The sequence below is a fragment of the Salvia hispanica genome, chromosome 4 (assembly GCF_029641045.1).
Source record: "Salvia hispanica isolate PSC_SH4W2 chromosome 4, Shi_PSC_v1, whole genome shotgun sequence".
NCBI lineage: Eukaryota > Viridiplantae > Streptophyta > Magnoliopsida > Lamiales > Lamiaceae > Salvia > Salvia hispanica.
In genome coordinates this window covers 11,539,363-11,611,451 of record NC_142695.1, presented here as the reverse complement: position 1 = coordinate 11,611,451, position 72,089 = coordinate 11,539,363, and the positions used below count along the sequence as shown (strand labels likewise).

The 72,089-nt window shown below is 37.9% G+C and overlaps 2 protein-coding genes, 1 long non-coding RNA gene and 1 pseudogene across 3 annotated transcripts; 1 reads left to right on the top strand and 3 right to left on the bottom strand.

Moving 5' to 3' along the window:
* The first annotated feature begins 1,954 nt into the window (after nt 1-1,954).
* Nucleotides 1,955-3,370, top strand: LOC125196516 (transcription factor MYB36-like). The gene is made up of 3 exons (XM_048095057.2): nt 1,955-2,194; nt 2,282-2,411; nt 2,554-3,370. The coding sequence occupies exons 1-3, from the start codon at nt 2,059-2,061 to the stop codon at nt 3,188-3,190; spliced, it is 903 nt and encodes a 300-aa protein (XP_047951014.1). The 5' UTR covers nt 1,955-2,058; the 3' UTR covers nt 3,191-3,370.
* A 12,474-nt stretch (nt 3,371-15,844) lies between these two features.
* Nucleotides 15,845-18,468, bottom strand: LOC125192236 (protein DETOXIFICATION 16-like). The gene is made up of 7 exons (XM_048089749.2): nt 18,123-18,468; nt 17,406-17,950; nt 17,179-17,322; nt 16,741-16,979; nt 16,474-16,592; nt 16,302-16,388; nt 15,845-16,212 (listed from the first exon to the last, which is right to left on the bottom strand). The coding sequence occupies exons 1-7, from the start codon at nt 18,390-18,392 to the stop codon at nt 16,159-16,161; spliced, it is 1,458 nt and encodes a 485-aa protein (XP_047945706.1). The 5' UTR covers nt 18,393-18,468; the 3' UTR covers nt 15,845-16,158.
* A 25,199-nt stretch (nt 18,469-43,667) lies between these two features.
* Nucleotides 43,668-46,957, bottom strand: LOC148927241 (uncharacterized). Its single transcript, XR_016128692.1, has 3 exons — nt 46,189-46,957; nt 44,563-44,625; nt 43,668-43,859 (listed from the first exon to the last, which is right to left on the bottom strand). It is a non-coding gene; the product is annotated as an uncharacterized LOC148927241 (long non-coding RNA).
* Nucleotides 46,958-56,602: 9,645 nt separating this feature from the next.
* Nucleotides 56,603-57,262, bottom strand: LOC148927240 (pathogenesis-related protein PR-1 pseudogene; annotated as a pseudogene).
* Between the last annotated feature and the right edge of the window lie 14,827 nt (nt 57,263-72,089).

Here is a 72,089-nt window from a genome sequence, read left to right as displayed (position 1 = left end):
TCAATTCCACAATACTGACTATGATAAAAGTATGCATGAACCGAATATGGCATCTAAGAGTGGCTTAGTGAACTTCGAAAGAAAATAATTCATAAGTTAATATTTAAAGTTATGTTTGCTCGGTCATTAATTTAATTGTTTAGGTTTTTGAAATAAAGTATTCCTTCCGGTCCATAAAATATAGACTTTGGGAACACCAAAGTTATAATGCGAAGTTGGTAAATTAGGAGAAAAATAGAAAAAAAAAGTGATTGAAGTGTTGTTAGTGAAAATATGACCCATTTCATAAGAGAGAAAAATTAGTCAAAAATAGATTAATTTTGTGGAGAAAAGGAAGACTATTTTTAAGGGATAGAAAGTAATTCAGTAATGAAGTTATTTTGTTATTTTGAGTTATTTAAATTATGGGTTTGTGTGATTTCGGATATGAGGTTGTTTGAATTATGGTCTATTGATGCAAAATTTGAAGGGAATGATAATGTAATATAGTGAGGAGCAACTCAATTGGTAAGACAATTTTTCTCCTTCCATAACTCTTAAAAAGAAAGAGAAAAATAAACCACCCTAAGTCTAAATATTTATTCCTTTAAGAAAATATATAACTGAAATAGATTTAAATAATTTATTATCCAACTCATCTTTACTCACTCTTTAGTCTTTACCAAGATTTTACTTTCTAAAACCATGACAAGGATAGACATGATGTAAGATACTAGTATGTTTTAATTTTGAGGTTTAATCTTGGTTTCCTACTTCATAACACAAATTTTCTGGTGTTGAAAGTTCAAACGTTGACAAAAAATGTTAGAGCAGCTAGCAAGCTGGTGGAAAGATAAAAATAACTTTTTTGCTGTCCGAACTTGAATTAGTTACTGGGAGACAAACAGAAAAGATTAAGTAATTTAATATAATTTTGCCTTGTTTTATGCCATGGGAAATGCAATTGAAGCTTCTCATCTAAATAACCTGACATCACTTAACGTGTTGTTGAAGATAAATTCTAATAAAGGAAGCAGCATTTATACGTATAATGTGAATTAACCAGTTTCGGTATATATTTCAGGTTAGCGGTTGTATGAACGTGTCGCATGCATAAAAGTTAGTCGTAGTATGGTACTCCCTCCGTCACATGTTACTCGCACTTTTCTTTTTAGGTAGTAAATTTAGAATTGATTTTTTAGTATAATTAAATTAATATTTTAAGTGTAATGAGAGATCATTTAATAAAGGAACACTGAACTCTAATTCTTACTTAAAATAGAAATAGTACAAGTAGTTTGGAACGAGATGAAATAGAAAAGTGCAAGTAATACGAGAAAATAGAATAGTGGTATTAATAAAGCCCCAACATTCTCTCCATCATATGCAAACATTTGCAATAGATGACACCTTCTAGATTTTGTAGAGCAACACTTTATAAAATGTACTCCCTCTATCTCATCCAGACATGCCATTTTTTTTTTCGTTCGTCTGATTGAAATAGTTTATATTTATTTATGATAATCTATTTCTCTTTCTCTTTTATTTTGTCATTTATGGCCATGTTATCCACTATATAATTTCAACTATTTTTTCTCTTTCTCTCTTATTTATCAATCACACATTAAAACTCGTTATGTGGAAAATGTGGGAGTACTAGATAAATACGGTATCAACTTTTATCCTGCAAAATGATCGAATAAAAGAAGTTCACAAATCCAGAGATCATCTACCTTGATTTTTGGTGTTGCAATATTTTCCCCCCTGCATAATTAATTATTACAAACCCCATAAAGCAAAGGAATTAAATACAATTAATCCAGAGAAATTCATGCAGTTCCTTGTCACGTTATACATAAAATAATAAGAATCACAACGAAATAAAATAATAGGACTGAACTAATCCAAATGTAAGAGGGCATAGAAAATAAATGTACAAACCCTAGAAAGGATTGCAAGACTTTATAGGCTCTTCTTCAAGCATCACATCATCATCTTCCTACCTATAAAACCAAGTCTTCAATCCCTTCCCACAACAATCAACAACACAAATAGTTTTCAATCTTTTCAAAAAAAGCCATGGGAAGAGCTCCATGCTGCGACAAAGCGAACGTGAAGAAGGGGCCGTGGTCGCCTGAGGAAGACGCGAAGCTCAAAGCCTACATCGAGAAATATGGCACCGGTGGAAACTGGATCGCCCTTCCTCAGAAAATCGGTACATAATTAAGAAATTGAGTAACAAAATATATTTATTTTTTTGTATAGATGATTTTAATAAAAAGGTGTTGTTTGTTTGGCATAGGGCTGAAGAGATGTGGGAAGAGCTGCAGGTTGAGATGGCTGAATTACTTGAGGCCTAACATCAAACACGGCGGATTCACCGAGGAAGAAGACAACATCATCTGCAGCCTCTATATCAGCATCGGAAGCAGGTATTTGTCTAATTAGTTTATGCTTGTCGTTTCTCAATTTGTATGATTCTTTTCATTTTTATTCTCTTTTTTTTGAAGGATTTAATTTGATGTAAAATTTCCGATCTTATAATTAAGTAATTAACATTTTCATTGAAATTAGATGGTCCATAATTGCTGCACAGCTCCCGGGAAGAACAGACAACGACATCAAGAACTACTGGAACACGAGGCTGAAGAAAAAACTACTAGGGCGGCGCAAGCAATCGAACAAGAGGCAGGAAACGAAAGACGCAAATGAAGACGACAGCTTGCAGAATCTAAGCAATTCAGCCATGGAAAGGCTCCAGCTTCACATGCAGCTTCAAAACCCTTTCTCCCTCTTCAACAATCCATCCCTCTGGCCTAAGATGAATCCTCACAATCACAATCAAGATCAAGATGCCATAGTCGCCGCTGATCAAAGTTATATTCCTTTGAAAGGCGATGAGGTTCATGAGATTAGTTGTGTCAATGGCTTCTCGTCTTCGGAGAGCTCGTTCGCCTTGAACGGGGAAGGAAGTAGTGTTGTTGAGAATAATGGGGGGATGCATATGAGTGCATCAGGGTTTACTCATGCTGAACTCGAGGATCTTCTGAACGATGGATCGTCGAGTTTTCTTGGGGAGGAGGGGGACGGGTCGAAGGGGAATCAAGCGTGGTGGCCGAATGAGTTCGACGCGGCCGGATTCAACGCGTGGGGTTCGACGAGTTTGGTTCATGATCAAGATTATTCCGCCATTGGCTATAATATGCATTAGTGTACTAATAATATATGAGAGCATATGTAGGAGTTTTATTATCATTTGTTATTGTTATATTGTCATAAACGATTGAGGGAGAAGTGGGAAGGAGATGATAGATCATGTTGTAAAGTGGGTTAATAATAATGTTGTGTTCATTTTGTCATCGGAAATTTATATTTCATTTTGATTTTGAAAGATTTTAATCTATTGATTGCGAATTGAGAACGAGCTTACGAGATTTGAGAGCGAATGCACGTGAACGAAAAGGAACTTTATTTAATCGAAGCTCACAACTCTCAATCTTCGAACATCTCTTCTTTCTCTCTTTCTTCTAGTGTTTGAGCTATTAGATACTTAACAAACTCCACCTTGATTTCTCAATCACAGCAAAAACTACAACATGCACAGATTCACCAATCTAATGCATAGCTGAAACTTTTCATTAGGCAACGACTTAGCGAGCATATTGGCTGGATTCTCGACCTTAGGCACCTTAAAAACCTTCACCTCTTCCTTTTCTATTCTTAAACGCAAACGAACGTCAATGTGATTGCTTCTTTCATGGTAGACCTGATATTTAGCTAAACATAGAGCACTATTATTGTCACAGCCAACTGTGACTACCTCTTGCTTCAAACCAAAATCTCCCAATGTAACGACCCGCCCTTCTAGGGTATAATAAATATGGCGGTCGTTAACTAGGCGAACTTAAATGAAACAAAGATCATAGGCTAGGGTTTCATTTGAAGGGATTTTACCAAAGTATTTAATGAACAATTAATTAAGTAAGAGAAGAATAATGCCTTAGCAATGAAATTCAATGATAAAAGGGCTATCACTATTACTATTCGAAATGACAAGGTTTCAAGATAATCCAATCCATATCACGTCTCAATATTCCAACGAAATAAAATAGTGCAAACTCAACCAAACAATCATAAGTTTCATGTTTTAGCGGAAGCAACCAAGAGAAGGATGAAGCTATGTATGAAGACACAACTACACTCGAAGTTTCAAACTAATCATATTATTATTATTTCCTTTGCTCAACATCGCCAACCGCTCGTCACTGCTCAACCTGCACATAGGGGAAAACACATGCAGGGCTGAGTACTATAAACATACTCAGTGGACTCATGCCGAAAACAGTTTTATCACAAATATAGTTATCATGCCATTCTCAAGTGTCCATCGGGGTTTTATCTTTAGAAATGCCCGAGGCACCAAAATATTTCCTTTATCCAAAATCACGGTCGCGCAACCATTTTTCTCATCGACGTTTACCATATCCTCATTCTACATGACAAGGAATGCGGCCGCAATCCAGGTCACTAGACCGGCCAACCCGTAAGCTGGCACGCGGTCTAACATTGGTGTACACTAATCCAAGTAGAGTTTGCGGCTCTACAAGGATCCTAATTCGATTAACTCAATAGTGGCATAGGCACGACAGAACAAATCAAGGCATGATAACACAAATCTCATTCTCATCAATAAAGATTTAGTACGATGTCCTTATTTTAAAAGAAAAGCCCACCTCGTCGGCTTAGCTCGCAAGTATTCTCTTCCCCTTGCTATCACGCTGAGAGCGCAAATTATCACCTTTAAATTATGTGTATCACAAATCAATTTTAAACATTGATTCGAAAATCATGCATGTTCCCAACGTTTCCTTTTTCCGATTAATTCGTTTTAATATCACCATTCGAAATCAAGGTATGATTATCGTATCACTTTTTATTCGCACAACAACTCCATATCTATCATCAAAACGTGTCACGCATGAGTGTTTCACAACACACATCACACGCACGCACACAACACATACGCACGCACACCGAGGCACGCACACACGATCCACACATACACACATGCATTCCATTCATCAATTGGTTTCCCCGTTTCACTCGATCTATATGCACGAGGGTTCAAGAACACCGATTAATCGGTTAGATGAGAAAAGATTGATATAAAAATACCTTTTCTTGATAGAACGAACGACAGAACAAAGTAATAGCCTTGATTCTTCAACAGTTCTTGAATTTCAACTTCAATTCTTGGTAAAGAATGAAGAGATCTTAAATAAAATAGAAAACAAGTTGAAGAAGAAGTGGAGAAGTGGGGAGGCGTGATTTTGAGAGAGAGAAGGGCGATTTTTATCTGATTCTAGGTTTAGGTTTTCTCATGTATTTATAGAGTGCAAGATATAATATCTTTAATAAAATAAATTAAAGATTTGAGAAGATTTGGGGAGGAGTTGGCGTGAATTAGGGGAGAAATAAGGGGAATTTCGAATTCTAGGCTATTTAATTGGCCTATGCTTTTATTTGGATATTTTACGGAGTAGAATAAAATATCACGGAGCAGAATAAAATAATAAATCCTCCCAAATAATTATGGAGTAGGCGATTTTTATGCCTAGGATTTTTCAAATCCTAATTTAAATAGGATATGGCAAGATCTTCTTAGATATGGAAAGATATGCTAGAATATTTATATTTATTCATGGAAGAGAATAAATAAGGGATCAAATAATATAATAAAATAATTCCTTCTCCCACAAATAGGAGATTTCGAAAATCTCCATGAAATGAACATGGGGGTCGAAAATTCCATAGAATGATTGGACTTTGGATTTAATTTGGATAATCATCCCAAGTAAATAATTAAATCCAAGAAAAATAGGATTTCTTCTCCAATAATAATAAGGGTCGAAAATTCCAAATAAAATGTGTAGGATATTTATAAAAATCCTATTTAGTCTCACTCATCCCTTGGGAAATAATTCGCCACAATTATATTATTCCGCATCAAAGTATTCACACAAAATCAACCATTTTTACTTCCACCTCATATTCTCAACACATTGACCTTTCAACGGTCACGTCATATTTTTCACATCTTTGACTATTCAACAGCCACGTCATATTTTCCACATTTTTTATTATTCAATCAATCACGTCATACATTTGACTATTCCGATAAATCTCAACTCCAAATCGCAATTAGGTCACAAAGAAATCATGCAATTAATTCACTCATCAATTAATCCACATACCATTAAAGACATTTAATGCAAAAATTTTATGTTACGAAAATTAGGGTTCGAAAAAGTGGGGTGTTACACCCAACATCCCCTATAAACAAAAGCTTCCCGCCAACAGCTTACATATGTACTCTCTCCATTCCACACAAGATGTTCACATTCTTGAGTGTCACATGATTTTAGGAGGAGTTGTTACTTGTTAGGTTGAGTAAGCAGAGAGAAGAAGGTAGTTGAATACTTCCGCTGTCCGCAAATAGGAGTTCCGTTTTTTCATTTTGGTCTGTCCGCGAATGGTTATAGGAGTCCCGGTTCATAATTACTATAAATGGTAAAGAGATCTCACATTCCACTAACTCATTCCACTCACATATCTTTTTAAACTAATATATACAAGTGAGATCCCTATTCCACTAACTTTCTTCCACTCACTTTTCTTAACATTTCTTAAAACCCGTGTCGGAAAGAATTGAGACTCCTATTTACGGACGGAGGGAGTATTTAATAAGAAGAGAGGAGAGAGCGATTTATTTACAAATATAGAAGTGGACATCTTAAGTGGGACGGACGAACTAGAATTTTGTTTCCGACTATCAATTAAAAAAATTGTGATTCCAACTATAGTAACAATAATTATGATAATACTCCCTCCATTCATCATAAGTTGTCCACTTTTGACTTGGCGTGGGTTTTAAGAAATATGAAGAAAAGAGAGTTGAAAAAGTTAGTGACTTTAATGAGTTAGTGAAAAGTGTATCCAGTTATTATAAATGAAAAAAATAAAATGGACAACTTATCATGGACCGGGGGAGTAATAGTATAATGCTAATAAATACATAAATAAATAGTGTGAATATGTAAACATAATACCGACATACTTGGATTTTACATGGTTTTAGAGGGTGGTTTTGTATGAATTTGAGCATATTTCGTCTATTATTAGGCGTGTTTATATCTACTTCTCTATTATGTTGGTATGTTGACCATTTTGTTAAGAATGTGTAGAAAAATGTACAAAATATGTGGATGTGCAGCAGCCTTGGTTTGAGACAATATTTACTGGAGATTTTGAAGTCCAATCAGCCCCTAATGCATATCAATCTCTTCGTCTTCGAAATAGCTTCGCGTGGGCATCTCGCACGCCTCAATCGGAGTTCGGTAGAAGAAGTTATGGTTGTTATACGAACACTGCACTGTCCAGAAAATCTCACGCGGCCGGGTGAATTATTACCCTATAATTCCACCCGGCCGGGTGGCGTAATTAGGCCTGCGAGACTCCAGAGAGTACCGAAGAAGTCCCACCTGGCCGGGTGAATTTCCAGTGGATTAATTCCACCCGGCCGGGTCCGTCATTTTGGCGTTTTTTAGAGCTGAAACGCAATTTTTTGAAGAGGAAATAAGAAGGAAGAATTAGGTCAATTCTATTTATTCTCGACAAGCGACAAAACACACGCTCTCTCTTTGTGAAGAACTCTTGGAAGAAGATTGAAGATTCAAGCTTCAATTCCTCCGTCAATTGCGATTCGCATCATGATTTCCACTGTTTTTCCTTGTTTCTTTTTTGTTTTCTACCATGAACATGAGTAGCTAAACTTTTTATGTAGAATTCTTGGTGAAGATGCATTGATTTATAGTTTTACTCCAATTGACTTCGTTTTTATCTTGCTCTTGCAATTGTTTGAATTATTCTTGTGCTTTTTCCTAACAATTGCTTGATCACCAATTGGGAGTGTAGGGTTTCTTAGAATAATCGGGAGATGAAATATTTAACCTTGAAAGAAGAATAATTCACACCTTAATAATTCAATAAAACTTGGGAGAGTTGAGGTTTTGAGTGAGATCTTTAATCTAATCGAACTATTAGGAGTTAGGTCTAAGAATTAGAAGGGGACTTCAATTATTACACCTAATCTACGGATTTCTCACCTCGGGGGGGGGGGGGGGGGGGGGGGGGGGGGTTTAATCTATATTTGTGATTGATTCAACAATTCTGGAGACTTTAAATGGTAAATCGGTTTCAATTGGGTTAGGCTATGAGTTGTGCATCGGATCCTTGAATTCTGCATATTTCTCTGTCATTTTCTACAACTTGCTTAATTGTTTTCTTGTTTAAGTGCTTATTTTAATCTCTGATTTTATATGCTTTTAGTAGTTGTTAGTTTAAAACCAAAATTCTCGATCGTCTGGATAGTAGTTGAAATTGGTTCGTGGTACTTAGGTTTACACTTAATTGTCTCTGTGTGATACGATATACTCTTGCTTGCTATTTGCTACAATAAAATAAAGTTGAGTCAAATACATAGTCAATGTACTGAGGTCAAAGGTCTCAGGTTCGTCTCCATCGTTCACTGTGTTATAGATTTCTATTTCATTTGCAAAAAAATACTGAATTTGCATGTATTTTATAAGAATCCAATTTTATACTGTATAGTACAATCGAATAACTCTTACTCTCAACTCATGAAAACTTTTAAGCCCAATTAAGTCAATAATAAAAGACCAAAATCCATTCCTCTATATATTCCGAAGCCTACTTAATGCAAAAAGATGTTCCCTAGTATTTGGAGGAGCACAAGAATAGAAGAGGTAACAGAAGTAGTAATAATAACAACAATAATGATGATGATAACAATAACAACAACAACAACAATAATAATAATAATAATAATAATAATAATAATAATAATAATAATAATAATAATAATAATAATAATAATAATAATGATTTTAGGTGTGCTGGATTAATTAAAATCTTGCTGCTTTTGGTATTTCTTTTGTGGAAAGCCGAATCGTATACAGTTGGACATTAATTAATGGGTTGTATATTAGTGCATCAAACCTTATATACATCTTACAAACCAAAATAATCTTCACAAAATATCTAGACATCAAACAGCTGGAATCCCACGAAAATTCCCTTCCCATAAAACCAAACAACACAAATCATTTAAAAAAACAACTTATTTTCTCCATGCATGCTATATGCCCACTACTCACAAACACAAAACAAACGCAAGTCCTTCATTTTTTCTCTTCTTCTCTCTCTCAAGTAGTAAAATTACAAACAAATTAATGTCAAAATCCTACATCAGCATCATCACCATGTTCCTCATTTCTCCATTCACTATATCATGTAGGTATCATCCTCTTCTACAATATTGTTTTAAGTATCATCAGCTTATTAATATTATGAGTATGTTATAGGTTGGAAAATACATCCGGAGCGATGTAAGCCGGGGAGTATCGAGATATATCAATGGGCATCGGGATTCGCAAGCCTTCATATTCCCAAATATACAGTGCAAATAGTGAACGAGGCATGGCGCTATAAGGGAGTTTATGATGTGCGGATATCTTGTCCGGCCTTCGCCTCCACAACCCTCATTAATCCGAAAGTTTTTCGACGCTTGGATATGGCAAACTGTCTCCTCAATGATGGTGGGATTATTTTTCCGGGACAATTCATTAATTTTGAGTATTCCAATATACTTCCTTTTCCTTTGCTTGTTACCAGTTTGAAATGTGTATAATTTTTTTGCTTTTCTCTACCTTTAATTCTTTTTATTGCTTTTCCATTTTTGCTTCATTATCTTGTTGTTGTATTATTAAGACCAGGATTGTGGATCTAATAAATTCGAATTTGTCCAACTAGTCTCTTTGGGCCAACCAAATTGGGCTTCGTGATTAATTGGGTTGCGATTTTGTGTTAATGGACAGAAAAGATAAGTTCAAACTGCAGGCCCATACGCTATGCTTTAAGCCTACTACCTCGTTTTTTAACATCAATAATGTAAAAGTGGTACATTAAGTATCTCCGTATAAATGATTCGAATCAATTCAATCACCAATTACGAATAAGTATTCATTTGGATAAGAAGTTATTCAACTAAGGATATGATGAATTTACATAATAACACAAAAATAAAAGATAATGCAAGAAAAAAAAATGCTTAGTCATAATGACTAGTAGAGTTTTATTTTATCATGTAATTCACATATCAATAAGAAAAATGCTTAGTTACATTTTTTTTCAATTTTCGCATTAAGTTAAATCATTTCATTGTTACTGCATTAATGATTTAAAATTCATGATTTGTTTCATTTCATGTTTAGTTGGTAAAGGAGAGTGAAAGGCCCTAAATATTGATATGCCTCGTTTAATTATTTTTAAGTCGCTTAGTTCGTAACTAATTATCCTTTTTTTTAGAGTACTATCATAATTCATAACGGGTCCAAAAACGTAGTTATTTCATTTTAAGTAAAAGTCAAAATTGGTCCTGAATATATGTCCATTTTATCATTTTGGTCTTAAATTTTATCTTTTAAATTTTTTGGTTATATTTCAAATCGGATCACAATTGGTCCTCCGTTAACAATTCCGTTAATATTTAACGGTCAGCGATTTTAATCACAATTTTGACCGACTTAAGCAATTTTTAATTAATTAATCATCAAAATTATTTTTTTTAAATAAAATCATAAATCATTTATTCTAATTGCCACTTTCATCTTCTTCCTCCACTTTCATCAATGACGTATGTGGAATGTAGAAACACATCTTCTTCCATTAAATCCGGCAACTCCACGCCCACCTCCTCGTCACCTCGTCCATCAATGGCGTATCGCGTGCTGGAACGCTTTGATCTCTAGTTTGGCGCAGGCCGCAGGGGAATTAGCCGTATGCTGAAGCTGTTTGGAGGAAGAAGATGAAAGTGACAATTGGAATAAATGATTTATGATTTTATTTAAAAATAATATTTTTGATGATTAAATAATTAAAAATTGTTTAAGTTAGTCAAAACTGTGATTAAAATCGCTGACCGTTAAATATTAACGGAATTGTTAACGAAGGACCAATTGTGATCCGATTTGAAATGTACAGGACCGAAAAATTCAAAAGATAAAATTTAGGACCAAAATGATAAAATGAGCATATGTTTAGGCCCAATTTTAGCCTTTACTCTTTCATTTTTGGGACTGTAATCCTCTATTTTTCAGTTTCGTTGTCCTTCATTTTTCTTTCTATATTTTCCTACTTTTCCACTAATAATACATTTATAAATTTTTTTCTCAATACTTTACAGATTTTTCATTAAAAACTCATGTCACGCCTTACTAATATTGTTGATAATATATAGATGATTATACTAATAGTAAATAATATTAATTTTATTTTCTTAATTTGAATACTTTTTCTTTTTCTAATCTCAATTAGTCTTATTTTCCTATGAATAAGATTTAGTAGCTTTCTGGGAAAAGGAAAAATAAATTTGAAAATTTGAAAAAACTTGAAATATGCATCCTTAGTTCTGTCACATAAATGAGGGCAAAATTAAAACATAAACTTCATTTAAGAATAGGCTGGCAGGGGAATAGTATAGAAGGAAGAAGAAGATTAAAGAGCGGCAATCTCTGTTAAATATTACTCCAAAGAATATAAAAGTAAAATTATTTAGTATTGAATCGAAATTTAAGAATAAACCGTTTTTCTATTAAACCAAGTCATAAACTAGTCATAATGTGGCGGTATATATTACTTTTAATTTATTTCATTTTTCTTAAATCTCATTTATAAAGGAAGCTCATATTTGCAAATAATTGTGAGAATGTCTGCAAAAGTACTTGCATAATTATATATAGACTTGATCTTATTATAATTCTTCTATATTGTCCTTTTCTATATATAATACGCAGGCGCCGCTAAAATTTAGCGGCAAGTCTTACAAAATTACAAATGATATTTTCTCATAACAAATGACAAATGATATACGAACTTTTCTCTTTAAAAAAGTGGTAAAAGGTTGGTGAATCTAACTAATATAGCAGGTCATATTCTAAAATGTCTGCATCAAAATTAATTTCATGAGGAATTTTGTCCTACACTTATTAAGATTCATAAGTAGTTTGGCTTTTTCTGATAGTGAGATGCCGCAATGGCACTGCCGTTGGTTTCGATTGGGCTATTGTCACATTAGTAAAAATAAAAAGGAGTATGTATTTTTGGTAAATTTCAGAAAGTAAACAATTCAATTATAAATAAAATTTAGGTGCCGGCGTCCGTGATCAAGCTTTTATTCCATGCACTTTGATACTTTACTCTTAACTAAAAAATTTCAAAATAAATTAATTGAGCTTACTACTGCATAATTAAATTTTAATGATGCATAACTCGGATAAATTATTAGTTATTACTTTAAGCATCCCATTCAAATTGATACATTTTTCTTTTAGAAATATATATACCACTCAAAATGACACATTATTATTTTTAAATGTTATACTAAAAATGACATAGTATTTCCAACAATTGAAACATTACCCTCACTAATTTATTTCTCGTGATTTTAACACAATGAACAAAGTTCTACCAAATGATAACATACGAGTTATCTATTCTTGATCATGTAATTCTTCATCCATTACCATAACTTGTTGCTTCCAACTAACAAACAGAGTTTCATAATCATAATTAAGAAAAAAAATGTAAAACCAGACTGTACTCTATTAACATCGAGACTCATAAAAATTCGAATTAATGTTATCTCAAAGTAGAAAATGATAATGATAAAAATATAAAATAAAGAAGAAGGGCCCGTCCATTGAAATGTATTATTAAAGCATTTGAAAGTGAATCGAGCCACTTAGGCCGTTCAAATTTTAATAACTTTATAGTCGCAAGATTTATCGTACACCGCTATTTAAGTATTCTTAATTTGTAATGGGTTTTAATATAATCAATATCACGTTCATCAACATCAAAAAAATCATTTTCTATCATATGCTTTAAGATATTTTTAACCCATCTTAATGATTAGACGATTAATTAAATACCTAAACCAATATGAACCGTCGAATATATATATGTCATCTTGTCAGCTGTCGCACTACCTTGTTTAAGGTATATATGTAGTAAATCAAATCGAAATAATGCCGATATGACTAAAAATGTGATGATATAATATTTAATAATAGTACATGATATGTAAACATTATTTGGCCGGAAAATAATTTGAATTCCTTATTAGATTTTTATTCGGGAGTTGATATATTAATACACGTTAATATATGTAGAAGTAAGTTTTATCATAATATAGCCGTATTTTCACCTTCCAGTCCACCAACCCCAAATCTCCAATCTTGTACTCACTCTGCTCCATAGTAGTGAAAACGTTTCTTTTCGACAGACAATTGTAAAACATTATGTTATGTGAGTTAAGAGCATTCACAATATTGACCTTAAATCCGGAGCCCATCTCAGAGCCTATCTCCCTGTAATGACAGTTCATCTCAGATCCTATCTAAGAGCCCATCTCATTTCCACATGAGCACTATATAATATATTTCACTTTTAAAATTATTGGTGTAAATTAAAGACAACATAAATAATAAAAAAAAAATACAAATTTCATTAAAAATAAAATAAACATCCTACTTTAAAAAAACAAAAAAAAAACTAGATAGATAATAACCGGAGTAGAAAATAACGGAAGCACGACCCATTCCGAATTTGGGGAAATCCTTCAGTTGCTAATATATTTCTCACTACTTGAACCCGTTCGCATTGTCATAGTAGATGTCATGAAATTTAGCGCACTCGTACACCAGGCGTTTCCAATGCTTGCGTAGATAGCCGGGCTGGTGTATCGAGGCCCCTGTGGACTTTTCTTGTTCGTATCTCTTCGTGATACATCCCCATAAGCCACCCGGATTTTACGTATCGGGTCCTCAGAGATCTCTGCCCAACAACGAGCAAGAGCAATCAACTCCTCGGTGTTGAAGTCCATATTCGTGGAGAGAAGTAAAATTGAGATTGAGATTGGAGAGGGATGAATGTGAATTAATGGGAATGAGGTAAATATAGGGGAATAAAAATTGAATTGTGAATTAAAAAAAAATAAAAAATTGGCACCTAGATCGACCTCGGCACCCTGCAATGGAGGCCTTTCTTAGGGTCGAGGAGGGCCGATAACTCTTCAGCCAAGGCGATTGATCGGCTTCGGGGCAGAGCCGATCGGCTAGGGAGATCGGCCCCTCCTCCGCAATGGAGGCCGATCATGGGCGATGGGGTGGCGATCGGCCACCATAGTTAATGGTCTAAGTAAATGAAGAATAAAGCAGGAAATGAAAAGGAAGAAAGATGAAGAGAGAATAAAGTAAATGAAAAAAAAAATGCGTTGACTTTTACTAAAAGGAAAGATAACTCCATATAACGAATTAAAATGATAAAGTTATTTCACGGAAGGAGTATATACAAAAAGAAATTGAAAATTAAAAACGTTATTAAAAGGTAACTATAAGGATCCTTTGATATAAATATAAAATAACGGACACATTTATACAACAACAATGAATAAGGTTTGACATCTATGCATATAATTATTAAGGACTAATATTAAAATATGAGATATTAGTCCCAAAGTCATAAAGTTTGATCGAAATTTAATATTTTCTATAAACTTAGATCTTGTAATGAATTTATACCGCAATTTGAAATTCTGACAGATTATGAGAGAAAGTTTTAAAATTCTGTAATGTTCAAATGATTCTACTAACAACCCATAAAATCAATGTCACATTGACCGATTTGTCCATTTGCTTAAATTGACGTGTCACATTGAATTTAATTAGAAGAAAATTGAACTAGTGAGAAATTTGATATAGAATCTATGTTTATAACATTAGCAACCAAGTTTTAAATTTTAAAAAAATAATAATTCAAATGCACATATTTTAATGGTAAAAGGGAATTCCTATCAATTTTATTTTTATGAAAAAAGGAATTACTATCAATTTTTATTTGTCTTTTGTCTTAAGGCTTTATTTAAGGGCATTCCGCCCACTCATGTATTCTACTTTAAAAAAAAAAATCTATATTTATGATGATGAATCAAAATCGTATACTCCATCCGTCTTTGAAAAATACTCCATGAACATATTGTTCAGAATGGATTTTAATACTTCCTCCGTTTTCCATTAATTGTTCACTTTTGCCATTTTCATTCGTCCCTCATTAATTGTCCACTTTTACTTTACCATAAATGGTAAGTAGGTTTCACATTCCACTAACTTATTTCTCACACATTTTATTATAAACCAATAAATAAAAGTGAGACTATATTCCACTAACTTTTTAACCTACTTTCCTTTATATTTCTTAAAACTCGTAGCGGAACCAAAGTGGACAATTAATGGTTGACGGATGGAGAATGCAGTAATTGGTAAAGAAAGAGAGAGATATGAATGATTGTGTAAGTAGTGATAGTGGAGAATGAACTCCATATCATTAGTAGTAGTGTAATGTTATAAGTTATAAATAAATTAGTGTGTAGAGATAATGTGTTGTTTACTATTTCTAAATTAGAAGTTCATATTTTCCATGGACAAACTAATAAGGAAATAGTTCAAAATTTTGTGGGGTTGGAGGGAAAATAATATATCGTTGTACTACTGATTTAGCCTAGAGCTCCAATCTAGTAGTACTATTCAAAAGAAATATTGGGTTTGTGTTTTGTTTTCAATCTTCCTTTTCAATACTACGAATTACCACCGCAGATGTACACTATTAAAGCTTTAGAATATTTCGTGGAGTGCCAAACAATGTCAACTAGATTACTAAGACATAGTAATTGTCTAACAATATTGAAACTTAGAATATTTCTTGGAGTGCCAAACAATGGCAACCAGATTACTAAAACAGAGTACTAGTAATTATGTACAATCTTCCAGTGCTATAAAACCCTCAAAATCATTCAAAACCATGTATACACAACCACAAACATAAACATAAAACAAAAATGCATTTATAATGCAAGAATCCAGAGCTAGGTAACATCTCTTGATGTGTAATTTGACACAACACCAGAAGCTGTATATAAGCTGGAATCCTTAGCTTTTCTCACACAGATTGACGACCTTCCTTCATCTCATAATCTTTTCACCCTTACGCCACAACTGGGATTGTCGAGTCGAAAACTCTAACACAAGCCTTCCTTGCCTACAACACCGAACCCCATGCATATGTTCGATTTCAAAGAATCCAATTCCAAATTAGCCGTTCACAAATATTAGTGTATATACCCTTACCTCTGCCTCCCAATCGGTTCGGAGAGCTATGATTGACAGGAAAAACGTCTGCGCGAAAACTGCAGCTATGATCCCAGTCCATAGTCCCTGAGAAAAATAAAATTCAAAAATTAGCAAACTGGTAACAAAATAATTATAGGAAACATTATAGTATATTATAGGCGTATGGTACCATTCCTCCTAGGTGCAGCACGAATGCTAGCACAACTCCGAGGGGGATACCGATGAAATAGAAGGACGCCAGGTTCACGACGGCCCCAATCTTCTGCCAACCACATCCTCTTGCAATGCCTGATATCATCATTTTTTTAATGAGTTGTAAAATATTAATTTGGTGGAATAATTATATGTTTTGTACTTTTCCCCATCAATATATACATCCAATTTTTTTTTGGTCCATTCTAAAAGTCCAAGTTCCGCCGCAAACAGTTCAACGTACCGCTGAGGACAGAGAGAACTCCTTCCGCCATGTTTGCGATGGCGATAAGTATCATCATATCAGAAACGTAGGAAACCACATCGACCTCACTGCTGAAGCAGTACCCCCAAACATTCCGCCCCAAGATTATGACCACCACCGCCACCAGGCTCTCTGCCGCCACCATCAGCGTCGCCATGCGCACTGCTAGACGAGCTGATTTAGGCCTCCCCGCCCCCAATTCGTTCGCCACACGCACGCTGAGAAATTAATTAGTAATTATCAACTACTCCTTATATAGTGAAAAAGGTGCCACAGTGACCAAACATGAGAACTTAGTTCAAAAGACTAGTCTGTTAGGAGAGAGAACACATTAGGTTTATATACTCCACATCAGTTGTTCTCACAACCGATGTGGGATATTGAGTCCGTAACGCACACAATCTGTTTAATTATCACCTTATTGCACTTCCAAGTCCAAGGGGTATCATGTAAATCATTCCGTTCGTGTTCAGGCTGATGGAGAGAACCGATGTTTCCAACGTCGGATTAGGTAGAAGCCCAGAGACAATAACCATGATCTCATAAGACCAGATCTCCAAGCTGCAAACATCACAAAAAAATTACATGCATAAGAAATTTCGTCGATACAGACCTGAACTCACATTAGTATAATATTGACTGACCAAACCATAATAGCAGAAGGAATTGCAAGCCAGATAAACTTGGAGACATTATGCAGAGCCTCTTTGGAGAAACCCTTCCATGTGTCCCTGCAAGCAGGGGACATGGTGATGTAGAGGATCAAGAAGAGGTCATTCGTCCAATACGAGATGCCGTTAGCAAGGGCGGCGCCCTTGCTACCGAGTCCCATCTTGTTGATCAAGAGCCAGCAGATGGGGATGTGGCAGAGCGTGGTGATGCCGGAGGTGAGCATCATGGGGACCACATTGTTCTGCGTCTGCAGGAATCGGAACTGGCACTGCAGAAGCGCGAAGGGGAAGATGGAAGGGATCATGTAACGGGCATAGGCCCCGGCTTCCACTGCAATGGCCGGATCCTGCCCCAGCACCCTCAGAATGTCGCCCGCTGTCGCCCAGATGCACGCCAGCGGCACACTCACCACCAGCAGCACCAACATGGCGCGCTGCATGTGGATTCCGAGCGTGTGGTACTGCTTCGCCCCGTATGATTGGCCGCAATACGTGTCCAATGCGCATGCCATCCCAACCTTCAAAATATACCACATCAGATGAGTGAAAGAAGTTGGATCAGCATGTAAGTGCTATCCACCCCTAATTAGTGTGACCCCTTTTAGAATGACTCAAAAACAGACAATATCAAACTAATGTACAGTCGACGATCCCAACAAGCACTCACATGCAGAATATAAAAGAGCATACCAGGAGGCTGAAGCCGGTGACGGAGGCGAAGGAGGTGGCCATGGAAGCGCCGGAGAGGGCCAGCTCGCTGACGTGGCCAACGAACATGACTGAAATTGTTTGTATGAGGGACAACAAGACATTCACGAACATCATGGGACCAGCAAGGAATAGTTGCAGCTTAGCTTCTGCAACGATTTCATCCCTTGTGAATTTTACTTCGGATTCGGGATCATATTCTTTTACAACTAATGGCGTTACAAGATCGCTCTTTTCGACCAAAGACGCCATTGTTTTACTTTTCTTTCCTTTAACACTCACTCAGCCAAATGTTTATTGACACTCTTTAGTGTAGTGGGCATGCAATTAAATCAAGATACCACTTTTTATAATAAAAGCTGAGCACTAGGTTCCAATTTTTGGTGTGATTTATTTAAATAAATATCAACTCTTAATTATATTATGTGTGATTGATTTCACCAATAGTTGTTTGCCGTTGTTGTTGCATAGTCATAGGCTAGATCTCATTTTCTTTGAAACGATGATTATATTTTGATCCGAGAGCATGGCTGAAGATGATTAAAATTTCTTACTAATCAAATCATATCATCATTACCGTTAATGACCTCTTTACCGGTTAATTATTGGCTGTAATTATTTTTACCATATGAGAACTAATGAAGTATATATATATGTTCGATTTGTTATAGAAAACTTTCTTGCTAATCTAAATTTTCTATTTTGAGCCACTTTCTATCACACCAATAATAAGCTTGTGAAGATAGTGATCTCCACTCTCTAGTTGAATCCGCATAAGCTTGCTCACATTTTTTTATCCCCATGTTTTGTAATTTACATATATTTTAAGGCCGTTAATGCATGGCTAAAAAAATATACTAGTTGACCTCAATGACATATACACTGAACATATACATCAAGCCATACGCGTAAAAGTTACTCTCTCCATCCCATTTTTTCTTTCAGTTACATTTCACTTTTACCATATATGGTAAGTAGGTCTTACATATTCTACTAACTCATTTCATTCACATTTTTATAAAACCAATATAAAAAATGGACCCATATTCCACTAACTTGTCAACTCACTATTCTTTACATTTCTTAAAACTCATGCCCACACCAAATGTGACTCCTGTTGTGGGACGAACAAAATACTTATTTTTCAGTATGAAATTGTTTTCATATGAAGTATTTTTTGGTGTCTTTTTCACATGTTGGTGTTGAATTTCGTAGGAGTACAATGGACTCTTTGAGTGTTATAATTATTTCCAAGAAAGAAAGAAGACGCACAAGTGCTTTCATATATAGTGACCACACAACTATTTGATCTTTGATGCAAATGCAATTCAATCGTCCAAATAAAAAATCATATACTTAGTAACTAGATATCAAATCTCAAACATTATATTAAAAAAACACAAGAATGAAATTAAGTTTTTTTTAATTTAAAAATACAGAATTCGTTGGGTAGATTTTGGTTTATTCCAATGGTGTTAAAGATGGGTAACATATTTCAAGTAATTGATATATAGCACATATACCAACAAATTTGGTCAATATGGTCTCCCAAAAATTAGTGACCACTAATTAATTAATTCACACAAACTTTCCCAAAATTAGTGTATGCTGGCATGGCAATATTTAAAATGAAGCCATTTACAAAAAAGATTGGCACCCAAATCTTTAGTTAAAATATTAACCAACTAGTATACTCCTTTAATTGTAGTGATCTGATTCTTAAAAGAGCTCTGCTGGCTTACTTTTTTTCACAACCTAGCATTAAGCTTTTCCTTAACCGCAAAATTACAGAAAAAGATTGTGTTTGTATTAACAATATGCATTTCCACATGCTCTCAACAACATTAGAATATGCGGTCCAGATCCATGCTTCACTGTATGTAATCAGAATATGCTGCACTCGTGGCTTTGTCAAGTACTGGCATGGCCTGAACTCCAAAAATTCAAGACAAAGAGAAATCTATCGAAATTCGAAACCGATGATGTCAAAGAGAGAGTAAACTCACCTAGCCGTGTGAGGAATAACTAGTGTTTAATGATTTATTGTGATAAGTTCGACATGTATTTAAAGTTATCGAATGACCCTATCGTTTGACTCAACGATTTAGGAAAGAAATGTAGATAACCTAGAAATGAGCTAATATCAACACAAAAATGTGCAAATTAGCATAGCATAATTTAATTATTTTTCTTTGGCAAGATTGTAATATTTGTCCGTGGAAAAAATTGTGATTGTTTTATAAAAAAAATATGTGGTAAATAGTATGGATGATATACTGATAGAGACCTGATATTCTATTTTATTCCGGAAGGGAGCTGATATTCTGGTTAGGATTTGATTTGCTTTCCTACTTTATAAGAGATCTTTTTGTACCACACATATTATAAATATGTGTGGAGTCTTTTATTATTATCAATCAGAATGAAGAATTCAATTATTAATCTCGTTCTCTCCTACGGTTCTCCCTCTTGGAGAAACCGCCAATCTATGCTATTTTCCTCCCTTTGTGCTCTATTTTCATATAATATATTCAATAGGAATTAATCTCATATTAATTCCTATCACATACATTGTTAATAGTAGTGTATGCCGTAATATTATTAATCTACCATGCGTGGCAAAATTTAATATTTTGGACTTTGATCAACTTTGGTTTGGAACGAGAATGTAAATATGTGAGATCATTTGTTTGATCTGTATATCATCCATTTCAACGATTATGGAGATATATATAATTAGGAATTCCAACTTCAACAAATTGTGGCATATTTTGAGAATTTATTAGCTGATTGACTCACTTGAAGTGTCTTATTTGTTTGACTTATATGATCAATGACATAATTTTTAATCAATCCATTTTAAATTTCGTCCACCTTTTGATATTGTATAAAGATAGATACACAAAATATATAAAAGTTCGAATCTACATTTGGCATCTAATTTTACCTATGTAACAAAGAAATGTGAGGAAGAGGAAAGTACGGTTGGATTTTGGGCTTCAGACTTAATAAACAAATATGACCCAGTTTTCAAATTTGGTTATATGAGAAATGGGCCTCAATTTAAAAGTTAATGAGAATGATGGGTTGGGCATTTGGTAGCGTAAATGGCTGACGATAGAAATTTTAATAAAATAATTAATAATGCCAAAATACCAATTGTTAATACTATTAATTATTTATAATGGCTTTTAATATAAGAAGATAACAGAAAAAAAATTAAGCAAACAATATCTTATTGTTTAGATAATTGATTAATGAAATTGGTTTCATTCTCTATTATATTTGCCAAATAGCAAGTCCAAAGTAACTTGATCATGTAATCCCTCCATTCCAAGTTACTTGAGTCATATTTCATTTTGGGTTGTTCCAAGTGACATACTCGGATTTTACATGATTTTAGAGGATAGTTTTATATGAATTTGATCATATTTTGTTAATTATTGGGCGTGTTTATATCTATTTCTCTATTATGTTGGTATGTTGAACATTTTGTTAAAAATGTGTAGAAAAATGTGTGGATGTGCAGCAGCCTTGGTTTGAAACAATTTTACTGGAAATTTTGAAGTCCAATTAGTCCATATTGTATATCATTCTCTTTTTCTTCGAAAGAGCTTCGCGTGGGTATCTTTAACGCCTCAATCAGAGTCCCGTATAAGAAGTTATGACCGTTTTACGAACACTGCGCTGTATAGAAAGTTTCACGCGGCCGAGAATTATTACCTGTTAATTCCACCCGGCCGAGTACGTTGTTTTGGCGTATTCTTTTGCTAAAAGCGCAATTTTTAATGGGGGATTAAAAGAAAAAAACGCCTAGGGTTCAAGGATTGACAACCTGCCGCCTACCACACTCACATACACCCCAAGAACACCTTTGAGAGAGAGAATTGAAGATTGAAGACTCTACATCGGAAGATTGAAGCTTCATTCCATGGATTCGTTCTATATGAGTTCTTAGTATCTATTCTTTATGTATTTCATTGAATTCTTGTGCAAAACTTGGTTTTCAATAAGAACATGAGAAGCTAAACATTTCTTGTAGAATTCTTGGTGATGATGCACTAATTTCATAGTTTTTATTTTATCAATTTCGTTCTTACCTTGCTCTTGTAGTTATTTGATTATTCTTGGTTTTTTCTTTATTGCTTGATCACCACTTGATTGTGTAGGATTAATTAGATTAATCGAGAGATGAAATAATTAATCTGGAATTAAGAATAAATCACACCTTAATACAATAGAAGGGGTCTTTGACCTTATCGTGCTTTTGGGAGTTAGGGGTTTAGGATTAGAAGGGGACTTCAATCCTAATGCCTATTCAGGTTTCTCACCTCGGGATGGGAGTTTAATCTATAATTGTGATCGACTTAATAACTCTAGGGACACAAAAAAGGTAAGGCAAATAGATTGGATAAGAGCTAGATATTGTGTATAGGATCCCCTAGTTCTACAACTTTCTCAATAATTTTATTAATGTTAGAACAAATCAAACCTTTTCCGATTGTCTAGATAGTAGTTAATATTTGTTCGTGATACTTAAGTTGATAAAAATTTGTCTCTGTGGGATACGATACATTTGCTTACTAATTGTTGCACTATCCCGTACACTTGCGGGTATTACTTGTGTTAAAATAAGTTGAGTCACCAAGTTAATTGAGTCATTTTTTTTTTTTTTTGCTAAAACCAAAACATCAAATCTCACATATTTTATTCTTTATTTTATTTTACTCTCTTTTCTTTCTATTACTTTATTCTCTCATCTACTTTATTTAACTCACTAAACACAATTTTCTTAAATCTCGCGCCGAAAAGAAACGTCTGAAGTAATGTGGGACGGATGGTATGACATATGTGCGATGCACAAAGTAAATGGTTCTTTAAATCGTGGACAATTCAAAATGGTAAAATAGTTTTTTAAAACGTGGGCAATTCAAAATAATAAAATGATTTTTTAATAATGGACAAATGAAGTACTACTTCCTCCATCTCATAATAGATGACATAGTTTGAGAATGACACGGGATTTTAAGAGATGTTGTTTTGTGTGTTAGGTGAAGAGAGAAAATGGTATATTTATATTAATGTGGAAGAGAATTTTTTTCAAAAATAAAAATATAATTTTTTATAGCACAACTAAAAAATAAAGTCTGATATTTATTATGGGATATAAAGTCTGATATCTATTATGGGATAGAGGGAGTACTAAATGACGAGTGCTTGAATTCTTTAAATGGAATTTGCATGTGACTAATAAATTAGTAGTTGGGTTGGTTTGCATATTGTACAACGCATGCTTACGTTTATATTTCTTTTACTAGTTCATTAGTTGTCTTCATTGTCCAGGACATGATTGTTTTTTATTGAACATGTTTTATAAATAGGCTGATCAAATATCTTGCAACTAACCAAAACATGCAATTCTTTGATCCATATTAAAATTTCTCAAAATTGATGTTTATATTATACTCCGTGTCTCAACACGGGTTTTAAGAAATTTTTTGACTTTGTGAAATGTAGGCCTCATTTATATTGGTTTATAATAGAACTTGAGTGTAATAATTTAGGTGGAGGATGAGGTTCACTTACTAAGTATTGCTAAAAGGTAAATAAGATTTTAAATCAGGGACATCCCGAAATAGCAAAATGAGACATTTTTTCACGAACGGAGAGAGTATGAAATATATTTATAAGCATATTTAATTGACTGTTCATGATAAGGATCCATGTATTTTAGATGTATATGAATAACCTAAGATAATGCCCAAAATGATTGATCACAAAATTAACACAAAAATACAAAACATAGGTTGGATCTAGCCAAAAAAATGAATTTTAATTTAAATGGATGGGAAATTAGAAAGGGGAAGAAGTGTACATGATGAACAATTAGATCTAGAACCTTAAGACCTTAACAAAAGAGATTGAAGTAACCTTAGGTAACTTTCACTAAACCCAATTATCCTATGGTCAACTACTTAATGGATACATCCACCGTTGATGCATACATCTACTTGATTCAATTTAAAAAAATGAAAACAAGCATTCTACAAAGTAGGAATTGGATAAAATATCACAAAGGTGTAGAGATGCCCAAGGTTTTCGGTTCCGGGGGTTAACCGCGGAATGATACGCTCGGATTTTGCATTATTTTAAGGCCGTTATTTGGTCCGTTTTTTTATGTCAAAGTCACTCTACACGTCCATTATTTGTTTATTTTGTCTATTTTGGTATTTTGACGTGTTTTGTGAGAAATGTGCATAATTGAGCCGAAAAAGGGAGCCAAAACGCAAAGTCTGAAAATCTGGAGTCAAACGGCGACCGGCGACCGCCGGCGCCCGGCGGGCAGATCAATGCAGCGGTCCGCCTCGGAAATATTACTCTTGGAAGAGAAGTCTCGCCCGGCGACCGCAGGAAGCCATGCGGCGGTCCGCCACCGGAGAAACAGACTCTCTAGACTCCAACGCGGCGACCGCCGGCCAAGGTGCGGCGGCCCGCCGGAGAAAGGCGGCGAATCCGAGATGCCCTAAATTTGCTCCAAGATTTACCAATTTTGAAGATCTTTTCCTTCCACAACAAGGATTGGCTTTCCCCTATAAATAAGAACTCAAGCTTCATCAAAAAGAGAGAACATCTACTTGCAAAATATTTCATAGAGACCAAGAGCTAGAGTACTTCACTTGTGCAAGGAGTTGGAGAAGAATTTCAAGAACACCAAGAACGACAAGGATTCAACCTACGGGTTTTATTTGCTTTAGTTTTATGTTCAAATTATCTTCCGTTCAATCTATGTGTTTAGCTTATTCCATCATGTGTAACTAAACTCATAGGATTCTAGGAATGTGTTAGTAACGACTTTGGTTATACAATTCTTTTTTCTATTTAATATCCGTTTTGTTTTTACTTTGTTTCTTCCCTAAGTAGTTTTGATGCTGCATGATTGAGTGACACAATTATGTATGATTTAATATAGCTTGCTTTATAACTGTGAGAGAGTTCTAGCGAGTTAGATTCACTTAGTAGACGCTACAGTTAGCTTCCCTTAAAACGGCACTGTTAATTGAGAGTGAGGACTTTTCAAGGGTCTTAGGAGCTTTATGGAGTTACGTGTTAGGATTGACAACCCTAATGTTGTAATCAAAGCTTGCATCACATGAGCATAAGCTAGGTGACTCGTTCTATCAAAGTAATAACTGTGCTAGGGTATTGTAGTTTGAAACTTGTATAACCATAACTGTGAACGCACATCATTGGGATTCCCTTATCTCTATCGATTATCTCCGTGTTCTATTTGCATTTAGTTGTTATATGCTTTTTATTGTTTTTAGTTTTCAAAGTTTTCCAAAACCTACTGTTTTTCCAGATAGTAATTGAGTCTTAGTAGCGGATAGACACTTTGTGTTTGCCTTCCCCGTGTTCGATATCCGGTACTGACCTTTAGCTATACTATATATACTCTGTATACTTGCAGGTTTATTTAGTGCTAAAAAATAGTGCATCAAGTTTTTGGCGCCGTTGTCGGGGAAGACAATTCACTTTGGAGTGATATCGTCAAACGGATAATTTTTACTACTTTGAATTTTAATCGCTTTCATTTTAATTTTGTTTTTTTTTTAATTTTAATTTTGTTTTAATGGATTTTCCTGCAGGTATGGAGGATGCATATGACTACTGTGATGAGCAACAAGGGGAATCTTGCGATGAGTACTATAACCTCGACCATGGGGGATCATAGTACGACCCAAATTGCTCTGATTACTCCTACGATGCACAAGATTACTGTTCTGATAATTCTTTTGAAATATGTGCAGGTGTGGAGGATCAACCCCGCTCCAATAGGGAGAATCTGTTGGACATCTGCATCGCCGAAGTTCTCGAACATAGAAAGGTGACGAACCAGATGTTGGAAAATCTGGAAAGAAATACAAGCACCTTGGAAAGGGGGTTGGCAACCCTCGTTACTCAAGTCGGGATGCTGGAATTTAACCTTGGGATCTTAACCACAACCATAGGAGGAGGCACACTGAAGGTACGCTTCCTAGCCTGCCAGAGGTAAACCCGAAAGGAAAGTGCCACACCGTGCAGCTGCGTAGCGGAATTACATATCAACCTCCGGAGGCAGGAGACCTAGGCAGGGGAAGAAGGGAGACGGAGAAGTCGCCTGGCAACACGTCTGCTGAAGACGTGCGGCGGCCCACCGCACCCCAACACGGCGACCCGCCGTCTACACCCCAGCAGATCGAGATAGACTCTGGAATGGTCACTGATGAAAACCCGGCGGCCGCCACACCCCATCGCGGCAGCCCGCCGGCTGGGCAGCAGCAACCAGACGAACCCCTACACAGCAGTGTTACCATCCCATATCCTCAGCGATTGAAGATCAAGAAACTTGACGCTCGGTTTGCCAAATTCTTGGAAGTAATGAGCAAAGTCCACATCAACATTCCACTGGTAGAGGCCCTGCATCAAATGCCCAATTACGCTAAATTTTTGAAAGATGTGGTGGCCAAGAAAAGGAAGTGAGGGAAGTACAAGACAGTGGGCTTAACAGAGAATTACAGTGCTATCATCCAAAAGGGACTACCCACTAAACACAAAGATCCAGAGAGTTTTACTTTATCTTGTGTTTTGGGGAATGGTGTGAAAGGTAGAGCGTTATGTGATCTAGGATCTAGTATTAACTTGATGCCTTTATCTTTTTTACAGAAAACTTGACGTTGATAACATCCGCCCCACCTCAATCACGTTGCAAATGGCAGAACGGAGCACAACAACACCAATGGGGATAGTAGAAGACGTTTTGATAAGGGTTGGAGAATTTATTTTTCCAGCTGATTTTGTTGTGTTAGACATGCAGGAGGACAAGAAGGTGCCCTTAATTCTTGGAAGACCATTTTTAGCTACTGGGGGAGCCATGATAGATGTACAGAAATGGGAGCTTACATTGAAGCTACACGATGAAAGCATTACATTCAACATCTACGACGCCCTGAAATTTCATGGAAAGGAGGGGGTAGAAGGCTACCAAGAATATAGTGTCATCCAAGTCGTCACCGATTGTGTGGGAAAGTGGAAGTCACTTATCACCAAACCCAGGATCCTTTCGAATCTTATCTAATAAATTCTTTCACTCATAGTACTGACTTATCTTCTTGTGATGCTAACGTGTGTGCCATTATTGCAGAATTGGAAGTGCTACCGGAAAGAATCCTTCAAAAGGGGAACGCATTCTTGCCATTACGCACTCCCGAAGAAGAGGCAGAAAAGAAGAAAACAGTGGGAAAGCCACGGGGACCACCCAAGGTAGAGCTAAAACCTCTCCCCGAACATCTGAGGTACGCATTCTTAGGGCCGGATAACACTTACCCGGTTGTTGTGTCCGCTGCGTTCAGTGAGAAAGAGTGTGAGAAGCTCTTGTGTGTTCTGAACAAGTATAGGTCTGCCATAGGATGGTCTATTAGTGATTTGAAAGGAATTAGCCCAACCACATGCATGCATAGAATTTTACTTGAGGAGGGGCATAAACCTCGTGTGCAAAACCAACATAGACTTAACCCTATCATGCAAGATGTAGTTAGGAAAGAGGTGATAAAGTTATTAGATTCAGGGATTATCTATGCAATATCTGATAGGGAATGGGTAAATCCTACGCAAGTAGTAGCTAAGAAAGAGGGGATGCCGGTAGTGCCCAGCCAGGATGGAGAGATGATAGCCACTAGAGTAGCTACAGGTTGGAGAGTATACATTGATTATAGGATGTTAAATGCAGCCACTAGGAAGGATCATTTCCCTTTGCCTTTCATTGATCAAATGCTTGATAGACTAGGGGGATATGATTACTACTGTTTTCTTGATGGCTATTCTGGGTATAATCAAATCGCAATTGCTCCCGAAGACCAACATAAGTCTGCTTTCACATGTCCGTATGGTATTTATGCTTAAAGGAAGATGTCTTTTGGCTTATGTAATGCTCCTGCTACTTTTCAGAGATGTATGATGGCTATATTTCATGATTTGATTGAAAAAGTGATGGAAGTTTTTATGGATGTTTTTTCTGTGTTTGGTAAATCTTACGATCATTGTCTTGACAATCTAGCTAAGGTTTTGCAAAGATGCGTAGAAACTAACCTTTTTCTCAATTGGGAAAAATGTCACTTTATGGTGAAAGAAGGTATAGTTCTAGGGCATAAAGTGTCTTCTGCAGGGATAGAAGTCGACAGGGCAAAGATTGCAGCCATTGAGAAACTCCCACCTCCATCCAACGGAAAAGGAGTAAGAAGTTTTCTAGGCCACGCAGGCTTCTACCGGAGATCCATCAAGGATTTTTCTAGGATCTCTAAACCTCTTTGTAAATTGCTTGAGAAGGATGTGAAATTTAATTTTACTTCCGATTGTTTGCAGGCTTTTGAGACCTTGAAGAAAGCTCTAGTTAGCGCTCCTGTCCTCATCACACCTGATTGGAGTCAACCATTTGAAATCATGTGCGACGCAAGTGATATTGCAGTTTGCTCAGCTTTGGGGAAGAAGAGGGACAAGATTTTTAGAGTAATTTATTCTGCTAGTAGAACTTTAGATTCTGCTCAAGCTAATTATACGACTACTGAAAGGGAGATGCTTGCTATTGTTTATTCTTTTGATAAATTTAGGGCCTATCTTGTTGGAACTAAGACAATTGTTTATACTGACCATGCAACTATTAGGCATTTGTTTGCAAAGAAGGATGCGAAGCCCAGACTTATCCGATGGATCTTGTTACTCCAAGAGTTTGATGTGGAAATAAGGGACAGAAAGGGGTGCGAGAACGTGGTAGCGGACCACTTGTCAAGGTTGGAGTACCCGGTGGAAGGAGAAGATTTATCTCAAGAAATCAACGAGGACTTCCCAGATGAGCATCTGTTCTTCACTAAAGCCACTTTCCCATGGTACGCCGGTATTGTAAATTATTTGGCGGCGAAGGTACATCCTCCAGATCTTACTCCTTATCAGAAAAAGAAATTTTATAGAGATGTACGATCTTACTTTTGGGATAAGCCCTACCTGTTCAAAAGAAAAGATGTGCAGATACTATACTTAGGAGATGTGTCCCTCAAGAGGATTGGGCGGCTATAGTTGAAAAGTGCCATTCGTCTCCAACTAGAGGCCATTTTGGTATGCAAAGAACCGCGATAAAAATCTTGCAGAGTGGGTTCTATTGGTCTTACTTGCACTAGAATATGTTTCTAGATGGGTGGAAGCGTTTCCAACCAGAACTAACGATTCTAAAGTTGTCACTGCTTTTGTTAGTAAAAACATCTTTTGCAGATTTGGTACAACCCGCGCTCTTATTAGTGATGGAGGATCTCACTTCAACAATATATGGTTGGACAACGTGTTGGACAAATACGGAGTCAAGCATAGAGTTACTTCACCCTATCATCCTCAGGCGAATGGGCAAGCGGAGTTAGCAAACAGGGAAATCAAGTCGGTTCTTCAAACGACGGTGAGTGTGAGCCGAAAGGATTGGGCACTTCGGTTAGATGCCGCATTGTGGGCATATCGTACCGCCTACAAGGGCCCCATAGGTATGTCCCCTTATTGATGCACTTTTTATTAGCACTAAAAATACCTGTAAGTATACAGGGTAGATCTAGTATAGCTAAAGGTCAGTACCGAGATATCGAACACCAAGAATATAATTGCAACTGGCTATCATGTACTAAGCGTCAAATACTATCTAGAGAAACAAAAGTTTTGGGTTTTAAACTAAACAAAATTAAATAAAGTAAAACAACAAGGGCAAAGAAGATAGAATTAGGCTAATAGAGGAATTTCAAGGATAATGATTTCACTAACTCTTTAGTTATTCTAATTAGTTCTACGTTCATCCGACTCAAGTTTTACCACGATCTCTCCCTATCATGCATCAATACTCATGTCACAATTATTGTATGAACATATAAGATAAACCAATCAAAGCTATCACCAATCAAAGATTGACAATAATCAAGGTAACGACCAATTAGTCAAACAAAAGTTCAAGAAAAATCAAGTGGAAACGAGTCCTGAACATTAAACATAAAAAGAACTACATAAAAGTCAATTACTATCAAACCCCAAAATTCTATTGTTTAGCAATCCATATACAGATGAACTAAAACAATATTTAAAGTACGAGACGTGAAATAAACAAATAAAACCCAAGGATGAATCTTGAAGTCTCCATGCTCCTCTTGCCTTGCTTCAATCTCCAAGAATGGTGATGGGTGATGGATGAAGGAATTAGGGTTGGAGAATGGAGGGAGGAGCCATGAAGGCTCCCCTTTTGGGGGTTATGGAAGAGTTTGATTCTATGAATGAGGTTATGGGGTATATATAAGCTTGAGAAGAATTTAAATTTGGTAATAAGTTTCCTCCAAGCATAGGAAAGATGTAATTTTCTTTCCCCATAGTAGAAGGAAAAGATTTGGCTTCACAAGGTAATATTTTTTTTCCTTCTTTAGATTTTCGCCTAGACTGCAGCTGGCAGCTTTGCGCGACTTTGGTAGAACGGCCTTAAATCTCTCCACAGAAGTCCGATTTAGGTTATTCTTGTACCATCTTGAAGCTATTTTCAATACGAAGATAATGGTGTGTAGAACGCCCTGATCGGACTTCAGGATCGCCAGAAAATTGAGTTTGAAGACAGCTGTCACGCGCCGCATTTTTATGGCGGGCCGCCGCACCTTGGCCAGCGGTCGCCGCGTGCAGTCCAGAAGCTTCTGACTCCTTATGGCGGTCGCCACGCACTTCCCGGCGGTCGCCGGAAGTTTTGCGGCGGTCGCCGGATGCCACCTGAAGCTCTCCAGATTTCCTACTTCGTGTTTTAACTCCCTTTTTAGGCTCAAATATGCACATTTCTCACATAACATGCCAAAATACCAAAATAAATAAAATATGCAAATAATGGACATGTAATGCAACTTTGACATTAAAAACGGACCACAAAATGGCCTTAAAATAGTGCAAAATGCGAGCGTATCATACCCCAAACTGGAATATTTGTTTGTCCTCAAACAAAACAAGAAAGAAACATAAAATAGACGCACGGATTGCACAAGGACTAGACGTCGTTATTTCCTAAAAAGATGAAAGAATAGATTAAGCATGTATTAACGCAATCAAATCAAGCAAAGCTTATTAGTGCACTTTCATTACTAACTCGTGGAACACCTTGAATTCACGCACTCACATGTGGCAAACTTCCAAAGATGGGAAGTGTTCTCTCACTCTCAAAGTGTATAAAGGTAATGTGTATATAAGCACTCAAATCATGCATCATGCAATGAGTAAAAGGGGGTAACGTCGAGCTCATGACTTTAAAAGAGCGCTTGTTGGGAGACAACCCAACCTTGGTTTTGACAATTTTCAATTTAATTTTGAGTATTTTTGGTTTTAGTTTAATTTTGTGCGTTGAAAAATTTTCGCAGGTTCTGACCTGTTCGTGGCGACCGCCGCAGCTCATGTCTGGAGCTGTGCGGCGACCGCCGGACATGCCGCGGCAGACCGCCACGTGGGGACAATTTCCAACGCGATTTTTCGAAGTTTTTCGAATTTTCACCCCCTCAAGCCTTGACGCGAAATTTTTCAAGGTACGTTTTTTTTTCCAGTAGTTTACTCACGTCCCTACCGACTCTACAAACTTATTTTACACTTTGTTGTAAATAAGTTTGGGGGGATGAAAGTGGTGGACCGTGAGTTTAGGGTTTTTCTTTTTAAAGTTTTTGTTTTTGTTTTTCAAAACCCCGTAGGAGAATCTTGTGTTCTAAAAATGTTTTCTTGAATCCATGTCGTGAACTTAACATGAAGAACTTAGAAACACGCATGCTTAGGGACACGCTTTAGACCGAGTTTCCGATGATATTACATTCCATCCATGTTTAAGTATGGCTTGACGTTTTGATTTGATGGTTTGGTAAAAAGGTGCATAATTAGTGAATTGCTTGTTCGCCTTGAATCATGCTTATACCTTGTGAGGATTTGAGCCTAATTTCTTTCTTGTGTGATTAATCTGCATTCATGTATATGTTTCTAGAACTTGCTCCTAGTCTTGTCTAAGTTTACATAGTGTTTAAGTTGATTTAGGAGGATGATTGGCCATCTTTTCTTAGCCTACTTTTACCCAAATTTTCGACCCTCTCAAATTTTAAAATTTTTCCCTTTGGAGCCAATTTTGAGCCTTTAAGCCTATTCTTTGGAAGCCAACATAATGAGGACAATTCCTTGGGTTAGTTAGTTTTTGCTATCTTGTCTTGTAAAGGAATTGGAGAGATAAGGAGGAAAAGTATAAAAAGTAGTGTGCTTAATGTAAAGAAAAGTGCAAGATGTGAAATAGAAAAATTCCAAATATGTGCTTGATTCTAGAAAGGATGCCTATTGTGACATCCCTAACCCGAAACATGCATTATTTTGCATATTATCATATTATATTGTCACTGCATATTAAGTTGTCATTTTTATTAAATATCATAGAGAATATATTTATTGTTTTGACGACTCAATATAGTTGAATATATAGATAGCTTTGATTTTACGGAAATCGTTAAAATGGATGTGTGTATATTATTTTATTATATATATATTCGTAAACATATATGTATATAGTTAACTAGTTAAATTAGTTTATTTGATTAATATGTATATGTTATTGTAGTGTGCATGAAAATATAAGTTTAGTACTTAGTTTATAAAATGTGTATGTGTACACACGTAACTTTTACTAAAGAAAATGAAAGATGACATGCCTTAATATCTATTCTATACGTGTACAAATAAAATCCCTACATATGTGTTTCATGCATGTTATAACACTTGTCATAATTTTAATTGTTTAAATATCTTGTATTGAACGAAACACCCAATTTATGAATATATCTTATGTTTGCTATATATATGTATTTTGTAAGTGGAGCTTAGCCACACGTTTATTACTTTAGCATGATATATTTAAGTGGGTTAGACCGACGTCTTAGTTTATAAAAGTAGAGGAACTCAACATATTATCAGGGTCGGCGGCTGACGCGTTTTGGCAACTTTCTCCTCCTAATTATTTTTGCATGTAGATAAATGTGTAGTATATAGAGTGGTGAGAGGGTCCCACTACGGTTTAGAGTGTTTTGAAATATGTACTTGATAAATGTTGGTTTTTGAGCTTATATAATATGTGTGTTTCAGTTACTCAAAACGTGGATTATTTATTTAAAATTTTGAATCTATTTATAGTAAGTGCATATGTCATAAGAGAGTTGGGGTGTGACAGTTTAGGTGGTATCAGAGCGGGGATAGAATCCCGCTGGGACATGACATTAATAAATATCATACGATACATATTAGTTATAAGTCTCACATGCATTTGAATTATCATGAACATTTGTCACCGAAGAGAGAAGGGTTAGCCGCTCTACATTGTCCATTAATTATAGAATGCATTTCATATACATGTTGCTTCATATGGGGATTTTTGGTACATGGACCAATGATGAGGTAAAGAGGTAGAAAATTTAAAGAGCTCGGAAAAGCAGAAGTTGTTGATTTTATGGGACTAATCTTACTGAAGCTGGGATATAGTTAAAAGTGATAGAACCGGTGTTCAATCAGATGATTTGTATGTCAGAAGAAGGTTTTGATTATAGGGTATCTCTTTGAAGCAATACTTATTCTTGGTGAGAAACAGTCCCACAAGTTATGATACAACCTCTGGTATTCAGTTCAGACAATTTTTCTAGAGAACTCAGTGCTAAATATATGCAAAGAAGTGTATCGTGATAAGAAGCAGAGAAGGTTTTGTCTTTAATCAAGGAACTATGTTTGTTGATTATTAGCTGGCATTATTTCAGTATACATGGTTTTCTACAGCACGTGCGAGTTAATTCAATTGAGCTGCCAACGGATATTGATTCTCTTGTTCATACACAAGTTTTGATATTATTATTGGTATAGAGTGGTTTTCACTTCATCGAACCAATGTAGCTTGTCAAGTAAAAGAAATGGTAATATAATCATCGAGACGGGATCGAGTGATATTTTACGGTAATCAATATATTGTTCCAGGTTTTCTTATATTATCTATATCGACTTTTTGATTTATTGGAAGTGCGATTTATCTAGATTTTCACCTTATTAGGAGACATATTTCTCTATTGAGCACTGGATTTATTTTTATTTCTACTTATCAACCGTCTTCATTTGAGTTTCAAGAATTTATGAATCAGTTACAAGAGTTGTCTGGTAGGAGATTTATATGACCCAGTGTTTCATCTTGGAGTGCACCAATATCATATTTGTAGAAGAAAGACTGCACACTGCAACATTATATACACTATTGGAAGTCGAATCAAGTGACAGTGAAGAATAAATATCTATTACTGAGAATAGAACACTTATTTGATCAATTTCAAGGTATGCAACTGTTTTCGAGTACTGATTTTCGATCAAGATATCATCAGTTGAAGATAGCTAAAGAGAATATTATAGAGACACCATTTTGAACTCAGTACGACCATTATGAGTTTTTGGTTATGCCTTTCGAATAAACTATTGCACCTACAATTATTTATGGCATTGATGAACAAATTCTCTCAACTATTCCTGGATCTGTTAGTGATTATTTCTATTGACTTACTATTATATTCATGAAGTACAGATGAGCATGTTAATCACTTGCAGTCAGTATTACAAGTTCTGCGAGATAAACAGATTATTGCAAGGTTGAGTAAATGTGAGTTTTTGCTAGAACATGTGGTATTGTTGGGACACGTGGTGTCAGGTCATGGAATATAAGTGGATCTACAAAAGATTGAGCTGGTTTTCAGCCGGAAATGTTTCTCGATTATTATTCAATTGATAATGAAGTTAGTATGACATAATTCTTCTCTTATATGGAGTGAAGCATGACAAAACAGTTTTGATTAGTTGAATCATCGATTGACTATATCACCTATATTGACAATTTCCATAGGTACATAATATTATATTATCTACAGTGATGCTTTGCAACAGGAATTTGGTTATCTTTGGATGCAAAATGGAATTTTACTATTTATGCGTCATGACAATCACGAGATGAAGTTTCTTATTATGTTCATGATTTGATATTAGTAGCATTATTTTGCTTTGAAGATTTGACATCCTTATCTGCATGGAGAGACTTTTTGAATTTCAACCGATCATGAGAGATTGAAATATTTGATCAGTTACATTGGATGGAGTTTCTTAAAGATTATGATTACATCATCGAAATACCATCTTAAGAAGGCTAATGTTGTTACAGATGCTTTGAGTTACAAGTCAGGCATAGTGATTACAGGGTCATCGATCAAACAAATGAGGAATGATATTATTTGGATGACATAACTGACCAAGTTAGCACATTTCTTACTTATACGTTGGATTTCTTTGTTATATCACTTAGCTGAAAAGTACGCGAAAGATGCAGCACGATTATATGGTATTCTATCTTTTGTGTCTAGCAGAGGTCCGCAATATACTATTTATGGAGACATGATTATATTTTAGTAATATTTTTCACCATCAGAAAGATGGTAAGTCAGAGACAGATGTTAGGATGAAATGAATTTTGCGGACAAAATTCTTAAAGAGGGGAAGAATTGTGACATCCCTAACCCGAAACATGCATTATTTTGCATATTATCATATTATATTGTCACTGCATTTTAAGTTGTCATTTTTATTAAATATCATAGAGAATATATTTATTGTTATGACGACTCAATATAGTTTTTTTTTTTTTTTGAGTAGGACCCTCATCCCATATATATCATGAACAAAGAGGTACAATTCAGTCAATCCCAAAAGTGGAAAGACTACCAAAGAAAAGATTACAGAGCCTACACTCTTTTAGAAAAACAAACAATCAAACAGAGCAGCAAACTAAAAACTCATACAAATCTAAAATTAGGCATGCAAGTTGTTCCAATCTTGAAAGAGCTCTTACCTGAGCAGGCACCGATCCTGTCTGAAACATCAACAAATATGGGCTATCTTTTCAAAGCGCTGCTAGGCAGTCAGCAACCTTATTACCTTCCATTCAGATATGTGTCATTCTCCACGTAATGTCCCTGGGTGCAACTCTTATCCTCACCATTACATGTCTAAGCTTTGCCGGCCCCAGTTGTCCCTTCCGCATCATGGAGCTCAGAACTTCAGCATCTGATTCCATCCAAATATGGTTGCTGTGTGTCTTGGCTACCAGAATTCCCTCCAGCAGTGCCTTCATCTCAGCTTCAAGCCCAGAGTTCGCATCAAGGGGAGTACAAAAGGCTTCCACAATTTCCCCCTGGTGATCACGCATCAGGCCGCCTCCACCGGCCCTATTCCTGCCCCTACAAAGGCCCCATCTACATTTAACTTGACCCACGGCCAGTCTGGAGGTCTCCAATGTATCCTTTCAACCCTTTTAGTTTTGGGTCTGCTTGGCATCATTCCCATCAACTCCATCTTTGGCTCACACCCCCTCCACTGATCTGGACCAAGGTGCCCTGCCCAAACCAGATTTCTTAGGTGCATCTCCACCCTCTTACAAACGTTGTCTACCTTGAAAATTTTGTCCCGATGTACACATCCATTCCTTTCCGTCCAGATGTACCACAAGATTAAACAAGGTATGAGAGCACAGATATGAAACTTATCTGTTATTCCCAGGTGCCTCTGCCACCATCTTAATCTGCCTTCCAGATTGTGTCCCGGCCTGCCAAACGGAAGGGCCTGAGGGAACCAACCTGCAAAGCGGTTCCATATTTCTGAAGCAGCCTCCCCATTAACAAATAGGTGTAACCGAGTTTCTATATCTATTTTTGTACAACACCGACATTTAGATGCCAAGGAAACACCTCTCCATTGCAACTTAGCATTTACAGGAATTCGATTCGCAAGCAATCGCCAAAGGAATACTGAGATTGTGGGGTTAATACCTTTGTTCCAAATAATGCTATAAACCTCAAACAATTCTCCTCTATTCCTCAGAAGCTCCCATGCCGAAGCCACTGTGAAGTTGCCATGGGGTGTCAGAGACCATCTGCACTCATCTCTCACCGTGCTGTCAACCGGAATGGCAAGGATATCCTCCACCACCTCCCTTGGTAAACCCCATTCATCAGCCACATTGAACAGAGCTGCCTCATTCCAGACAAATTCCGTCCAAAACTCCCCCACCCATGCAAAGTCAGGCACCCCAACCCTAGAACAAAGAGAGGAAAACGGCTGGTCATTTACCCAGGTATCCTCCTAGAAGCTCACCTTCCCACTCCCCAACATCCATCTAATAAATCTCTGGCATTTGATCCCTGCTCTAAACATTCTCCTCCACGTAGGGCTGAAACGGTTAGACCGGTTGCAAGAGAAGCCGAGAGCGACCAATATTTCTTGTGCATATATTCTGCCCACAGTGAGTTTCTCTCCCTGAACCTCCACCAAAGTTTAAAACTGTACGCCTCAACAGTGTCAGCCATACGCCTTAATCCGAGACCCCCTTCAAAGATAGGTCGACACACATCTGCCCATTTAATCCAATGTGTCTTTGACGCAGTGTTGCAGGATCCCCAGAAAAACCTAGCTATCACCTGTTCCATCATTTTGAGAGCCCCTTTTGTCGGTTCTAGTACCTGAATGATGTGGATAGGGATCGTCTCTAGGATGCTTCTGATTAAAGTAAGCCTTCCTCCAAAAGAAAGGTGCCTATGGCACCAACTATGAATCTTTGCAGAAATTTTTTCTCAGATGAACATGAACAAGTTTGTCTTCTTTCACCCCCGAAAAATAGGGATACCAAGATAAGTGCATGGTAAGGTCCCTTGTTGGAATCCACCCACTGCCTTTACACCAGTTGCCCAACCATCATGTCTTTTATCAATATAGAAGCAACTCTTCTCTTCGTTAATTTTCTGCCCAAAGACCTCCATGTAATGTTTGAGACATCCCTTGAGTTTTCGGATCGTGGCTCTCCTGGCTTGTGTGAATATTAAGATGTCATTAGCATAAGCAAGGTGAGACACCCCCATTGTATACCGTGCTGTACAAAATCTCATCTCCTTCTTCCCAAGTATAAGATGATCTAGCGCCCGGGAGAGATAATCCGCTGCTAAAATGAACAAAGAAGGGGAAAGAGGGTCTCCTTGTCGAAGACCACGAGAGGATTTGAAAAATCCAGCTGGGGATCCATTGATAAGAATTGAGAACCAGCACGAATTCACACATCTCTCTATCATTCCCAGCCACCTATCTGAGAATCCCATTTTCCTCAGGACCTTTAGTAAAAATGGCCACTGAACCCGGTCATAAGCTTTAGCCATATCCATTTTAAGAGCTAGATTCGGAGAAGGGGTACATTTCCATAACTCCTGGAAGATTTCCTTCGCAAGGAGCACATTGTCACTCAAAAGGCGCCCCTTGATGAAGCCACTTTGATTCGAGGCAGTGATCAAAGGAAGGAGATGAGCCATTCTTATAGCAATAAGCTTGGATATAATCTTGTTCGAAACATTACATAAACTAATCGGCCTAAACTCAGACCACTTGGTAGGATTCTTCTTCTTAGGTATTAGGACAATCATAGTTGCTGCAAAGTCTCTTGGCATGCTAGCCCCTTGAAAGAACTCCCTAACCGCCTCAACTACATCAGAGCTTATGATGACCCAACATTTCTGAAAGAATAAGGATGAGAAGCCATCCGGCCCCGATGCACTCTCTGCATTTATACCAAAAACAATGTTCCTAATCTCCTGAACCGACGGTTCCTCCTCCAACTCTGTCATGTTAAATTCTGGAGGCAGCGAACACAGAAGGTCAAGATTTGGCTCTTGAAGCTGGTCAATATCAGAGGTCAAAAGATCTTGAAAATAAGAGACCGCCGATTGCCTAATTTCTCCATCCTCAGTGATCACCTGTTCTCCTACTTCAATTGAGTGAATTCTCGCTTTCGCTCTCTTCTGTTTTACCCATCCCTGGAAGAACTTAGTGTTTCTCTCCCCATCAACCGACCACCTGATAGCTGATTTTTGTCTCCAATAATCCTCCTCCATTTAAAGCTTTAAAGTAAGTTCTGTTGCCGTCCGATTCATTTCTACTCTACAGGCAGGAGTCCGTAACAATTCAAATCTTTTAAGCGCCTCTTGTGCTTCCTCCTCCGCTTGCTTTACCTTTTCAAAAATATTACCAAAAATATTCTTATTCCAAGACTTTAAGCTTCTCTTCAGCCGGCCCAGTTTAAGTTGTAAATTCACCATTCCTTTCTCCCCCGTGTCTTCTTTCCAACACTCCTCCACCTCCTTTAAAAAAGAGTGATGCCTAACCCACATGCTCTGAAATCTGAACGGTGGGCGAATTGGAGGCCCAGGTATCTGACATTGAATGAGCAGCGAGATGTGATCCGAGAGGATCCTTGGCAGATTAGTGACTCTAGAAGTTGATAACAGGTCCGGCCAACCCTCCCCAATTAATGCTCTATCCAATCTTTCAAAGATTTCCCCTCTCGCCCACGAAAATATTGCCCCATCTGCCCCAAGATCGAGCAGTTGGCAGTCATTTAGGGCGTCAGCAAATTCTGCCATTTCTCTTATTCTATTTTTACTACTCCCATGACGCTCGTCCTCCGAGATAAAAATATTGAAATCCCCCCTCCCCCCACCAACCACAGGAGGCTCTTCATTTTAACAGCGATCTCTCTAAGTTTGTCCCAAAGGGGGTGCCGTCTGACCCTGGAACATTTGCCGTAGACTACTGAGATAAAAAATGGCATTGGGAGAACTTGTGTGGAAATCCGAGCATGAAGAACTTGCTCTGAACTATCCCACTGATCCACCTCGATGTCATACTCCGCAAACAACCAAATCTGACCATTTTCATTCACACCCCTGAATTGAAGACCAAACCTCCTGCTGAAAAATTCCAGATTAGATTGAATTAAAGGCTCAATGATAGCCAAAATTGAGATTCTATGAACTTTAATCATGTGTTTGATTATATTTTGGGTGTTTGTGTTAGCCACACCCCTAGCATTCCAAATCATCATGTTGTAAGTCATGATATCACAAGAGAGCATCCCCCGAGGATTCAAGCCTCCCTTTTTTCTGTTTTCCATCTTCAATCGCAAGCTGCGGGTCCCCTGTTACAGCCTCCCTCTTCTCTGGGGGTTTTACCAGCTTGATTTGTTCATCGACTGTCTCCTCTTCCCAATCGTTCTCATCCTCGTATTGCTCCTTTTCAAAGTCACCACTTGGTAGACTTTTAAAGTATTTTGGGTTAGAAACAATACCATGTGAGAGGTCCTCCACACTGTCACCATTCTGATTCCAAAGCGGAACCCCCACATTGCCATACGTTCTCGCTAAATACCCAGCTGACTGCATCCCTTGCATAGACCTTCCTCTCCCTCTGCCATGGTCAAAAGAGAGGGACCTCCCTCTCCCTCTCCCTCTACCTCTTCCTTGCCTACCTTTCTTGTTCCAATGGGTCTGAAAATCATCTGCCTCAACCTCTAAATCAGCCTGACTCCCTACCTCCAACTGAGACGTTGGTGAGGCAGCTCCTCCCCCAAAAGATGGCCCCTCTGTATCAACCTTTCTAGGCGGCATGTCTCTTTTTTCCATCTGAGAAGACTCTCCCTCTTTACCTTCTCTGTTGTGCTGACTATTATCTTCCCCCTTCTTGGCCTCTGGTTGTTGCCATCTTGGGAAAGGCTTATTATAATCTCTTTTCATCGGCTTTTCTTTTTTTCCATTCGCATAACACGCATCCGTGGAGTGACCCACATGCCTGCAATCTTGACAATATTGAGGGATTCTATCCCATTTCACCCTTTGCCGGACCTCCCTTCCTTGAATATCAATAACTATTTCCTCTGGTGGCGTCCTTGAGATATCAATTTCAATGCAAATTCTTGCAAAAGATAGCCGTTTCTGAGTGATAGTAGCATGGTCTACTTGAATAGGCGTCCCTATTAAGCTTCCTATAGCAAACAAAGTTGATTTCTCAAACAAATGAATAGGGAGTCCCACGAGGTTACACCAGATTGATGTTATCGAGGATTCAAAGAACGGATCAAATTCAGGAGTCCACTTAAAAACTCTCATCGGGTGACGATCTATAAACCAGACAGGCATTCCATTTGGACCACATAGTAGTTTTGCATAATCTGAGATCACTTTAAATTGAACTAGGACATGTTTCGCATTAATGTAGCTCCAAGAAAATTCCCCAACAAACTTCATACCTTGTAGGGCCTTCTGTATCTGTTGTGAGGTTAGGATTGAATGAGAGAATTTCCCTACCACCGCGAATCCAAGTCTCTCCGCAAGAAAAGAAGTATCCGACCCAGAGAAATAAATAGATGGCAGACCTGAGCTCTCCCCTGCAATACCAATTTTCTTGATTTTTCCTGGTTCAAAAGTAAACGGGTGATTTACGTTTTCCTTAAGGATATCAGCTAGATGTCGCTTCTGCCCCACCCCTGTGCTCCCTTTAGTAGCCTCAGAAAAACCAGAATTAGAGAAACCAACTCCCTGTTTTAAGACTGAAGATTGCACTCTTGAAGCCGCCCCTTCTTTCTCATTAAGGCTTGTCTGCCCCTCCTTCTCCTGCTGCAAACTTGCCTGCAAATCCTTATTTCTCCCTGGCCTGAAATTTTCCCTTCTCAAGGGTGGAAAATCCTCATTCAACTCTTTTCCACTAGACATCTCCTTCTGAATATTTTGCTCCTCAAGATCAGTCCATTTGACACCCTTACTACCATTCCCTAATTCCAAGAGAGACCCCCGCATCCCAAGCACTTCCACAACCTTCAGGATCTCCATCTGTTGCAGAGGCTGAGCTTCAATCATGTCCAGGGCATTATCTACCTCTGCTGCCACCACCGAAATCTCCTCAGCCCCACCAGACCCTGCACAACTATCCCTAATCATCCCTACAACCTCCAAACTATCCTCTGCCAAAGGCCTATCCACCAACATTCCCTCAGCCATGGAATCTCTTACTAGAAAAACATCAAACACTTTCTCTGCAGAAATATCCACCCCACAATCTTCCCCCAGACATGTTTCGCTATCTCCTTCTATCGCCTCCACCGAATGCCCCACGATCTTCCCAGACACATCTACCTCCCGATCTAAGGAATCAGCCCCCTCTCTTTCATCCACCATTACTCCACCTTCCTCCCCCATCTCCTGTACGAAACTGAAGCTCTTACCCTGCGCATCCATCCTTGGGGCAGGATTAAGCCTCAACTTATTCTTATTAGAAATCCTCCTAGCAATTTGGGAGCTTGAGACACCCCTCCTACCCTCCGGCGGTGACCGATTGCACCATCTCCGTCCACCCCTCTTCATATATGCCAATCTAAGCCGCGGCGACAACGATTTGGGACGAGAGACCCTAGCAGATCTCCTTCTCCCTACAATTCTCCTAGCAATTTGATCATGACTCAGAGACTCCAAAGCTACCTCCTCGCCCACCGGCTGCTCCATTCAAACTAACCGAAACACCGCAAACTAAGCCACCCACAACCCCCAAACAAAGAGCCAAACAACAAAAAAACAGCAAGCAGGAAAAACTAATGGAACAGTAACCAGAAACAGTGAAATCAACGAAGTGTGTAAAGAGATGAAGGAAATCGAACGAAAATACTGCCCAGCCGAGATCACTGTGTGTAAATCGCACACACTCAGTGTGAATCCCCGACGACTCAATATAGTTGAATATATAGATAGCTTTGATTTTACGGAAATCGTTAAAATGGATGTGTGTATATTATTTTATTATATATATATTCGTAAACATATATGTATACAGTTAACTAGTTAAATTAGTTTATTTGATTAATATGTATATGTTATTGTAGTGTGCATGAAAATATAAGTTTAGTACTTAGTTTATAAATGTGTATGTGTACACACGTAACTTTTACTAAAGAAAAGGAAGGATGACATGCCTTAATATCTATTCTATACGTGTATAAATAAAATCCCTACATATGTGTTTCATGCATGTTATAACACTTGTCATAATTTTAATTGTTTAAATATCTTGTATTGATCGTAACACCCAATTTATGAATATATCTAATGTTTGCTATATATATGTATTTTGTAAGTGGCGCTTAGCCACACGTTTATTACTTTAGCATGATATATTTAAGTGGGTTAGACCGACGTCTTAGTTTATAAAAGTAGAGGAGATGCATTGTAATATTACAGAAGGGGAGAGATAAACTCAAGTGATTATACGAAGAGAAAGAGTTGAGAGTTTAGGCGATTTTAGCTGAAGAAAGAGGGATAAGAAAAGAAAAAGAAAGGCGACGGACAACAGGGAATCTCAAATTTATAGAGAATAAATTCATGGTTTGAGCCTGGACGGATGGTTGTGAATCAGGAGACAGAAATAGGAGTTCGGTTAGATTCTTGTCACGACCGCACTTTCTAAGGATAGAAAGTCCGGTTGATCGCGACTAGGGGAGGATGAAAGAAGCGGGGAAGAAAGGGGAAAACTGTGGCACAACTGAACTTGAACTGAAATAACTTGGAATATATATAAAAATCAGAGTGCATGGTACAAGAGAATGAAATCTCGACTTTTACATTGCAGCGGAAGAGTCAAGAGCAGAGGACATCGTGTATGGAGACACGACGCATCCAAGTACTATTCTATAGAAGGATCTTCATCGTCTATGCTCAACACCGCCCGCCGTCATCACTGCTCAACCTGCACATTTTTAAAACATATGCAGGGCTGAGTACTTGGTGTACTCAGTGGACACGTGCCGAAATATTTTTTACTAAAAACTGATTTTGTCAAATCACTCCTAAGTGAACTCAGGGTTTTAGGAAAAGATCCGAGAACACTAAATCATTTTCCTTGTCATTATCAAAAGCGATCTGTTGTTCTATTTTCCTGGAACTTATGCCATATCTGAACTAACTCCTGGTGAAATAAATTCACAAACTCCTGGTGAAACGAATTCAGAACTCCTGGTGAAATAAATTCACAAACTCCTGGTGAAACCAATTCACAACTCCTGGTGAAACTAATTCACAAACTCCTGGTCTAGTAGGGACATTGCCCTTGCTAGACAATCAGATAGGCAAAGTTCAAAACAAAACATGGCTTGACATAACTTTCAAAAACTTCCTTTCCTCATAAACATTTTCGACTAAACTCATTTCTATCGGTCAAAGCCGAACAAAATATCAACGAAGGCTGACAATTCACAAGCACCCGTAAAGCAACACATAATGTTACATAAAATAAATAACATCACTTTCACTTGATGTAAATAGCACTCATCATAAAATATTGTTCATGAAACTGTAAATGTAAACTGTACTTTTCATATCACCTTGGCACTCTTCATAAAAACATATTTTAAACATAAAGGCAACAATCGTATCTTAAATAGAAAGCCCACCTCGTTCGCTTAAAACTCCTTAAATTGATTTTTCTTCACTTCGCCTTTACTCGCAGATATAGCCTTTTGAAAGCAAACAACGTACTAATAAGACTTAAGAAGTTCTCATACTTATAGGAATGCATGCCCCTAATTAATTCTCTTATCCTTCGTTCACTTCGAGGAAATTTTTAGAAACTTGCATATTAATTAAATCGGGAAATTTAATTAATAGCACTTCTTTATTAAACTTAATTATTTTCATGGCTCGAGAACGTCGTCTCTCTGTCCTCCTATTTTCTTAGCGGTCGTCCGAGGCGTCGCGGGGCGACGCCGGTCGGCCCTTCGCATCTCGCAGTTAAATATCTTCCATCTTCGGAAACTTAGCAAATTATTCGGGAATTAATCAATTGAGCTCCAACTCAAGTCCTTAAATTAATCCCATCCAACAAATAACTTCTTAAGTCCAAAATTAAGAGTTCTCGGCCCAAACAGTAAATCCATTGGCCCACTAATTAAATAGCAATCCCTCAATTAAAACTAGAGTCCAATATTTTATAATCTCTAGGCCCAAATCTCCCTTTTATTTAAATACTTCCGGCCCAAACTTAATTAAATAGGGACCCAACAACAATAATTTCTTTGGCCCAACCTCTTAATCAATTACTAAGGCCCAAACATAATATTACAAAGTCCAAATCTAGACTCCCTTCCACCCATCGGTCAAACTCTCTCTTTCTCTCCTACATTTCTCAAAATCAAAAATTGGGGAAAACTAGATCGGAGAAGAAATGGCGGTGCCTCCTCCACTCTCCGCCCCGCGACCTCTCCGGCGAATCGCCATCTCCGGCGTCGCCGGAGCTCCCTCCTTCTTCTCCTAAAACCCTTTCTCTTCTCATCATTTAACCCCACAGTAAATCCCCAAATTAAAATCACATTGAAGAACCCGGCGGCGTCTCCTCCTCGCGCTCGTCGCTGCTCCGATCGGCGCCTCCTCTGCGTCGCCGACATCGCATAGCACGCACCGCCGCTGCTCCATCGTCTTCCCTCTCCGTCCCTTCTCTTCCTCGGCGGATTCACCGTTCACTCAGCTCGGCGGAGATTCTCCGGCTCCGTCTTCCTCTCCAGCCCAGCAAGCGGCGCGTTAAGGCAGCGGACGCTCCAGCTCGCCATCTCACACCGTCGGCCTTGGCGAGCAGAACCGCCGCCTGCCTGTGCCGTTGGCCCTACATCGGCGCCCGCTCGTTGCCGGCAGCTCTACCAGATACTCCTCACTCCAAAGCTAAGTCTCTTTCCCCCTTCCCCTCTCATTCAATTTCTTTGAGCTAAGGCAGTAATTAAGTTGAGGATTTCCTTGTTATTTTGTGGAGTAAAGTTATGATCTTGGGAAGGGGTGTTAGCTTACTGGATATATGAGATTACTTGGCCTGGTGTGTTATGGTGTTGCTCCCAAATTTTGTTTTCATACCCTACTATGGTGATTCCAGTTACTAATATTGCTATGGTTCGTATCTGGCTTCTGAACATCTATGTTCTAAGTTTCATTCTGTGATCTGCTATGATTCTAAGTCCTTGGTTACCTACTATGCTAGCTCTATATTTGTTGTTATACATGATGCAAGGGTTATTGGGTGTTGAGGTTGTTACCTAAGTTTGATGAATCCTCTTGGGTGGGACTGATGTCCTGCCTCAAACTCCTCCTTGCTCCTCCTCCACTTCTTGCTGCTCTCTTGAATATTTGGTGATCTTATAGTGTTGACAATGAGGGGAGGAGAAGGAGATTGAGGATGTTTATATAGTGCTCTATCTTTGGCCTTTTGTGCTTGATACTTGGAGGCAAAGGCTCCTATTTTGGGGCTGCCAGCTCCACTACTTTTGAGCTTGATGTTCATGCTATCCTTACTATTTTGGTGTATGTATGGTTGTCTCTCTCTTGGCTGTTTCCTCAGCCTTGATCGATGGGAAAACAAGAATCTTGCTCATATCTATATTGGGCTTGTGTAGAGGATCATTCTACTATGCTCTCTTGTCTTGGTTCCTCTTTGATGAAAATGGATTAGAGACAACTTGGCTGATCTCTTAGCCTTAGTTGGCAGCTCTATGGCTGTCCCAATCAGCCTACTCCTTTAGCTCCCTTACTTGGCTTGCCTCTCTTTCTCCTTTACTTAAATGTTCTTTTTCTAATACCCTTTTTGGTGCTAACATTGCAGATACAAAGCTGGAACTTTGGAGTCTTATGGGCTGAAGAAATCGAGAAGGATGGGGGAAGAAGAAGAGAGAATCTTATCCCCACTATGTCTACATTCTGACTCTTACTCCTAGCTTGGAGCCAAAGTCTTAGGTCTTGAGACCATTAGGATAGTAGTAGCTGTCACTTTATTCATTCTTGTACCAACTAAAGATGTATGTACTTAAATACTTTATTCTCAATTACATCCCATGCATTTCTATTTCTCCAAGTATTTTCACATTTCTCTAATAAAAGTATAACGGAATTAATTAAGCTAATAAATCTGATTTATCTCGAAAGAAGGGAACGAAAATTCGGGGCGTTACAATTCTTGTCTTAATCAGGTGTGTATAAATCACACTTTTAATTTTACATGCATTATGTGGTTAATTGCTATGTGTTGACTTAGAGTGAATATTTAGACTATATGATATGAACATGATATAGTTATGTATTATTTGATATTGACTGTGAAAGATGATATGAATATGTAATTTGTGCAATGGATATATGTTATATATTATAATGGTATTATTGGATGAAATATGATAGAAATATGTACTTGATGCAATTGATATGTTTGCACATGGTTTGGAATTATTTGAATCATTGAATTAAAGAGGATCTATGACAATCATGCCCTGGGTTTGATATTAATGGCAATGGACCTACGGGTCATATACAATGGCAATGGACCTACGGGTCATATATTGTCACGACCGCACTTTCTAAGGATAGAAAGTCCGGTTAATCGCGACTAGGGGGGGATAAAAGAAGCGGGGAAGAAAGGGAAAAACTATGGCACAACTGAACTTGAACTGAAATAACTTGGAATATATATATAAATCAGAGTGCATGGTACAAGAGAATGAAATCTCGACTTTTACATTGCAGCGGAAGAGTCAAGAGCAGATGACATCGTGTATGGAGACACGACGCATCCAAGTACTATTCTATCGAAGGATCTTCATCGTCTATGCTCAACGCCGCTCGCCGTCATCACTGCTCAACCTGCACATTTTTAAAACATATGCAGGGCCGAGTACTTGGTGTACTCAGTGGACACGTGCCGAAATAGTTTTTTACTAAAAAACTGATTTTGTCAAGTCACTCCTAAGTAAACTCGGGATTTTAAGTGAAAGATCCGAGAACACTAAATCATTTTCCTTGTCATTATCAAAAGCGATCTGCTGTTCTATTTTCCTGGAACTTATGCCATATCTGAACTAACTCCTGGTGAAATAAATTCACAAACTCCTGGTGAAACGAATTCAGAACTCCTGGTGAAATAAATTCACAAACTCCTGGTGAAACCAATTCACAACTCCTGGTGAAACTAATTCACAACTCCTGGTGAAACAAATTCACAACTCCTAGTGAAATGAATTCACAACTCCTGGTGAAACGAATTCACAACTCCTGGTGAAGTAAATTCACAAACTCCTGGTGAAACCAATTCACAACTCCTGGTGAAAGTAATTCACAAACTCCTGGTCTAGTAGGGACATCGCCCTTGCTAGACAATCAGATAGGCAAAGTTCAAAACAAAACATGGCTTGACATAACTTTCAAAAAACTTCCTTTCCTCATAAACATTTTCGACTAAACTCATTTCTATCGGTCAAAGCCGAACAAAATATCAACGAAGGCTGACAGTTCACAAGCACCCGTAAAGCAACACATAATGTCACATAACTAAATAACATCACTTTCACTTCATGTAAATAGCACTCATCATAAAATATTGTTCATGAAACTGGAAACGTAAACTGTACTTTTCATATCACCTTGGCACTCTTCATAAAAACCATACTTTAAACATAAAGGCAACAATCGTATCTTAAATAGAAAGCCCACCTCGTTCGCTTAAAACTCCTTAAATTGATTTTTCCTCACTCCGCCTTTACTCGCAGAGATAGCCGTTTGAAAGCAAACAACGTAGTAATAAGACTTAAGAAGTTCTCATACTTATAGGAATGCATGCCCCTAATTAATTCTCTTATCCTTCGTTCACTTCTAGGAAATCTTTTTTATTTTTTTAGAAACTTGCATATTAATTAAATCGGGAAATTTAATTAATAGCACTTCTTTATTAAACTTAATTATTTTCGTGGCTCGAGAACGTCGTCTCTCTTTCTTCCTATTTCTTAGCGGTCGTCCGAGGCGTCGCGGGGCGGCGCCGGTCGGCTTTCGCGTCTCTCACTTTACTACTTTATTTTCCCGGAATCTAAATAAATTATTTGGAAATTAATTAATTGAGTTACATCTCAATTCTTAAATAATTCCAACTTCTCATAATTAAATCTTGGCCCAAACAATAAATCTCTTGGCCCACTAATTAAATGGGAATATCTCATCTCCTCATTTAACTCATATGGCCCAAGCTAAAATAGCCCATCACAAAATATACTCTTTAATTAATTCCTATGGGGCTTAGCCCAATTCCCTCTCAATTCATTAGGCCCAACAATTAATTAAATTGGGAGTCAATCCAATTATATACTCCCCTTCCACCGTGACTTCTCCCTTCTCACATTCCCAAAAATCGATTCCCAACTTAGAACATGCAGCAGCGGTTTTCTACTCTCTTCATTGGCAAAATCGCCGTCTCTCCGACGAATCGAGGTCTCTCTGCGTCGCCGGAGCGTCGCCGGCTCCGCCTCTTCTCCCAATTTTGCACATTTACCCCAATTTAGTCCAAATCTCAAAAATCCCTAAATTAGAAGAACAGAGAAGCAGCGACGGTTCCTATCCTCAGCTCGTCGCCGCCTCCGACGAATTTGCCACCGCCGTTCTTTCCTCGAGCTCTCTCTCTCCTTCAAGTTATCTCTCTTCGTCGAGCCCTCATTGTTGGGGTCTCTCTCTTTCTCCGGAGATCGCAGCGCCGCCGCCGCCGAGCAAGTGTCAGGGAGCTCCTAGCGCTGTGCGTACTCTCTCCGGCTCGCGTGTTGGAGCTCCGAGGTCCGCCGTCGCACCTACGCCTCCAGCTTCGGCGAGCAGGGCCGCTGCCTCCGTCGCCTTCTCGGCGAATCCAGCGGCAGAGAGGAGGGCCTCGTCTCCCTCTTCATCTCTCAGCCGCCTCTGTAGCCGCTCCGCGGAAATTTTTGGACTCCGTCGACGCTCGCTCGTCGCCCGGCAGCCCCTCCGCCTAAGCTAAGTCACCTCCCATTTTCTCCTTTACTCAATTTCTTTAAATTCTAGTAGATTGGTGATTGATGGTATTTCGTATGATCTTGTTGGAGTATTTAAATTCCATGATCCAATCTTTTGAGTGCTCACTGGAATGATCTTTGGCTATGGTATTAAAGTTCTAATTTTTCATTTGGGGCTTTTAGCTCATTGTGTAAAGACTTGATGGCTCTTGCTACTGATCCATACTTGATTGTGAGGATCCTATGGAAGTTCTAAGTTCTTGTGCTATCTATTTGTTGTTCAACATGATGCAAAGTTTTTGGTTGTGGTGTTACCTAAGTTTGATGAATCCTCTTGGGTGGGACCGATGTCCTGCCTCAAACTCCCCCTTGCTCCTTCTCCCTTCCTTGCTATATTCCTTGACTTATTTGGTGAAATTATAGTGTTGAGAATGAGGGGAGGAGAAGGAGATTGGGGCTGCTTATATAGGCTTCCATTTTGGCAGTTTGTGCTTGAGACTTGGAGGCAAAGGCTCCTATTTTGGGGCTGCCAGCTCTACCTCTTTTGAGTTTCATGTTCAAGTCATTCTTACTACTTTGGTGTATGAGTGGCTGTCTCTCTCTTGGCTGTTTCCTCAGCCTTGATCGATGGGAAAACTAAAATTTTGCTCATGTCTATATTGGGCTTGTGTAGAGGCTCATTCTACTAAGCTCTCTTGTCTTGGTTCCTCTTTGATGCTAGTTGAGAATGTGCCAAAAATGGCTGACCTCAGGCTCTATACTGCAGCCTCTACCTTGCCTACTACTTCCCTTTCCTAATTAAGCTTGTGTCTCCCTTCCTCTTTATTTGTGAGTCATCTTCTAACCCCATTTTTGTGCTAATTTGCAGGTACATGGCTGGAGCTTTGGAGTCTTGTGGCTGCTCCCTAATCGAGAAAGAGAGTGAGGGAGAAAGAAAGAAGATGCTCCTCTAGAGATCCCTTGGCTCCATCACCAAAATAGCTAGCTTCCAAACTTGTTGATTAGTGTTGTAGGATAAAGGGTGTAGAATAGATGTGTGTGTTGTCACTCTCACATATGTAAACATGTACTACTTGTATTTAAATTCCTCCAAGTACTTATCTAATAAAATTATGGCATTTACTTTAATCCTCGAAATGTAAATTTCCTTGCACTTTATTTCTTCCAACGAAAATACTTAGATTATCCCAAAGTTGAAAATTACCATGATAACTACGATTACACGGCTTCTTAAAGGGAATAGATTAAGCTACTAAATCCGATTTATCCCGAAGGAAGGGAACGAAAATTCGGGGCGTTACATATATACAATGGCAATGGACCTTTGGGTCATATATATGTATACAATGGCAATGAGACCTACGGGTCATATATATACAATGGCAATGGACCTTCGGGCCGATCATATATATATGTACAATGGCAATGAGACCTTCGGGTCAGATACAATGGAATCCCGGGCAGATGTCAGGCTTGATCTGTCACAGAATAATAAACTGAACAGAGTGGCATATGCATATCTATATGGAATCATCTTTTATTTTGTTGAACATATGTTATATATATATATATAGGGGTGCATTAGGCTCCTTTGCACCCTAAGTGTCCTATTTCCTTCTTAATCTCAACCCTTGGATCCTTGAATTGGATGGTTGTGATCAATGCATTATTAGTCTATAATGTTGCATTATTAGCCGTTGTGCATTATCAGAATGAAAATGTGCATTATTAGTCTATAATGTTGCATTATTAGCCGATGTGCATTATTAGAATGAAAATGTGCATTATTAAATGACACGTGGCATTAATCTAACCGTCAGATGACAAAATCGTGGGGCTAGGATTAAGAAGGAAAAAGGACAAAAGATATGAAAAGGATTTGAATACATCCCTATATATATATATATATACATATATATGAGTGCGATCATATCATAACTCATATTTATATGATAACCTAATAACCCTATCATTTTATGGGTCAAAAGTATCATTTTTACTAAAAATGATATTTATACACGATAAAATGATATGTTTTCAGCAAGCATAAAATGATACTTTTATTCCATAAAATGATATTCTGTTCCATAAAATGATATTTTTCGTCCATAAAATGAGGGTTATTAGGTTATCACCATAAATATGGGTTATGATATGATCACATCCCTATATATATATATATATATATATTGGTTAAAGAATATAATTGATTGTTTGGGCTATGAAATTAAAGGTAAAATTTATATACACTGAGTTGTGGCTCATATAAACCACTAATATTTTTTCAGGATTAAGATTTCAGTGACGTTTTTGGTTGGCGTGGGTCATAGGAACTCAACATGTTATCAGGGTCGGCGGCTGACGCGTTTTGGCAACTTTCTCCTCCTAATTATTTTTGCATGTAGATAAATGTGTAGTATATAGAGTGGTGAGAGGGTCTCACCACGGTTTAGAATGTTTTGAAATATGTACTTGATAAATGTTGGTTTTTGAGCTTATATAATATGTGTGTTTCAGTTACTCGAAACGTGGATTATTTATTTAAAATTTTGAATGTATTTATAGTAAGTGCATATGTCATAAGAGTTGGGGTGTGACAATAAAAATTAAAAAAAAAAAAAGAAAAAGTGTGAAAGGTTGTGAAATAAAAATAAATCAAAGGATTGGAAAGTGAGTTGAAGGAGAAATTTAATAAGTTAAAAGAGTCTTAGGTTTAGAAAAAGTGGAGTCAATTTTACTCTACTTGGGATATTTTTATTTTAGTCACTTTTTAGCTATATATTTCTCACCTACCAATGAGCCTACATTACAACCAAAGATAAAGACCTTTTGGACTTTTGATGCTTAATCACATCTAGTAGAGGAGGGATTAGACTTTGAGCAAGCCTATGGTAAACTTTGCTTGATGCATGATTTGAGTGCTTATATACACATTACCTTCATACACTTTGAGAGTGAGAGAACACTTCCCATCTTTGGAAGTTTGCCACATGTGAGGGCTTGAATTCAAGGTGTTTCACGAGTTAGTAATGAAAGTGCACTAATAAGCCTTGCTTGATTTGATTGCGTTAATACATGCTTAATCTATTTTTCCATCTTTTGAGGCAATTATGACGTCTAGTCCTTGTGCATTCCGTGCGCCTATTCTTGTGTCTTTATTGTTTTGTTCGAGGACAAACAAAAATGTAAGTTTGGGGGAGTTAATACGCTCGGATTTTGACTATTTTAAGGTCGTTATTTGGTCCGTTTTTTATGTCAAAGTCACTCTACACGTCTATTATTTGCATATTTTGTCTATTTTGGTATTTTGACGTGTTTTGTGAGAAATGTGCATAATTGAGCCAAAAAAGGGAGCCAAAACGCAAAGTTTGGAAATTTGGAGTCAAACGGCGACCGGCGACCGCCACGGAGGTGTGCGGCGACCGACGGCGCCCGGCGGGCAGATCAATGCAGCGGTCTGCCTCGGAAAAATTACGCTTGGAAGAGAAGTCTCGCCCCGGCAACCACCGGAAGCCATGCGGTGGTCCGCCGCCGGAGAAACGGACTCTCTGGACTCCAACGCGGCGACCGCCGGCCAAGGTGCGGCGGCCCACGGGAGAAAGGCGACGAATCCGAGATGCCCTAGATTTGCTCCAAGATTTACCGTATTTTGAAGATCTTTTCCTTCTACAACAAGGATTGGCTTTCCCCTATAAATAAGACCTCAAGCTTCATCAAAAAGAGAGAGCTTCTACTTGCAAAATATTTCATAGAGATCAAGAGCTAGAGTACTTCACTTGTGCAAGGAGTTGGAGAAGAATTTCAAGAACATCAAGAACAACAAAGATTCAACCTACGGGTTTTATTTGCTTTAGTTTTATGTTCAAATTGTCTTCCCTTCAATCTATGTGTTTAGCTTATTCCATCATGTGTAACTAAACTCATAGGATTCTAGGGATGTGTTAGTAACGACTTTGGTTATACAATTCTTTTTTCTATTTAATATCTGTTTTGTTTTTACTTTGTTTCTTCCCTAAGTAGTTTTGATACTGCATGATTGAGTGACACAATTGTGTATGATTTAATATAGCTTGCTTCATAACTGTGAGAGAGTTCTAGCGAGTTAGATTCACTTAGTAGACGCTACAATTAGCTTCCCTTAAAACGGCACTGTTAATTGAGAGTGAGGACTTTTCAAGGGTCTTAGGAGCTTTATGGAGTTACGCGTTAGGATTGACAACCCTAATGTTGTAATCAACGTTTGCATCGCATGAGCATAAGCTAGGTGACTCGTTCTATCAAAGTAATAATTGTGCTAGGGTATTGTAGTTTGGAACTTGTATAACCATAACTGTGAACGCACATCCCTGGGATTCCCTTATCTCTATCGATGATCTCCGTGTTCTATTTGCATTTAGTTGTTATATGCTTTTTATTGTTTTTAGTTTTCAGAGTTTTCCAAAACCTACTGTTTTTCCAGATAGTAATTTAGTCTTAGTAGAGGATAAACACTTTGTGTTTGCCTTCCCCGTGTTCGATATCTGGTACTGACCTTTATCTATACTATATATACTCTGTATACTTCCAGGTTTATTTAGTACTAAAAAATAGTGCATCACGGAACCGTAACCGCCGGTTCCGGTTCCGAACTGCAACCGTGACTTTTTTCTTGAACCGGAACCCCATATTTTAAACCGTGGGCCGGTTCTGGTTTCAAATTTTACAAACCAAAACCGTGCCGGAACCGTCAGTTCCGGACGATTCCAAACCGGAACCGTGAAAAACCGTCCAAAAACCGTGAAACCGAGCCGAAACCGCAAAAAACGCCGGAAACCGGTGGTTCGGAACCGTGAAAAACCGTAAAAAATCACCAAAAAACCGGCGGTTCTAAACTGGAACCGCCGGTTTTCGAGCCGAAACCGGAACCGTGAAATAGCCTCACGGTTCGGTTCCGGTTCCACATTTCCCGAAACCGGAACCGGCGGTTTACGAACCGTGAGCATGTCTACAAAGGTGACGCTCAAGGAAGAGTTTTTTACAATGCTCAGTTATCGAAATCTTCCTTTTAAAGTCTCACAAGTGAGTAGATATAGGTGGGGTTGAAAACTCAGGAATAAAACCTTAAAAATAGAGAAAATTGCCAAAACAGTGCAAAAACGGTCGATCTGGCATTTTCCCGCTTGGGCAAAATTTCTATCTCATCTCGCCAAAATCGGGCAAAACGCCAGACCAAGCGTTTTCATGGCTCATTCAGCCCGATCGCGCGTTCTCTCAGGAGTTACCCGCTCTTCAATGCACGGCTCTCGTAAAACGGCCATAACTCTCTCCACGGGACTCCGATTGAGGAGCGCAATGTACTCATCGAAGTTCTTTTGAAGACGAAGACATAGGTGGTCTTTGAAGAGTGTCTGGACGAGATCTCGATAGGACTAATTACCAAAAGAATCCAGCTGCAGCTGAAACCATTGATGCACGACTTCCATGGTCGTATCAATTCATATAAAATTTATCGTCATTTTTATTAATTAGGTGAGGCGGTTGTGAACCAAGGTGAAGGTGAGGGTGCCAATGTAAAAGAGGTCTTAATCAATTTGGTAATGAAAAGTCGTCTTGATAGAAAGAAAGAAAATAAAAAAATAAAAATAAAAATAAAAAGAGAAGAGGAGGGTGAGAATTGGACTTCTCGAACTGAAACTAAAATATACTCCCTTCGTCTCTAAAAATTTATCATTTATTTCTATTTTTGTTCATCCCTAAAAATTTGTCATCTTTCACTTTGATTGTTTTTTATAGTCAATCTCAAATTCCACTAATTTATTCGCACTCACATTTTATTATATAACTAATAACTAATATATAAAATAAGACTCACATGCTACTAACTTTTTCAAATCATTTTCTATTATATTTTTTAAAATTCGTGCCTGAGGGTGTAATTGCAAGTGGACAATATAATTTTAGTACGGTCAATTGATAGTACAAATAGCGTATAAATATAAACTAATGATTAGACTCTTAAGTACTACTCCGTACAACATAAATCTCAAAACCAAATAATTAAGATTGATTTTATAACTTAATAACAGAAACAAATACAACAAATAAAAATAATAAATCGAAAACTCAGTTCAGATCAATTAAAGAAGGGAATTCAAAAATATTTTCTGCGGTTAATTTACTTTAAGCTCGTAGGGCTTTATCTAATATGGTGGACTGTTGGAATTTGAAAACCTGAAGTTTTTTGTTTTTCATATGGCCAAAGCATTTAGCATTTCAGCTATAGATGCATTTGTTTTAGTTGATGTAACCGCCATTAGGGGCAGTAATTGCCGAATCTTTTTTCAAGTCCTCCCTTTTGAGTCAATAAATATGTGTGAAAATTTGAAGAGAGATACCCACCATATTCTCTCTCTCAAAGGTGACAAACCACTGCACCGCACACATCCATCACTTAGCCCTTTTGTCTTTTATGAACATTGCTAGCTCGATTTTCAGAACTCCATCGAGTTTGTTGGTACTTACGAGTTTGAGGTGCTTAATTTTACATGTAAGAAAACAATCATTTTAACAGCAAAAAATCAACATGTTGACAGCATTGTAATTACCACATTTCTAATTACAATTATTCACATATGACTTGCTAAGGACGCCATATTCTTTTCATTATAATTTAAACCCATGAATTCCTATAATGACAAAATTAATTCAAGAAAACTGAAATTTCCGCACACACTCGTGTTTTATTTATACAGATTTTAACGAAAATGGGTGATTCAAATCCCTCACAAAATAATCAAAATAAAATAAATTTGATTTAATATAATTGACAAAATCAATACGGCTTCTCTCCGACGTAATTCCCCGGCGGATCATAGTTACATATCATGAAAACGCCGCGTCCGCCGTAGCAAACCACCCTGGCGCAGCCGATCCGCCTCGTGCCGCGCCACACAATCTGGGTGTAATGGCCGCAGTCCTGGCCGTAGGCGCACGAGTTGGACCAGTAGTTGTAACCTCGCTTCTCCGACACCCACGCCGCCGCGGCCTGGGCGGGCGTCCACCCGTTGCCGCTGCCCCAGAAGATGTTCTCCCCGTAGGGCCCATTCGAGTGCCGCAGGTCGCAGTCCACGCGCCGCTTCGCCGCGTACCCGGCCGCGTACCGCGCGATCCTCGCGTCCCACACCAGCTTCGGCAGCCGCAGCGCCGAGCGCGCTGCGTTCTGCGGGCCCAGGAACTGCTGCGCCTCGCTCTGCCGCGCCGCGACCATCCCGGCCGCGGACGCGGGTGGAGAGAGGAAGCAGATCAGGGCTAGGATGAATGCATAGTAGAGCAAGGGGTTGTGCATTTGGAAATGTAGCATCGCATTGAAATTATAATTTCTAAGTATGTTGCATTGTTATAATATTTATAAGAAAGGGAGCATAAAGTAGTTGAATTAAGAAGTTTAAAGTGTCAAATATGGGGTGGCACCCATGTTCGATAATGATTGGCACATCTGTTAGAGGTCAAATATTCAGTAGAGGGGAACTATTCATTTAGTTTTTTTTTTTTTTTTATATTAGTATGTATTATTCACTAGTACTACTATTCTATATATACGTGAGTTTTTTAATTTAAAAAGAATTGGGGCTGATCAAAATTCAACAAATAGTGATAGCTATCTAGATGCAACAACAATATATTATACGCGCTAGAAGTCAAATTTACATATTTTAGTGTTTATTCCCTCGGATAAACTGATAATAATCTTAAAAGTCGCAGAGTCAATTTGTGAAATGAGATGGAAAGCGCCAATGATAATTATAGTCCTATAATCGCAATAGTATGTGGAGTAATATTCAAAAATGTTAATATGACGAAAAAGAATTTTGAATTTGAGATGTTAGATTGATGAATGAATTATGAATATATAGATATAGGGAATAGATCAAATCAAAACATTCTTCTTACATCATAATGGGGGTTAAATTATAGCCATTAAATTAGGATGATCAATTTTAGATTGCGTCATGTGTCAGATTTATACTTCCTCCGTAACCGTTAATTGTCCTATTTTATTATTTTCGTCTGATCTCCATTAATTATCTTATTTTACTTTTAGTATACTTGGTAAATGCAGTTTATATTCCACTAACTCATTCTACTAACAATTATTATAAAACTAATACTCCATTTGTCGCAAGTAAAATGACCCATTTTCTTGGGACACGAGAGTTTATGCAACATTGTTTTGTGCATTAAGTATAGAGAGTAAATTAAAAGAGAGAGAATAAAATAGAAATAAACGTGTTTCCATTTCTAGTAATGAGCCATCTTAATTGAGACAAACCGAAAAGGAAAGTTGGTTATCTTTCATAGGACGAGGGAGTATATAAAAATAGGACTCACATTCCATTAAACTTTTTCCTCCTAATTGTTTTACCAAAGTCAATCAATTTCTTAAAACTCGCACTAGCCAAAATGAGACAATTAATGGAGACCAAAGGGAGTTTGATTTATTTTATGTAATTAGGGTAAATTGGGGAATCAATATGTTTGTAGTTTTAAAATAATCGGTTTTTTTATTCTTTAAAATTTTCAAAATATCCCCAAAAAACCTAAATTTTATACGATTTCTTGATTTTTTTTTAATTTTTTTTTATATATGAGATAAGGCATGTTTAGTGCATTTGTTATTGATCAAATTCATCTCATTCTGAAGAGATGTATGCGAAAGTGTCCAGGAAAGGGTCAAAAGCTTGCAGGGGTACTGATTGAGCAAGTTAAGTGAGGTGAAGAGGAATAGACGTCCAACTGAATGAGAGGCTACATCTCTACACGAAGTTTGTACTCAATAGGACAAGATCTTTTAAGGAAGGGAGGCTTCTAGAAGAACTCCCTTGGAGGGAACAATTTTTAACCCATGAAGAAGGTAGTCCTGGGGACATGAACCCAAGCTGTCCTATAAATAGGAGATTCCACAATGAAGAAATCATCATTGAACGATCATCATACATCTCACACCCCACTTGTGAAGAAATCATCATTGAGCTCTCGGCCCTCCATGGTTGGAGGAGGAATTCCATCATGCTGGTAATCACATAGTTAGATCTAGTGCTAATCTCCTAGGAGCACAAACAATCGTTAAAGTATTTGTCTTTATTCCAAGTTGGATCTAATTTGCATTTCATATTTCGTATTTTTGGATTTTGTTAGCTTTTGAAGTTGAATTCTATGAGATAAGCTTACTTGGACTGGATACTGTCTAATTTCGGATTATGTTGGATGTTTAAGAATTTTAATGTTTTGAAGTTTATTGAAGTTTACCTTTGGTTTAACTTGTATTCGTTTTACATTTTGCCTTGTTGAAAAATTTAGTCACTTGTTTATCTTTACTTGAGTTAGATCTGGAATCCGTAAGTGTTTTTTTATATGTTAGAATGTTGGTTTAGGTCGTGCAAGAATGCTTAGATCTAATATTTGCCTAGTACCTTATGTGTTTCTCATGCAAGTTTGTCAGAAGGATTGATTAGTTGTTTCATAGTTTGGTTTCCTGCGAATTTCTATTTTAGTTAAAATCATGTTCTCATGTTAAAGCTTTCTCTTATGGCATTCCAATTCTCAGTTTTCGATGATTACTTGGAGAAGAAGAACGTGGTTAGTCTTGTGTATCATTTTCATATCTGATTTGCGTTTACATCTTTTTTGTCATTTTAGGTAGTTAGAAAATTACGATCTCCTTTTACTTTTAACAATTGCAGTTCCAATTTGAATGGTCTTAATCAGAATTCAATTTGATAACTAGGTAAGTTGGTTATGATATTTTCCGAGTCTATAGTAGTTTTAGTTGGTAATTTTTTTTCTGTTATGCATGTCTATTTTGGTTTTAGTCCTGGCCAATTGGGCAGTTTAGTTATACCTCACCCCTATTTGAGTATAAGTCTTTTAAATCTAGTGTTGCAATTGTAGTTTAAACTTAATTCACCTCCAATCATGATAACATAGACAAACCTTTCTAAAGAGTATATATAATCATGTTCAAGCAAGCCATTTATTCTGTAGGATCGATCCTTAATACAAGCTTCGTCCCATTAAAGATAATTCACTTTTCTTTTTTTTGTATGTCCCATCCAAGATGACCCATTTCTACAAATAGAAACATCTTTATCTCTATTTTATTCCATCTATCTTACTTTACTCTCACCACTTAACACACAAAATAAAATTGCATAAAACTTCATGCCGCCCAAGGTGTTGGGGTGGAACTAATAAATAGCAAAAAGGCTGAGGACTAAATAGCAAATAACAATTTGTTTTAGTAAAGTCAGCTCTTGGTTATTGAAGTGAAAAACGGCCGACGGTTTGAGGATTTAGAAACAGAGTGAGAGCTGTGGGATTCCAGCTGGTGCATAAAAGGGAGGTTAAGCAGCTCATTCTTCTCAACGAGCGACGGACACTCAGTGATAAAGAAACACTTTCTTTGTGAGGTTCTACTTACTTTCTCACTGTGATTGTAGAGGGAGTTTTGTATGTGAGCTTGAGTGTTCTTGGTTGATTTTCTGATAGGCTACAGATCTTGTATTGTATCTTTGTGAGTGATTGAATAAAACTTAGATTGTCTTCTCCGTGGATGTAAGCCTTTACGGACGAACCACGTAAATCCCCTTGTTTATTGGTTTCTTGCTTTCGTTTATTGCAATTGGTGTTTGGGTATTCTGATAATCGGAGCTAGTTCATCAAATTGGCGTCGTCTGTGGGAATTGAGTGAATCTACCGATTGCAATGTCGACGGCCAAGTTCGATTTGGAGAAATTCAGAGGGAAGAACGATTTTGGGTTGTGGAAACTCAAAATGAAAGCTGTCATGATGCAGCAAGGGCTATGGGAAATCTTGAAAGGGGGAAACGACCCTGTGGCAGGGAAGGAGGATGAAAAGGTTACGGTGAAGAGCCCGGAGCTCCAAGACAAGGCCTATAGCACTCTCATTTTGAGCTTGAGTGATAGAGTCTTGAGGGAAGTCTCCAAGGAAGAAACTGCCGCAGAGGTTTGGGCGAAACTAGCATCAATCTACCATAACAAGTCATTGGCTAACAGGCTTCATTTGAAGCAAAGGCTATTCACCTTCAAGATTTCAGAATCTAAGAGTCTCCTTGAGCATATGGAAGAGTTTGGCAAGTGTGTTGATGATTTAGAGTTGATTGAGGAGAAGATCAAGGATGAGGATAAAGCTTTGATGCTCTTCAACTCACTGCCTAATTGTTATGAGCAGTTTAAGGATGCAATTCTATTGGGCAGAGACTCCAAAGTAACATATGAAGAGGTGTACTCGACCTTGAAGTTGAAGGAGATCCAGAAATCAGGATCTAGATCAGTTGATGCAGCTGCCGAAGTCTTGAGTGTAAAGGTTGATTCCAAGAAATCTGGCAAGAAGAAATCTCAAAAGAAACAACAGCCATGGAAGGAGAAACAAGGTGATGGAAAGGAGACAAGGTCCTTCCATCACTGCAAGAAGCCTGGGCACATCAAGAAGGACTGATATGCCTGGAAAAGGAAGCAGGCAGAGGCTGAAAAGGCAGCTGATACTGCTGATATGGTTGAGGGTCTAGAAACTAATCAGATCATGAATGTCAGTGATAAGGGCATTATGAATTCTTGGATCATGGACTCAGGTGCCAGCTTCCACATGACATCAAACAAGAATTGGTTTATGAGTCTTGAAGAAGCTGCAGGATCAGTGACTCTAGGCAATAACCACACATGTGATGTGAAAGGAATAGGGTCTATAAGGCTGAGAATGTATGATGGCTCGATTAAGATCTTATCTGAGGTTAGATACATGCTGTGAAGAGAAATTTGATCTCATTGGGATTACTAGAGAAGAAAGGGTTCCATTTCAGTTCTGGAGATGGAAAGATGAAAGTCTTCAAGGGAAACAACACTTTCATGATGGCTAAGAGAGTAAACAATATGTACTATCTCGATGCTGAAGTTATCAATGATGAAGTAAATGTGACTAAGAATGTGGCACATGAGACTTGGGCATGTAGGTGATGCATGCTTGAAAGAATTGGAGAAAAGAAACTTCATTCCAGCATCTGGTGGAGAGGAGAACATGGCCGGATGTGAAGAACGCATACTGGCAAAGAGCAAGAAACTGAGTTTTCCCCAAGCCAAGCACTGCTCCAAAGCCCCACTAGACTATGCCCACAGTGATGTCTGGGGTCTAGCACAGACACGGAGTATTGGAGAAGGCAGGTACTTTCTCAGCATTATTGATGATTATTCTAGGAAATTGTGGTTGTATGTTATGAAAGAGAAGTCAGAAGCATTTTCTAAGTTTCAAGATTGGTGTGTTGAAGTTGAGTCTAAAAAGTCTGGTTATCTGAGATGTCTGAGAACAGACAATGGTCTGGAGTTCTTGTCCACAGAATTTGATCAATATTGTAAGAAAAGAGGGATCAAAAGGCATAGAATGGTGCCAAGCAATCCACAGCAGAATGGGGTAGCAGAAAGGGAAAATAGAACTATCCTAGAGAGACTGAGATATTTGTTGTTTTCTTCTGGAATGCCAAAGAGTTTCTGGGCAGAAGCTGCAGCCACAACCGCTATTTTGATAAATAAATGTCCTTCTTCTGCTCTCTATTTTTTACACCAGACATGAGATGGTATGGATCTCAAGGAGACTACAGTAAGCTAAGAGTCTTCGGATGTAGGGTTTATGCTCACGTCAGGCAAGGGAAACTTGAGGCTAGGGCTATCAAATGTGTCATGTTGGGTTATCAAAGAGGAGTGAAGGAATACAGATTATGGTGCACAGAACCTGGCAACAACAAAGTGGTCATCAGTAGAGATGTGTATTTTAAAGAACAGGAGATGCCTTTTCTAAAGAAAGTCACAGAGGTTGCTTAAGTTGAGGTGGAGGCTTCTCAGCCACAAGCTGAGGAGAGTCATGAGGAGTCATCTGATTATATGAGAGGATTTCAAGACACTCGGGATGAAGTAACTCAAACAACAGTGCCTGATCATCCAAGAACACTTAGAGAAAAATCTAAGAGGAACAGAAGATTGTCAACAAAATATAGTGATTATGATATGCTCTATTATGCTCTTGCGGTGGCTGAAGAGATTGAGTATCATGAACCATCCAGTTACAAAGAAGCCATAAGGACTCATGAGAAAGATAAGTGGTTGAGGGTTATGCAAGAGGAAATAGACTCTTTATACAAGAACAAGACTTGGATTTTAGTCTTGAGGCCAACCAATTAAAAGACAGTTGGTTGTAAGTGGATTTTCAAGAAAAAAAATTGAGGCTTTCCAGAATGATTCTATCAGATACAAGGCCAGATTTGTTGCAAAGAGTTTCACTCGGAAGGAAGGGATAGACTACAATGAGACATTCTCTCCGGTGGTGAAACATAGCTCTATCAGAATTCTTTTAGCTATTGTTGTGCAAAGGGATTGGGAGCTTCATCAGCTTGATGTTAAGACAACATTTCTACATGGAACACTTGAAGAAACTATCTTCATGGAGCAACCCAGGGGCTTCATCAAACCTGGAGATGAGGGCAAAGTCTGCCTACTCAAGAAGAGCCTATATGGTTTGAAGCAGAGCTCAAGACAATGGTATCTGACTTTCAATGATTACATTCAGCAAATTGGCTTTGAAATGTCTAAATATGATAACTGTGTTTTTATCAAGAAAAAGAATGGATCTGTTGTGGCCTATTTGTTTTTATATGTTGATGATATGTTGGTTTCTGCTGCAACTACTAAAGAGGTTCAGAAAATCAAAGATCTGAGGTGTGCAAGAAGGATCTTAGGGATGGATATTGTGAGGAATAGAAAGGAAGGGAAGTTGTGGCTGAGTCAGAAGGACTACATCAGTATGATTCTGAAGAAGTTTTAAATTGATTATTCTAAACCTGTTACTATTCCATTAGCCCAGCAATTCAAATTGAGCAGCAGTCAAAGCCCAGATGAAGGGAAGAGAAAAATGGAAAGGATTCCTTATTCTAGCATTGTGGGAAGTATCATGTATACCATGATATGCACATGGCCAGACTTGAGCCATGTCATAAGCGTTTCTAGTAGAACATTGGCAGGCTCTTAACTGGATTTTCATGTATATAAAGGGGACCATAAAGCAAGGGATTATGTTCAAGAGATGCAAGGAGAAGGATAAGGAGCCCCTTGTAGGGTTCTGTGACTCTGACTATGCAGTCAACATTGATACAAGAAAATCTCAAACAGGGTATGTTTTTTGCCTGTTTGGAAGTGCTGTGAGCTGGAAATCATGTCTGCAGTCTGTAGTGGCTCTCTTTACAACTGAAGCTGAGTATATTGCATTAACTGAAGTAGTGAAAGAAAGTTTTTGGCTCAAGGGAATTTTGTCAGGTTTTGGCATTGAGCAAGAGTCTGTGGAGGTTAATTGTGACAGCTCAAGTGCTATATGTTTAACTAAGCATCAAACATTTCATGAGAGGAGTAAGCATGTAGATGTGAGACTCCATTTCATAAGGGATGAAGTTAGCAAGGGATCAGTAAGAGTAGTGAAGATTTCTACAGATGAAAACGCAGCAGATATGTTCACTGACACTGCCCAGCTCCAAGCTCAAAATGTGTATGAAGCTGATCAGTTTGGTCCAGTGGTGATGTGGGGTTGGTAGAGAAGATGGTCTGGGATAATTCATTAGCTCCAAGGTGGAGATTTGTTGGGGTGGAACTAATAAATAACAAAAAGGTTGAAGACTAAATAGCAAATAACAATTTGTTTTAGTAAAGTCAACTCTTGGTTATTGAAGTGAAAAACGGCCGACGGTTTGTGGATTTAGAAACAGAGTGAGAGCTGTGGGATTCCAACTGGTGCATCTCGATTAAAAGGGAGGTTAAACAGCTCATTCTTCTCAACGAGCGACAGAGAATCAGTGATAAAGAAACACTTTCTTTGTGAGGTTCTACTTACTTTCTCACTGTGATTGTAGAGGGAGTTTTGTATGTGAGCTTGAGTGTTCTTGGTTGATTTTCTGATAGGCTACAGATCTTGTATTGTCTCTTTGTGAGTGATTAAATAAAACTTAGATTGTCTTCTCCATGGATGTAAGCCTTTACGGCTGAACCACGTCAATCCCCTTGTTGATTGGTTTCTTGCTTTCATTTATTGCAATTGGTGTTTGGGTATTCTGATAATCGGAGCTAGTTCATCACAAGGAATGGGTCATCTTCCTTGGGACTGAGGGAGTACTCGATACTAATTTATAGCATGTGGATTAAGATTTTGAAGCTGAACTGTTATTTAAACGATGAGTTAAGCTCTAGAGTTTCCAAACTGATCAGGTCGGAACATCATAAAATGTGCACACATAATATCCCGATCTTCAGATATCCCATTGAAAGTGATATATTTTCTAAAATGGAATATCATCCTCTCTACTTAACCCATAGAACATGTATGTGTAAAATCTAATTATGAGAACAAAATGCCTCTTTTATGAGGGACGAATAAAGTATCGTTCAGCTATATAATAAAATATATTAATTTCCATTGCAATATTTGGTCAAGTTAATTTAATAAGAATGTCACAGTCAAGATATCTTTGAAATATATAAATAGATCAAGATATTTTTGAAATATATAAATAGAGATGTGATCAAATAATAACTAATTTATTATTATCCAGATTAATACTCCATCCGTCCCTCAAGAATATGCATTCTTTCATTTTTAGTCTATCCCACAAGAATATGCAATTTCTAATTTTGAAAACTTTTTTCTCTATAATAAGGTGGGACCCCTTCCCCACCTAACAATACTTTAATTACTTTTTCTCTCTACCTTTCTCTTACTTAACCAATTTTACATTAAAACCCGTGTCGAACCCAAAGTGCATATTCTTTGGGGACGGAGGGAGTAATAAATATATATGCTTATAAAGGTGTGTGATCAAGTACTAATTAATTATATAATACAACATGTAAATTTAAATATCTAATTTCCAGTAAATGGGTTCTGTGATCAAACAATAACTAATTTCCAGTATATAACACAAAACTTGTAATTCTTTCTTGAAATTATCAACACAAAGACATAGTTTTATCAACATGTAAATTTGGATTTCTAATTCAAAGACATAAGTATATTAATACAAGACATTTAATAAAGTTATGTCTTTGAATTGATAATTTTAATATAGAAAAAATTATGCATTTTGTATTGGAATTAGTTATCATCGTCATAACGCGACCCTATGTAAATGTACTAAGAGTGAACTGCACCAAAGGGCCCTAACTTTTCGGCTTGTTTCACTGGAGACCTCCTAACAAAAAAAAATCTCATCAAAGGTATCTAACAAAATATATAATCACAAACCTTGTGTTTTTTGCCATTTTTTGGATGAAAATGCCCAAATGGGCTGAAGGGCAATTTAGCCTCTTTACGAACCAAACCTGCATTATTCTGCACACCTATTCTGCACACCTATTTACTTTGTTGTGTAAGAGATGTCAAAAATTATAGAGTATTTTTTCATTCTCCTATTTTATTTCATCTTTCTTATACTATGTTATCTCTCCCTCTCTAATGATTTCATTCCTTTCATTCCTTCGTGATGCCAGAGGTGATAGTGACGAAGACGGTGGTGTTGGCGGTGGCGGTGGCGGCTTCTTTTTGCGCCGTGACGAACGGGAGGAGGACGCTCCAGCAGAACTTCGGTTCCGTTTTGGAGGCAGTGGCGGATCCAGGAGGGGGCGGCCCTTCCCGGCGGCCAAGAGCTTCGAATTTTCCTTAGGGATGGCCGGAAAAAGCCATAGTCGCCCCCTCCGTAAAAAAAACTGAGGAAGAAGAAAACCTATGATGAAGTGAGTGACGGTGGTGAACCTTCGAAGATTCGAAGGTGACTTGAGGTGAGAAGGTGATTTGAATAGATATGCCGATAGAAATGGAGATTTGGGTTTGTTCAGTGAATAGGGGAAAGGAGGCGTCGGGCAGAAGATGACCATATTGGGCTTATTTGGGGAATATAAATTGGATATAATAATTTAATTAGTTGGGCTAATACTTTTTTTATTGAAATCTGTAGAAGAGATTTATTAAGTGTAGTAGAGTATAAAAAATTTATAAAATTGGAGATATACTTCTTTACATATATTACTCGTTATTATTGAACATGGAATGCACATACATATTATATTTTACTCAGGCAATTATATATGCTATATTTTGGAAAAATTCTATTGAATTATACTAGTATAAGTTTTATTTAGAAAAGAATAGTGATACCTCAAATTATATAGAGTGAAAGTGAATTGGAGGGAAATAGGAAAGAGAAACAAAAAAGCAAGTGTTTAATTTACAAAATAACAATGCAGGTACATGATAGAGTTTAGGGAGGGGGAAGCATCCGTATACATTCTATGGAACAGAGAGGACAAAAGACTTGATGTTTCTGTCACATCCATTAGGATTCGCGTCATCCACAGTACATGCAGCAGGTGAGATGCAGGGACTGCGTCGTAAAAGGTTGAATTTTCCCTTTCAAGCCCTGAGGGTGTTATGGTCCGAAAAAACAAGGTTTGTGATTATATATTTTGTTAGATACCGGCGGTGGGATTTATTTTTGTTAGGGGTCTTCGGTTAAACAAGTCGAAAAGTTAGAGCCCTTTGGTACAGTTCACTCATGTACTAAAAGAATGTGTTTTGGCATGATCATTTGGAGTTTTGGGAAATCTATACATACACATATATATACTTGCACATAGAGGGATGTGATCAATTAAATTATTTACTTGCAAAATAATTGAGAGAGGATTTACATGTTAGATGGACTTAGTTAATACTATAACGAATTCTTCCTAAAAAGGTATTGTTAGTTGAGAGTGAGGAAATCTTGAGAGTCTAATTGAACTATTTGAAGTTACTAATATGAGATTGACGACCTTAGTGTGTAATCTACTTTGTGCCGCATGGGAAATACTTATGTGATTCGCTTTAGTTAAGCATGAACTATGCTAGGATATCGTAATCGTATCTTGTATAAACCATAACAATAAAAGCAAATCCCTAGAATTCCCTTGCTCTCATATGTTTTTTTTATCAAAGTACTTAAATTTGCAATTGTTTATTGTTTTCTTTAATTGGTTTACTTTATTGTTTTCTTAATTAAATCAAACCCCAACCAAATAGTTTAAGAAGCCTATTATTTGGTATACATTATGTGATAGCATTCTTTGAGTTCAACAACCATGTGTTTACCCTTAGCTATACTATTCCTACCTTGTTATTCTTGCAAGTAGTAGTTACGTTGTAGTGCTAAAAAATAGTGTATCAGCGCCACCTATCCAGACAAACATAGTATAACACGAACTACACATATTGGGCGCCACCTACCCAGAAATAGTACTCCATAGTCTCTAACTACTATAACTAATCAAACTAATAAGTGTAAATCAAATACTCCCTCCATTCCAAGGAATATGATCCCTTCCTTAGGCGGCATGAGATTTTATTCAATTTTATGTTGTGTGTTAAGTGGAGTGAGTAAAATTAAAAGGATGGAATAAAGTAGAGATAAATTAGTTTCATTTTTAGTAATAGATCATCTTGATTGAGATAAACTAAAAATAAAAGTGGACCATCTATAGAAGGACTGAGGGAGTAGCATTCTTATCACATATGATATCAAACAATGCTCAACATATAAAATCAAATTTTATTTTCTAAATAAATTTGGATTTAACTATTTACATTAATTCTAAATTAGTACTACATAAATTATAATATTTCAATTCAATTAATATACATTTATTAATGTAATTGGGAACTACTCCCTCCGTCCCAATAAATATGAAACATTTGGTTTCTGGCACAAGATTTTATGCAAGTGTTGTTTTGTGAGTTAATGAAGAGAGAGTAAAGTAAGAGAGAGGGTGAAGGGTCTCTTGTGGTCTATGAGTCGGTTTTCGTATGTAATTTGGAGAGTATCCAACTGATCAGGAAGAGATTCCCGACCCAGCTGAGTCGTTGGTACGACAACCGAGACCTGGCTTCAAACAATTTTCCTCAACCAACTTCTACTGATTAGTATAATGGAGGTAAGGGTCGAATCCCACAAGGATGGACACGTTTGGATAACTGCAGTGACTTTCCTGGGTGTTTTTGGTTAGCTACCACGCTTGGGTTGAGATTTTACCTAGGCAAGAAATAAAGGAGGTACTCTACTGACTAGTGAGTGTGAAAATAACAGGCATGTGGTGGTGTTCGTGGAAATAGGGGACAAGGTGTCTCAGAGGCATATGAAAAGTAGACAGTTACTAAAAGAGGAAAATTAGACTACAAGGCATATCTGGTGGTTGGGTGGCTCTCTGACAGGTATGGACAGTACAACTGAAAAGTAGGGAACAAAAGCAAAAGTAACTTAAAAGTAAAGTGGTCCAAACTAAAGTTGATTTTGACGTTTTCTTCTTCACCAACCATTAACAAAAATCAGATGAACACAAACACCATAACTAAACTTCAGATTCATCACCTCAAACTCAAGATCTATCGATTAAAATGCTCAAACTTAATATAAACGGTGAAACTGCAATTTTACTTCTACTGACTAACATGCAAGGTGGTGATCACAGCGCAGAACAGAAACTCATGCACGAAAATTTGACTAAAACATAACTACAACTTCAGATCGAAAACTCCAGGTAAGAAAACACTTAGAAATTAAAAGCAACAACTAGATCTAATTTTCCTAGGCAGAATGAAGCAAACTCGAACCAAAGGGACATACGAAATAGAAACTTCATAATTTAAGCGTTGGAACTTCACAAAGTACTTCAAAAGGCAACAACGATGAGTGTTTGCAATAAAAGCAACGACGAAAACAAGTAAAGATTAAACTAGAAAGCAAAATTACGATTGTTTGGCCACTTCGGGCGATGATACTGCTATACTACTACGGCAACTGGCTGGAACGGTGGATCGATGACTTCTCCGGTAGATTCTTTGGACGTCAAGTGACCATAGCTGTGGCGAGGAACGAGAGGTTGGACAATGCTGAAGGAACTGATCTTCTAGAGAGAATTCTAACTAAGTGTGGTGGTTGGATTTTCTCGAACTCTAAGGGACCAACTCTAAAGGCGAACTCCTTCTCTCTCTCCAAGTGGCTTCTTTTATAGGGAGGCTTGACCTTGCTTTTAGGGTAGACTTCCTTCAAGTTTTGACTTTTATGCCCTTGTTAATGATCATCCCAGCTATCCTTCTTCTCCATCTCGAGCCTTTTCTCTGGCATGCATCCTGGTCAGTATTGCACCCTTCTAGCGCCCTTTTTCACTTGCGTCACCTGAATCGTCTCCTACTGACTTGGATCCTTTAATCCTGCACACTTGAGCAACTATTTTGCAGATAATACATGCATTTCACGACAAAAGGTTCAGAGTTAGGGATACTCCCTGAAATCTCGACCGCTCCATTAGCACGTAGTGCAGTGATAATATAAGGTCCTGCCCATTTTTATTTGAGTTTCCCAGGCATTAGCTTCAATCTTGACTGGAAGAGTAGTACTTTCTGACCAACTTGGAGATCCTTGGTTCTCAGATTTTTGTCGTGCCACATTTTTGTTTTCTACTTGTACCACATGGCTGAGTCGAATGACTCCAATCTGAGTTCTTCCAGCTCTTGTAGTTGTAGCTTCCTTTCCTCTTCACAGGTTTTAGCATCCACGTTAACCAGCTGAACTGCCCAGTATGCTCGGTGTTCAATTCCTACTGGCAAGTGACACATCTTCCCATTGACGATGCGATAGGGGGACATCCCGATAGGAGTTTTGTAGGCTGTGCGATATGCCCACAGGGCATCTTCCAACCTTGTGCTCCAATCTTTTCTGGAGGGGTTGACTGTCTTCTCTAAAATGCTCTTTATTTCCCTGTTTGAGATCTCTGCTTGCCCGTTGTCTTGAGGGTGGTAAGGACTGGATAGGTGGTGATGAACTCCGTACTTTTTCATCAATGCTTCGACCGTTCGGTTGCAGAAGTGAGTCCCTTGATCGGAGATGATTGCCCTTGGTATCCCAAATCGGCTGAATATATGGCTCTTGAGGAACTTGGTGACTTCCTTAGATTCACAAGTGCTTGTGGTCTTGGCTTCTATCCACTTTGATACGTAGTCAACTGCCACAAGGATGTAGGAGTTCCCATAAGATGAGGGAAAAGGACCCATGAAGTCCATACCCCAGATGTCGAACACCTCACAAACGATTACTGGAACTTGCGGCATTTCATCCCTCGCGGAGATCCCACCGGTCAGTTGGAAACGGTCACAGCCTTTGCAGAACTCGTATGCATCTCTATTCAGGGTTGGCCAGTAGAATCCGCTATCTAACACCTTTCTGGCAGTCTTCCTTGGCCCGAAATGTCCTCCACATGCCAAGGAGTGGCAGTGCTTTAGTACATCCCGTTGCTCCCAGTCAGGAACACATCTCCTAATGACCTGGTTGGTTCCTGCCTTCCACAAGTATGGGTCGTCCCAGAAATAATACTTTGCTTCGCTCTTGATCTTCATCCTCTGAGCCTTTGTCACGTTTGGCACCATTGGTAGCTCTCCCGTCACTAGGTAGTTTTCCAAGTCCGCATACCAGGGTTCCTGTCCTACTTTCTCTTTGCCCTTGGTTGTTACGTCCTGCCCAGTAAGTCTCATCACTTCTTCCCAATCGATCTTCCTTGCGGAGAAAATCACTTCACACAAATGTTCTTCCGGGAATCGATCTCTCACATCCTCACTGTTCTCTTCTTGTATTATTCTGCTCAAGTGGTCCGCTACTTTGTTTTCAACCCCCTTTTTGTCTTCTACCTCCCAATCGAATTCTTGTAAAAGCAGCACCCATCTGATCAGTCGGGGTTTTGACTCCTTCTTTGCAATGAGATACTTAATCGCCGCATGATCAGTATAGACGATGACTCTGGATCCCAGTAGGTACTTCCTGAACTTTTCGAATGAATAGACAACCGCCAACATCTCCTTTTCAGTGGTGTCATAATTCCGTTGGGCCTGATTCAAGGTCTTAGATGCATAGAATATCACGTACCTTTTCCCATCGATCTCAGTACGGCCCCCACGGCATAGTCACTAGCATCACACATCACCTCGAAGGGGTGATCCCAGTTAGGAGCCTGAATAACCGGCGCAGAAATCAATTTTTCCTTAAGGAGGTTGAAAGCAGCCTTGCA

Excerpts from the sequence above, each read along its gene's own strand:
- LOC125196516 (XM_048095057.2), top strand. The coding sequence starts at position 2,059 with ATGGGAAGAGCTCCATGCTGCGACAAAGCGAACGTGAAGAAGGGGCCG. Across the intron at positions 2,195-2,281 it reads CGCCCTTCCTCAGAAAATCG|GGCTGAAGAGATGTGGGAAG; the intron begins GTACATAATTAA and ends TGTTTGGCATAG. Across the intron at positions 2,412-2,553 it reads TATATCAGCATCGGAAGCAG|ATGGTCCATAATTGCTGCAC; the intron begins GTATTTGTCTAA and ends CATTGAAATTAG.
- LOC125192236 (XM_048089749.2), bottom strand. The coding sequence starts at position 18,392 with ATGGCGTCTTTGGTCGAAAAGAGCGATCTTGTAACGCCATTAGTTGTA. Across the intron at positions 17,323-17,405 it reads CCTTCTGCTATTATGGTTTG|CTTGGAGATCTGGTCTTATG; the intron begins GTCAGTCAATAT and ends TGATGTTTGCAG. Across the intron at positions 16,980-17,178 it reads GGACTTGGAAGTGCAATAAG|CGTGCGTGTGGCGAACGAAT; the intron begins GTGATAATTAAA and ends TTAATTTCTCAG.